Here is a 72,089-nt window from a genome sequence, read left to right on the forward strand (position 1 = left end):
ATGGTATTTATTTGATAACATAAATATTGATAATTTTGTTTTATCTATAATTGGTTAAACCTAAGATACTCAAATATGACACTGTGTGCTAGAATAGTATTCTTCGGGCTAATCGACGGACAACCCAGAAGCTTATACTAGCATGTCAGCATCAGGTATGTTCGGCTGGCATTAAAATCGGCTCATAAGTCGGCTGAAGCTATTTTATTATAAGAGAAAAGTATTATAGATTTTAGCTGATAAGCCGGATAAATTCAAGCGAACGGACCCTCGCTGGACTATGTCACGTCTCAGTCCCGTCATGTACAGTCTAATGACAGGTTCTGCATAGCATTTCTCACAGTCACAGGCCACTCCGACGCTCCCTACCAACCGTTACAATCTTGCTTGCAAAACTCTCCCATGCAACCCCTCATCTCACCCACCATCATGTGGCCAGGCCACTGGACACAGCAGCAAGAAAAAACATGAGCACTGTCATGCTTATACCATCACCAGTGCCTCATGCTCACTCACACATGTCGCCATGCACCCTTTTGCGCCTACCACGGCATGTTCTAGGGGGGCAGGTAATTAGTACGCAGCATGATGCAACAAGACAGAGCATTTGGGAAGGATGGTGAGGTGGCGCCGGTAAACATCTTCCAGAATAGGAGTACATCATGCTGTGCTCCTCGCAAAGAAATCATCATTCTGTTTTTTTTTTTGAACAAGAAATCATTATTCTGTTTGAGCATCCCGACCAAACCTAGAAAACGGACTATGCTCTACCAGCCTGTTCGTTGCTTCTGGACTGATAAGTCCGACTGATGTTGGTTTGTTGTGAGAGAAAAACACTGTATCATGACTGATAAACCTGGCTAAAACCATGGAGCGAATAGGCTGTACACCCCATATGCGGTGCTGATTCGTCACAATTAGGCAATAATTGATGAAAGGCTCACTCTTATGCAGTGCCAGCAAAACTTTCCGGTGGCAGCATCAACAAGCAAGCAAGCAAGCAATTTGACAAGCAGCACCACCAAGACGTGCCCAACCAAACAGACAGTTTTATAACACCAGCTTTTGACGGTCAGGCCATGATTGAGATACCTAACCTACCATTAGTCATTACCCACTGCAGTTTAGATTTACATGGAACCCACAAAAGGTAACTGCAACAATTGCAGCTCAACAAATACAAGACAAACAAGAGTCCCTGTTGTTATAAAGAAAAAAAAGGACCAAAACCCCTCCTACGCTGCGTGTGACTTCAAACATCCTAATCCAGCAGTCGAGTAAAAGTTGCCGGAAGCAGAGACCCGGTGTGAGAATCAACAGCATGAGCAAAGGCAACATATGATTGGCCTGAAAATTATTGACCCCCACAAACTGAAATCGGGAAAAGGATCCTGACTCCTTAGGTTGCATATACGTCAATAAATGTCTTCTCAAACGTTAACATGGAAGGCTATTCATCAACCAATACTTGAAAGAACGTCAGACCTTTGCGATACAGGTGTTGCAGAGGAGCCATAGTTACGCTACATCAGTAGTTCACTTCGGTACCATTTAGCTTGGCAGCGAATGAAGCTTTTATTTATACTTCAATCCGTGTTGATCATCGTCGATTTTCAACTTTGGCAAACAGCAACGAATGCATACGATACATGAACACTACTTCCGCAATGACAGTTCTCGCCCCCTTTGCTGCATCAGATATTCTAAATCTGCAGTCCACATAATCTACCAAAAAAAAACGAAAAAGAATCTACAAATTGGTGATTTTTCAGCCTCCTCCCAGGGGCCTACAACGATCTTGGGGCCAGTTCTTGCTAGTGCTTCCGCGGAAAGTAATGGCAGATACGCTAGGAGCTTAGGAAGGCAAGGCGCGAGGCGGACGCTGTGGCACACTAGACTCGCAGCTGCGAGGAGGAGGAACCCGAGAGTTGAGCCCGCCTACGCCGGCGAAGGGAAGGGGGAAGCGGCGAGCCGCCGGCGCAGTGGAGGGAAGTGGGCCTGGGCCTAGTACTGGTCTTCTTCTGTTTGCAGAGCTGCATGGGCCGATCACATCTTTTAAGCCCAAATGCAAATCACTGGCGTTGGCCTGTGGTTATGATTCTTATATACGATATCAGACAGCCCCTACCGTTAGGTTCTAGACTGACTTTTTTTTCACAGAGATGCGAAGCCCACTCATAATAAGTCACTTAGGGTTTGAGATTGTTTCTCATAATAAGATATTTTTCTTTTTGCAAAACACATCAATATAGACTCTAACGCTAGCACACTTTCCCATAAGAGTTTTTTTATATGAAAGAGAAGAGAAAGAAATATAGCAGAGAGTTTGTTGATAATTTGCTTGCCGTGTGTTTGGTTTGGGGGTTGATATCCCGGGTTCGACCTAGATGGCCTGTTGTTTGGTTTGTGGGTTGGGTGAAATTGTGCCCAACCAAGTAGGGAATATGCTCCTAGATGCGGGTTGGCCTTGTCCCTCCAAATCGAGCAGACCGTGTGGGTTGAACTGGGGTGCGGGCGCCGGTGCGGGGCGCGGGGCCGGTCGCCGATGCGGTGCGGTGCGACAACCAGAGGAGAGGGAAGAGGGTAAGGAAGAAGAAGACCCAGACAATTACATGTGAGCCCCATGTATCAGCGGTTCAATCATTCTCAACCCAACACTCCAACCAAACAAAAACACATGGGATGAACCTAACCCCCTATCCAAACAAGAAATGGCCCGACCCATCCCTGAAAACTAGATTGGATCTAACCCAACCCACTTGGTCCCCAAACCAAACACATGGTTAGAGTATATACCCCTATACCTAAAAGCCGCTTTTGGGGAGACCTAAAACGAAATGCAACGAGTGGGACCATGAGTTGAAGCTGCCAGGATTTAGGCGGAAACATAAAGAAATATTGCACGGGTTCGATGTCCCATGGGCCGCGGCAGATTCAATAGTATATTTTTTATAATTTAGTGTCACTCGCTCTATCATCTCATCTATTTTGGGGTGCTTTGCTCAATCGCTCCACATTTTTAAGCTCAATTTCATGATTTTTAGCCAAACAGGTGCAGCTCCACACAACTTTGGTTTAGGAAAAATAATGTGGCGGAGTTGTGAGAGCACCTAAAGGGGTGCTCCATCAACTCTAGGCTTTTTGGACCTGCTTCATGGTGAAGTTTGTGAATGAGAGTTTATGGAGTAGTTCCAAACACTCCCTATACACATCCAGGGGTGGATCCACGAACTCATGGAGGTGCTGATGAGCCTCATGTGTTTCCATTTCCATCTTCCTTTCCATCTTTCGGCCCTCCTTTTTATGACACAACAGCTGGCAAGGGGGGGGGGGGGGGGGGGGGGGGGGGGGGGGGGGGAGGGGGTGTTGTAGCACCCCAGCACCCCCTTAAGGTAGTGTTTAGATCCCATGGGATTCTTAGAATCCAGATAAAAATGCCAAAATGTTAAAATAACTACTTTCTTTAACACGCCAAAAATTCCTGGGCTCTTAGCGATTCGGCCACTGTTAGGCACGGTAGCTGACGCGACATTTTTTTATTTGTTCTTTTCTCATTTTTTCCCTCTCAGCTATTCGGCCACTCTTAGGTATTGTAGCTGACGCGACATTTTTACTTTTTTTGTTTTTATTTTATTTTTTCCTTTGCTTTTCTTTCTTTCGTTTCCCTCCGCGCGCAACGAGCGCGCGTATCTTCCTAGTCCTATCTAAACACCCTAGAATTTTAGAGGATTCTAACACAAGTACGTAATTCAAAAAAAAGAGCAAATATTATTTTTATCTAAAATCTGGATTCTAGAATCCCATCCAAACGGCGCCTAAGATTTGCCCCTACATCTGTATTATGGACCATTTCAAAACTGATAACGTTGTAGGCAGCTAGTAGCTAGTGCTGCACTGTAGGGTCAGAGATGCTGGACCACATTGTTAAGAATTCCTCAATTAGAGGATTAATGGGCTCATACCATGTATGTCCTGATGGGTTTATACCTTATATACCCTGCAAGCATCTATATAAAGGAACCACATGTACGTCTATCTGGATTATTGTATGCGGATCTGCCTACTGCTTTGGTTAACTTTGACAAGAAAGATTCCTATGTACAGGTCCAATCCTTACTTTTGGAGGCCTGTATCACTACCTTTTTCTAATTTGGAGCTAAAGCAAAATCGGGTTCCAGCTTATGAAAATAGGGTGCTGGTGGTCTGGTGGAGGATTTCGCAAGAACAAAGTGAGAATCCAGAAATGGAAGGTATTCTCCATTATAGTTCTTTACAGGTTCTTATTTCGTAGAGTTCCTGTCAACTTCACATGGCCTTCTTACGAATTCTTCTTGAAATCATCAAGTTGTTGGGCTTTCGGCGCAAGCCCGAATGACATCATTAATAACATGGGAAGCCCTTGTGAAAGAATCAGCTCTCCAGAAAATGGTTAGTGACACATCTGCTTTTTCTTTATCTTCTACATAGCTTTTCTTATTTTGTTATGACCTTCCATTTACTTGAAATATTTCGTGGTTGCACCAAAGATTGAGGAACCTAACAATGGTTCTAATGTGCTTTAGGGAGTCATGTTCTAATGGTTCCTTTTTAAAAAGCGACCACAATAGCAAATTAAGTTTCCGCCTTACTGCTATGGTACCTTTAAAAAATGACAACTTTATTGCTTTAGGCTTGCGCCTACTGCCTCTATTATAGAGCAAAAAAGGCTTTTTTCTAAGACCCTGTTTGGTTCTCTAATCCATGGACTAAAAGTTTTAGTCCATTTTAGTCCATGAACTAAAAGTGGACTAAAATAGTGTTTGGTTCCTTAAATTAAAATGGACTAAAGTTGAGAGAGAGGCCAATAAATGAGAGGCATGGGTGTCCCCAACACCTTTTAGTCCATTTTAGTCCAGTTTTGTGGACTAAAGGATTTTAGTCCACTTTTAGTCCACGTGTTTGGCTGTTTAGTCCAACTAAAGTGCAAATTTTAGTCCAAAATGCTTTAGTCCATGGGAACCAAACACCCCCTAAACCTAATCTGTCTCCGAAGCAGTAGACGCAGTAGATCCATAATGAGCGTCTTTCTATAGGCACATGTGATTTAGGGTACCTGTATATTTCCTGACAAAATTTAACTGAATATCCATGTTGACAGTGGCGAACCCACTGTTGTGCCTGGGTATTCCCAGGCATACCTAACATTTTGGGAAAAAAATAGTAGTTTGTAGATATATATACATGTATAATACAGTTAAAATCTCAAATTGATACTCTATGTTATTCTCTGCTTCTTATTTGATTCCAAACGCAAAGCAGCCCACATGCCCCATTTGGCGTTTTCCACTCCCCATGGCCCACTCCCCAAGTTTCCCTCGTGGCTTCACCTCATCTCGACTCCTCCAGACACGAAGATGGGAGACGGAGCGAGCGAATCGCCGAATCCGAGCGCCGAGCGGAACCCTAGGGCAGCCCACTAGCAGCGTCGTGCCGCCCCCATCCCCCACGCCCCGCCCTGCGCAGCAGCCGCGGCTGCGCCCCTGCCACATACCCCGGCCGTAGCGGCGGCGTGGCTCCGCCGGACCCGCGCCCCTACCCCTGCCGGCCTGCCCTCGGTCGCCTCGGCGCGTCACCGGCGGCCTGCCTTGCCCGCTCGCCGCCTCGGTCGAGGCCGACGGCCTCCATGGCTCCATCCATCCTAACTAACTCCAGCAGCTCGAGCTCGTCCTCGCCATCACCGATTTGATTTGTTCCTTTCAGAGAATTAGAGGTAATCAAATCCCGCTTTGCCCTTTTGTCTTTGTTATGTTCTGTCAAATGTCAAATTGTCAATTGCAAAAATCTTTCTGTGGACATACCCAACTTTGAAATCCTGGGTCCGCCTCTGCATGTTGAGGGTTGGTGTTACATGTGATCGTGTCTGCGATTTGTTGTGTCTATATATTTCCTCTCAAAAATTAATTTGGATCTATGCTATTCAATGTCGGTTTTTCCTACTTTCGTGTATTTTCTTCCTTTCCTCTTGCTAAATGTACTTCTCATTTTCCTATTGCTATGCAGGGTATGATATTGATAAACAGAGCCACCTTCCTCTCTACAGATACGCCTGAGCTCCAACGCCAATCTTGGTTACCTAGTTGGTCTACTTCCAGCGTGCTATCTTCGAGGACAAAGAAAAGGTACCACACCATTGCCGCCCTGTTTGCCTCCTTCATGAACTCATAATTCGAAATTTATTGCATTGCATTTCAGTATTTATAGACCATTTTTAGCATCCCACAAAATCCTAGACCACTATATTATTAACTGAGAACCTAAAATTGCGGTCCCTGATATCTTCAACTCATAATGGCTGAATGAAGGAAAAGAAGTAATCTAAAATGTAAAACATCTTCATTGAACAAGAAAGACACTGGGCGGGTAAGGATGGCAATGGGTCGGGTTCGGATCGGGTGGAGTCTCCGTGCACCCAAAACCGAAACCCGAAATCGAAACCCGAATCCGCCCCGAAAACCGATTCGGGTGGAAATCCATCACCAAAACCAAACCCGCGGATACCCGAAACCCGAACGGATACCCGAAACCCGCGGATATATATACACATATTCACATGTATAAACAAGAGGCAACAAATAATAAATATTTTCATGAGTCAACTTTAAATAAATTTAATAATCTAAGTAAACAAATTATTATTAGTATATTATAAAACATGAGTTTTAATTCTAAATGATTTATTTCGGATATCCATTGGATATCCACGGGTGGAAAACCAAACCCGAAACCGAACCCGATTGGTTTCGGGGCCCCAAACCCGAAAACCGTGGGTGAAAAACCATCCCCAAACCCGAACCCGCAGAACCCGAAACCCGCGAATATCCGCCCCAAACCTGATCCGTTGCCATCCTTATGGGCAGGTAATGTATTGAACAAATTTTTTTTGCCAGGTTAATTAACTATTTTTCGCTCGAGTTACTAATGGTGGCGCTATTGCCTTTGTTCACTCCTCGATTACTTTGTGTTGGTGGTTGCCGCTATTGCCTTTGTTCACTACTCAATTACTCTGTGTTGGTGGTTCCAGGTACCCTGGTAACCCATATGCATGGTTTATAAAAAAACTATAAAATTAAACTAGCACCAGTTCCATTTTATGAGAGGAGGTAACCTCTTTGCAGGTGGTGGGGTAGTTATTTTTAGTCATGGACTATAGTTCTAGCACTACCCAAATTTAGAGGAGGCAAAGTAGTAATTTTGTGGTTATTTTGGCTAGCTTCAGCTTAGAGAATTTAACATTTAACGCAGCAGACTCTTAAACTCATGTTCATTTTGTAGGACTCTGCTGCGTTGGGACACTGGTGAGTTGTGTGGCTGCAGGAAGTTAAAATTGAGAAGGAAGACAGAGAAATACTTTTAGGTAATGCATCTGCATGTTGTTGAATTGGAAGGCACAATATTTGGATGTCAACAATTCTGCCCGTGTTTAGTTGCCAGGCCAAATTCCAAAAAAGTGCTACAGTACCTATCACATCGAATCTTGCGATACGTGCATGGAGCATTAAATATAGGCGAAAAAAAACTAATTGCACAGTTTGGTTGGAAATCGCGAGACGAACGTTTTGAGCCTAATTAGACCATGATTGAACACTAATTGTCAAATAAAAACGAAAGTGCTACAGTAGCCCAAAATCCAAAATTCACCAAACTAAACACCCTCTCTATTGTAGGCTCCTATTGACTAAAGCGAATATCATGTATGAAAGGTGAAAAAAGAACTTCTGAGGGTACTTGATCACAAATGCCACTTTTATGCCAGACAGATCTGAGGTTATTGCATTGTTGTAGGGGGCTTCTGTTTCCTGATAATCAGTGTACCTGGAAGTGTGCAAAGCTTTGAATGTAACATGTTTTGAATCTATTATTTTTCTATCTATTGCATATAGGGGGAAACAGGTGATAAGAGTGTAGCCTTGACTTATCTTTTACTTATTGTTTGTTTGGTGGTCATATGTATTTTCAAATTTTGTTTCAAACTAGGACAACCTTTACCTATGTGGTTGGTCTGTTGTGGAAAATTCATCTCCCCTTTTGGAAAGCTATTTTAGTGTTATGGATTTCCTGTTGGATTAACAGTTTTCTTATTAATAGTATGACACGGATTGCTTGTGCTATCCTTGTCAGAACCATTGTTATTCCATTATATTTACTGACTGCTTATGTGAATAATTGTGCAGGTTGCATCAACTCATACCTTTGGCTGTCACAGTGTAAAATAGACATGGAGAGCTTAATCTCTGATCACAACAGAAGCATCGCAACCCTTGCGATTACAGCCACTGCTGACGACAGGCAATGAGTCAACTGTTGAGCGTTTAATGAAACAGATGACCAACTTTATGTCAGGCATAGCTGATGAATTCAAGACCGTTTTTGTCGAAGCAATAACATCCCCGTGCTTGAAGTTCCCTCTGAAATATCGCTCATTATATGAATATAGAAACATGGCTTGCACTATTCTTGTTAAATATCGTTTTGTCACAAACTGAGTTTCATGTATACACTCTTCTTCAGGTAACCTACTTATGCTTTTAACTTTGTATGTATTTTTGCCTTCTATATGTTGCGTCCTCGACTTATACCTGCAAAATTATTTCCTGGATTTACGGCCTTTGCTTAGTCAGATAACTTTGTGTTGTATGGTCCATTCCACTCTTCATGACATAGATCATCTCCCCATCCCCATGGTGCTGGTAGGATAGTTGTATATAATAGGGAATGGCGAATGGCAATAACCAAACTCGGATAAATGTTTAATATTTTTGTCTCAGTTTCAAATTTGTTGCCTTCATACTACTTGCAGGCATCCGGAGGATAGTTACTCGGAAGACCTGGGCCATCATCCGGAACCACAGGAACCCCTAACTTCGGTAGTGTGTGCACTCCAATGCCATATGCTAGCTGTCCTAGGTCAGACACCAATATGATGAATACCCCTTCTCCCCAGCAGCATCTAACACCACAACAGCAGAGGCAAAAGCTGATGCAGACATCTCAACAGCAACTGCATGCTCACCAGCAGCTGAGGCCATCGGTTGCTGGGTTGACAGCACAGGTAAAGATAGGTTTACATTAGGGCTTTGGATGTGCTTTAGATTTATAGATTTTCTGATAGATCATACCTGGCACAAACCCTTACTACAAAGTATACACCACTTCTAGGTAAAAACAATTACCATCTAAGTTAGAGTTACATCCACCAGTCAAACTATTACACAGACCTTAGTTACATACCCTCTCCTAATTCCTATATATTGTTTTTTTAGTGCGTCACTTGCAACACTATTTCTTTGCAACAAAAAAAATGAACTATAGTTCATGATCTATTTCAGCTCCATCATTTATTGATTCACTGTGTTGTTTCTTACACCAGGTAAGGCCACCCAACAAGATGTCGGCTTCACCATTTTTGTGACAATGTGCAGGGTTATATTTCGCACATGCAAGATATCCAGCGATTCCTATAAAGTTAAGAAGGTGGTCCTGCGAAAAAACACCCGTTCTTTAGCCTGTTGTTTGTATATTAGCCAGGCTATCGTAACTTCAGTTACAATTAGGTAACTATAAGTGTGTAATCCGGCCAAAAACTTATCTGCAGATGTATTCCCCAGATTGATATACCATGTACGAAACTGAATGTGCTCTGATTGCCTTTTGTGCCTTATTAGTCAGCACGCTTTCTTCATATTTAAGATTTCACGTATATCACTGCACACGCGCGCGATGGCGCGCGCCCTCCACTAGTGTGACATATTTGTCGATCATGAGGGCGCTAACTCCTACGAGACAAGATGATGGCCGATTGCCATCGTCGATCATCGTTCATGTGGGCAAGTCGTCGAGCAGGCAGGTCATGGCCTAGCCTATACCTATACGCCCTACGCGCGGCACGGATTTTTTCACATCAACGAATGTGCCACGGTTTGTCGTTCTATTACTGTTCTACTAAATTTATTATATTATAAATCCTATAGATTTTAATATTTCTAGTAGATCTTCTGAAGCGTGCAATACTAGTAGTTTTGTTTGCATATAACACCCGTTGTGTTCTACTAGTACTTTTTTTCGGTACGCTCCATGGACCACGGTCAATCATGCTCACATGCTAGCCTATTAGATCTTTGCATGTTATTAGGGGGTGTTTAGTCCCATCGAATGTTTGGACATATACATGGAGTATTAAATATAGACTAATTACGAAACTAATTACATAGTTTGCGACTAATTTGCGAGACGAATCTTTTGAGCCTAATTAGTCCATGTTGCTACAGTAAATATATGCTAATGATAGATTAATTAGGCTTAAAAATTCGTCTCGTGGAGTACCGACGGATTATGTAATTTGTTTTTTTTATTAGTATTCGAACACCCCATACAATATCCTTCCGACACACCTCCTAAATTTTAGTAGCTGGATCCAAACACCCCCTTAGTTTTCGCAGTTATTGAACCGTGTTGTCCTGCATGTGTGCTTGAAAGTTCTACTACATCGATCCTGAAGATTACATATGTTAGTAGATTGTTTTTTTTTTTTTGTCTTGAACAAGCACAAGCTAGACATACTGTTGCTGGATATGTCCTACTGAACTCTAGATAAAGCTTTTTTTGTCAACATAGCCCGCACAGGCCTGGAAGGCATATTGGCCCCACTACCGCTATACTGGAACCACACCGTTCGAAGTCGGTCACAACATATGTGACGCCTGAAGCTATCGCCGTTCGGCTTGTACTACCCGCATACCACCGTCAAGCGGCCAATCTGCACAAAGGTTTATGTATTTTTATGGCAATATCTTGCATATGAGCTTGAGTGTATGGTACATATATTTTTTTTGCTAATATTAAAAAACCTGAAGTTAAATATAATAGCAGGAATATATTTTTTTTGGCTGTGGTGTATTATGCGGGTATTTATGATCTTCCATATGTTTTTTGAATAAGATGGATAGAGCCCATGGAAGTTTTATATTGGCTTTATGTTTTCCTTGCATTGTTTGTATGTGAATATTATATGGGATAGTAATCCTGAAGTATTAACAAGGTCAATATAAATAACCTGGAAAAAAAACATATGCTTGAAAAAATCCCGGGAAATAAATGAAACTTGTAGGACTATATATAAGACCATTTTTTCTCTCTCTAGCGCTCTCTTTAATGCTTTAGTTTATTTTTACCCGAAGTAACCTGAAGAAAAACCATTGCATCAGACTTGTCGGTATATCAGACAACTGAATTTGGGATTGTTTTGTAACTTCCCTCGAGGGAAACTAATACCTTGTCTAGGTATATTTGCCAAACGTGATAATATTAGCTTGCAACACTAGTCGGGTGAACACAAGACCTGAAGTCAACATGTTGCCCTTGTCTCTCTGCTGCAGAACAAGCATGAGGTGCCATCCTAATAGGTTTGTTTCAAACCAATGTTTTATGACTTTAAGCTAATATATATCCCCTGGGCAACATGAAGTTGCTACAGAAATACCAAAATAATTGATATTCTGATATTTTTTCATGATTAGTGAAAAAGAACTATACTTCTTCCTGAGGAAGAGCATTGCCTATCCTTTTCTTGGATTAGCAAAACCCCGAAGTGCATATTGGGACACAGAATTAAAGGTACCCACAGTCGCTGAAATGACAGTGGGCATCACAGAGGGAAATCATTGTATTATCTATAAGGGAAGTAAGCCAAATGATATGGGTTCATCCATAAAGGACAACATAACGAAATTGGCAGCTATGTGGCATGACTACTCTATGTGACAATATACCGGCTAGTAGCAGCGTATATGTCACACCCCGCTGAAAGGTCGAGATGGCGGACTAGAGGGGGGGTGAATAGTCCTTTCTAAATTTAATCGCGCTGGCTAACCGAAATAAATCCGGAATTAAACAATCGGTCTAGCCAAGACTACACCCCTCTATCGAAGTTCACAAGCACTTTATAAAGATCTTAATTAGGCAACAAAGGTGCCGGGCTAGCTAGAGCTCACCTATCCAATTCTAGGAGCAAGGTCACACAAACCTATGCCACTAGTATTTTAAGCAATGAGGGAGCTCCTACACATGCTAGTAAGCAAAAGCACAAAGCTAACTAAGCTCACTAGCAATGCTCAATAATAAGACAACCAATGCCAAATTAGAGAGCGCAAATACTTAGCTACACAAACTAAGCAAAGTGACTAACAAGGTTACACAAACCAAATTAGCCACGCAAGGGAGCTACTTCTATGCTACACAAGCAAGAAGGTAACTAGTGAGCTACACAAACTAACTAATTACAAGAGCAACTACACAAGCACAATGTATATAAAAGTAATCACAAGCTTGTGTAAGGGGATTGCAAACCAACGGAAAGAACAAGGTTGACACGATGATTTTCTCCCGAGGTTCACGTGCTTGCCAACACACTACGTCCCCTTTGTGTCGACCGCTCACTTGGTGGTTCGGCGACTAATTGGCATCACCCACCAAGCCCGCACGTCGGGCACCGCAAGAACCTACCCCGAAAATGAGGGTAGCTCAATGACACGCTCAACTAGAGTTGCTCTTCGCGGCTCTCGCGGGGCGAGCACAATGCCCCTCACAAAGCTCTTCTCCGGAGCACCGCACAAGCTTCTTGCGGGCTTCGACGGAGACCACCACCAAGCCATCTAGGAGGTGGCAACCTCCAAGAGTAACAAGCACCACCGGCTTGCAACTCGATCACCTAGTGCCACTCGATGCAATCTCACAATGCAACACACTAGAATCACACTCGCAATCGATTCGCACTCTTGCAAGCACAAGTGAGTTAGAGGGCATCCAAGCACTCCTACACACGCCACATAGGCGTGAGGGTGCTAAGTAACCAGCCCAAGGCCGGCCACACACTCCTTTTATAGCCCCAAGGGCTAAACTAGCCGTTACCCCTTCACTGGGCAAAGCGCATACTGACCGGACGCGCAGGTCATAACGACCGGACGCTAAAACTCAGCGTCCGGTCACTTACAGAGAGGTTCCAGCGATGTTTTTCAGCGACCGGACGCGTCCGGTCATCACTGACCGGACTCTCCCCGCGTCCGGTTGCTTCTGGACACGCTAAAAACACTGACCGGACGCGCATGTGCTGACCGGACGCTGGGACCCAACGTCCGGTCGTTTTTTGCGCCAATGTCCGATCACAGACCTTTCAGCGCTAAAACGGCTATAACTCTTAGCTCTGAACTCCGATTTCGATGATCTTGGATATTTTGGAAAGCTTACTCAGAGGGATAGACTTCCCACATGAATACTTAATCCAAATCACAATGGATCAAAGCAGTATTCCAATCCAAGGACCACCCTATAGTTTGGAGTACACCGAAAAACCTTTTTCTCTTCTCTAAGTTAATTTACAACAACTCTAACTTCTTCTCCTTTGCAAATGTGCCAACACCACCAAGTGTGCACCACCATGTGTATGTGTGTTAGCATTTTCACAATCATTTTCCAAAGAATTAGCCACTCAACTTGCCACGCCACTCAATCCTAGCGACGATGCAAAGTTAGATCACTCGAGTGGCACTAGATGACCGATATGCAAACAAGTTTGCCCCTCTTGATAGTATGGCCATCTATCCTAAACCCGGTCATCAACTTCTCTACACACCTATGACCGGTGAAATGAAATGCCCTAGGTTATACCTTTGCCTTGCGCATTCCATTCCATCTCCTCCAATGTCGATGCAACACATGCACCAACATGATCAACAATGATATGATCCACTTCATATCATCATGTGATCATATTGGTTCATCGATCTTGACTTCACTTTCTTTTCACCGTTGCCTTCGTCCATCGGTGCCAAGTCTTGCTCAAGCTTCACCACCACGCGGTCCATCGCTCCAAAGCCTCCGACTTGCCCTTCACGCTTGCAACCGGTCCATTAAGCCAAGTCTTGTCTTGATCTTCTCCACCTTGATCACATGACTCAATGTCATGTCTCATGTGCAATAAGCTCCTTCATCATCACATGTGTGAGCTTTGCAACATCTCCAAACCATTTTCACCTTCACGGCATATGTTGCTCACACACATGTACTTGTGGACTAATCACCTGTGTATCTCACATAAACATAATTAGTCCATCTAGAATTGTCACTCAATTACCAAAACCACACAAGGACCTTTCAATCTCCCCCTTTTTAGTAATTGATGACAACTCTACAAAGATTTGGAAATTAAGCTCTTTTGGATTCATGTTGCTTGCCCAAGCAATTTTACCATGTGCAAATAATTTTGGACAAGTACCACAAACCCAAAATGGTAGTATTAGCTCCCCCTACATATGTGCTAGAGTGTTTGTTTTGAAGCTCGCACATATGCATAGATTGAAATTGTGGGAGAGTAATTACTACCAAATGATGCTAAGGTGTATAGAGTAAACCTTTGAAGTATGATACCAATCGAAGTTGCACCTTTAAGTTCATCCTTAGCACCATGGTTAGCTAGATATCACTTAGAAATAAAATCACTAGATACCTCATGAGATCAACATTAAAAGCAAGATACTAGCATTACTTGAAGAACATACCAAGTGTCTAGCTATCATCCTATGCATGCTAGTTTTCATTTCATCAAACAAATTCTACAACTAGCATACACCACACAAGCATGCATATTGAAATTAAAAAACTTATGCAATGCAAGTAAGCACATGAATATGCACATATCAAATGCAATCAATCAAAGTTCATGAGCTTGCTCCCCCTACTTGTGTGCTTCTCTTGTCCAAGAATTTTGATCCTTCTCTTTTCTTCAATGTTGCTCCCTCTTTGTCCATATCCATGTCCAACCTCTACTTCTTTATCTCAATCTCTCCCAAAGCTTTCATATCTTATCTCTCCCTCTTGTACAATCTCAATCTCAAAGCTTTCATATCTTTGTACAATCTCTCCCCCTTTGTCATCAATTTCCAAAAAAAGGTGTGCTTCTCATTGATGCAAAGGTATGCATTTGGGGTAGATGGTTGAGGCTTGAATCTTGTATTTTTGATGGACATCACTTGATTGTTGGAATGACACCACTTGTAACTTGTACCACTTGTATCTTGTGTAGGGTTTCTTGAGATACCACACATAGGATCTTTGATCTTGATATCAATTTGTGGGACACCTCCCCCTATGTGATAGCATGGGTCATCCATTTGATACACTTGAGCTCTTGTAAGTGAGGGATGCATTCTTCATTTGATGATCACTTAAAGTTGAAGATCACTTGTGGAACCATCGTCTTGCATGATTGATACCCTTTGTTATCTTTATGAGTACCACTTATAGGATATCACTTGTGAGTTCATCTAGACATCACTTGTGAATTCTTGATGAAATACTTGAGTCTAGATACCACTTGAAACAACCAAACTAGATATCCATTTGCATTGTTGTCTTGTGCTTGTACTCTTATTATTATCATGAGCTTCTAATGTTGACTTGAACTAAATTGATTTGCCTAAGCTTCCAAGTCCGGTTTGAACCAATGACAAGCTTCTTCACACCTCTTGCAAGGGTTATCTTGCTAATGTTGTACTTGTCACTTGTTAGCAATCCAAATTAAGTCAAGTAATTGGATTCACTAGCTCATGAACAAGTTCATATACTAACCACTAGATCAATTAATCATTCAAGCAATAGTGGTAGGCTATGAATGTAAACATTTTATTTGTTATGCATGATCCTATGAAGTATGTACTATATGCACTAACCGCATACTAGTAAGGGATGAAATGATCATGCACATTACAATGATATCTTTGCTATGTTGGAGTAGAGGATAGTCATATAGATTCCAATTCATTATTCCAATAGTAATGTGAAGTTTAATTATAAGCTTGGTGAAGACCAATAGATATCATTTTGAATTCTATTCTTCACCCATATGAAATGAATACCACTTATGATTAAGTGCACTTTCTTGTTGTGGTTGGCTTGCTTCATCTTTTGATCTTTACTTGCATGAGAGCATTAATGTGAGAATACCACTCGAAATATCATGACTAACTCTCTTTTGGGTGTTGCTTGCTTTCTTGATCAACCCTTTTGATTGCTTCAACTAAGCATCTCAAATATCCCTTGGATCACCACTTCCATGTTAGTCTTCTAAGTACCATACTTGGTTTATCTACACATAGGCAGCAAGCCCCTACACTAGGGAGAAGTGACCTCTCACCAAAAAACCATTCTTGATACTCATTTGAAATAACTTGATTGATTGATCCAAGTGATGGACTTAACTTGATGAGTAACCTTGATTCCTTCTTTAAGTAATTTTCTTTCTATTTGTTTAAGTCCTTTTCTTTCTATCAAATGATTTCCAATAGTCACTAGAACTTAAACTTCATCTTCATCTTAAGTTTGATTTTGATCTTCTAATTTGAGTACCGAATGTGTGCAAAGTACACTACACAATCAAATGGCCTTGTACTCTTTGCTTGTCATGCTTCTAAATCAACTTAAAACCAAACTTAGGTACCTCAACCACTTGTAAACATATTTCCAACTTGAGGACCTTTCAATCAAAGTGACTCTAGATCAATCCAATATTTGTTACTTTTCTGGCATATTATGTACCCTTCAAAGAAATAAGCATAGTTCCCAAAGTATAAATCCAAATACCACGAAATTTGGTGGAGGTGTGCATTACTAAGTTATCTAGCAGCTATAAAAAATTGAGATTCATTTGACTTCTAGATTGCTATCAGATTTTAATTCTTCCACCACTGCTACATGCTGAAAACTGTTGTACTATAGCTGACAAGACCCATTCCAAAATTAAAGCATTTCTTATCCAATTTTCATGAAATTTCTACAGCATCTCATACCATAAGTCTAGAGCATGTACACCAATTTTAATGCCAATCCAATAAGTTTTGATCATTCAAAAATGGCTAAGATCACAGCTAGCTCAGATTTTACAATATAGGACAGATTTCAACAGTTGAGCTATACTTCTTCAAATATGAATCAAACTTGAAACTAACTTGTTTGAATACTTCCATAAGACGTATATCCATTCAAACCACTTACTAAAAATCATCTCATGAATTTATCCAATACAAATCAATCCAAACTTAATTACTAATCAAATTATCCATTCAATCAACTTATAGCAAGCAACTTTGCATATTTGTCCAATTCAATCAACTCCTATGCACCCAAATGAAATGATCAACAAGAGATATACCTTGGTTAGATCATGATCATCCAACTTGCAAGCTTTAACTCAATTATTTGCAAATCATCAAATATAACCAATGAATCACTAACAACTTGAATTATAGCACTTGTATTATGTAGCATATTTGGACTTTACTCAATTATCATGGCATTGGGTTTGGATGTGCACTAAACTTCATATATTGACTCAATATATGATGATCAATATGAAATCAATTGAATCAAGTCTCCAATGCTGATGATACCTACAATCAATCATCCACTTTTTGATGGTACCCAAATAATTTTGGGTCCTCTCAAGTTAGGAGCAACATACTTAGGCATAGCCTTAGTATGAATAGCGGGATGTTTTGCAATTGCAACCAATGAGATACCATTGCCATCCTTCCTAAGCATAGAATCATCATCAATTGAAATAGGCTTAGGAGTGTTACCTAGGAGACATGAATGTGCCATGTGTCCTCTTTCCTGACATGAGTAGCACTTTCTTTTTGCTTGAGCCTTTTCTTCCTTGCTTATGTTGTGCTTCTCATTGCCTTGCTTCTCCTTGTTTGCCTGAGCCTTCTTCTCAAGCTTGTTTGGACAATCCGAAGCTAGGTGGCCCAATATGTCACAACTATAGCATCTTATGTGAGCAATCTTCTCTATTTTCTCTTCTTTGTTCTTGCTCATTTGCTTTGCATCTTGATTCATCCTTGGACGCAATGCTCTTTCTCTTGCTTTTCCACCTCTTCTAGTTTTCTTTTTCTTTATCATCAAATCACCATCTTCATGGTTGATCTTGATTTGCTCTTGGGGTGTATTATCTTGCTCAACTTGTGACTTTGGTTGAGGCTCTTCTAGTTGCTTCACTAATTGCTTGATTGGGCATATTGAGGTAAGGTGACCCCAAGTGCGGCACTTGAAGCACTTCACATGCTTGTGCCTCTCTTCTTGTTTTATCTTCTTGAGCTTCTCAATATTAGGGCAACCACTTGCAAAATGTCCCACTTCATGACACCGGTAGCACATGGTATGAGAGAGCTTTCTTTGTTGTAGCTTCTTCATCTTTCTTTCTCTCTTTATTTCGCCCTTTGTCATCTTCTTCTTGAAGCCAAGGCCACACTTGTCACCATAGTTTCTTTGAGTCTTCAACATGTGCTCAAAGGTGACTTTTGAGTTGTACCACCTCTCTAACTTGTTGCTCAATTTCTTCACTTGTTCATTGAGCTCATTGTTCTCCTTCAAAAGGTTAGTCTCACAAGACATAGAAGTAGAACAAGCATCTATATGTGAAGAGCATGGCATATCTAATAAATCATCACAAGAGGTGGATACATGCTTCTTGCCTACATCACAAGGGTTAGCAACATTTTGCAATTTATCATTTGATCCATGTGATGAGCTCTCATTATTTTTAAGTTTCTTTGTAAACACTTTAATGAGAGAAACATGTTGTTCTAATAATTCATCATGAGATGCAAGTAGTGTCTCATGATTCAATTTTAGCTCATCATGTGAAGATTTAAAAGCATCAAGTAATTTCTTATGTTCTTCATAAGAGTTCTTTAGAAATGGGTTTTCATTTTCCAATTTCATTGTTTTACCTTTCTCATTTTCTAGAGACATGGACATGCTAGCAAGTCTACTCACAAGCTCATTATATGAATCAACATGATCAACCACATTATCATTTGATACCTTAGTGTCACCTTGTGACATGAAACAATGTGGTGATGTAGAAGAGCTTGTAGTAGCATCACAATCATGGCCCAAGCATGAACCATCATCATCAAGATCACCACCAAGTGTGCTTGAGGTAGAATCTTTATGTGCAACACTTGTGGCATCATCATCAACCTTGTCAAGTGAACTTATAGTGGATCGATCATCATCATCATCACTTGACCATGAGGTGGAGCAATCTTCCACAATCACCAAATTGTGATTATGCTCAACACACTCATGTGCCTCCACCTTGTGATCATCCTCTTTCTTGAATTTCCCATCATCACTTGTGGAGGAGTCACCGTAGAAGGCTTGGAGTGCCATCCACATATCATGAGTACTTTCCAAGTCCCACACATGTCTAAAAACATCATCATGTAAAGCACACATTAGATAATAAAGAGCACGATGATCAAGTTGTAAGCAATCCTCTTGCGCTTGGGTTAGGTTGTCCTTATCCAAAGCATCATGAGAAAAACCAACAACAATGATCCACCATGCCTTGGGACCCAATTCACGGAAATGATCAAGCATATGACGTTTCCACCGTGCATAGTGTGTGCCATCAAAAATATGTGAGTCACAAACAACTTCTAGCCCAAAGTTCATCATCCTCTCGGGTCGGTAAAGACCACAAATGAGAGACCTCGCTCTGATACCACTTGTTGGGTCGAGATGGCGACTAGAGGGGGGTGAATAGTCATTTCTAAAACTTAATCGCGTCGGCTAATCAAAACAAGTGCAGAATTAAAACTATTGGTCTAGCCAAGACTACACCCTTCAATCTATGTTCTTTAGCACCTTGCAAAGATCCTAGTTAAGCAACAAAGGTGTCGGGCTAACTAGAGCTCACCTAACCAATTCTAGGAGCAAGGTCACACAAACCTATGCCACTAGTATTTTAAGCAATGAGGGAGCTCCTACACATGCTAGTAAGCAAAAGCACAAAGCTAACTAAGCTCACTAGCAATGCTCAATAACAAGACAACCAATGCCAAATTAGAGAGCGCAAATACTTAGCTACACAAACTAAGCAAAGTGACTAACAAGGTTACACAAACCAAATTAGCCACACAAGGGAGCTACTTCTATGCTACACAAGCAAGAAGGTAACTAGTGAGCTACACAAGCTAACTAATTATAAGAGCAACTACACAAGCACAATGTATATAAAAGTAATCACAAGCTTGTGTAAGGGGATTGCAAACCAACGGGAAGAACAAGGTTGACACGATGATTTTCTCCTGAGGTTCACGTGCTTGTCAACACGCTATGTCCCCGTTGTGTCGACCGCTCACTTGGTGGTTCGGTGGCAAATTGGCATCACCCACCAAGCCCGCACGTCGGGCACCGCAAGAACCTACCTCGAAAGTGAGGGTAGCTCAATGACACGCTCAACTAGAGTTGCTCTTCACGGCTCCCACGGGGCGAGCATAATGCCCCTCACAAAGCTTTTCTCCAGAGCACCGCACAAGCTTCTTGCGGGCTTCGACAGAGACCACCACCAAGCCATCTAGGAGGTGGTAACCTCCAAGAGTAACAAGCACCACTGGCTTGCAACTCGATCACCTAGTGCCACTCAATGCAATCTCACAATGCAACACACTAAAATCACACTCACTCGCAATCGATTCGCACTCTTGCAAGCATAAGTGACTTAGAGGGCATCCAAGCACTCCTACAAAAGCCACATAGGCGTGAGGGTGCTAAGCAACCAGCCCAAGGCCGGCCACACACTCCTTTTGTAGCCCCAAGGGCTAAACTAGCCATTACCCCTTCACTGGGCAAAGCGCGTACTGACCGAACGCGCAGGTCATAACGATCGGACGCTGAAACTCAGCGTCCGGTCACATACAGAGAGGTTCTAGCGATGTTTTTCAGCGACCGGACGTGTCCGGTCATCACTGACCGGACTCTCCCCGCGTCCGGTCGCTTCTGGACACGTTAAAAACACTGACCGGATGCTGGGACCGGACGCGCAGGTGCTGACCGGACGCTGGGTTGGTCGTTTTTCGCGCCAGCGTCCGGTCACAGACCTTTCAGCGCTAAAACGGCTATAACTCTTAGCTCTGAACTCTGATTTCGATGATCTTAGACATTTTGGAAAGCTTACTCAGAGGGATACACTTCCCACATGAATACTTGATCCAAATCATAATGGATCAAAGTAGTATTCTAATCCAAGGACCATCCTATAGTTCGGAGTACGCCGAAAAACCTTTTTCTCTTCTCTAAGTTGATTTACAACAACTCTAACTTCTTCTCCTTTGCAAATGTGCCAATACCACCAAGTGTGCACCACCATGTGTATGTGTGTTAGCATTTTCACAATCATTTTCCAAAGAATTAGCCACTCAACTTGCCACACCACTCAATCCTAGCGACGATGTAAAGTTAGATCACTTGAGTGGCACTAGATGACCGATATGCAAACAAGTTTGCCCCTCTTAATATTATGGCTATCTATCCTAAACCCGGTCATCAACTTCTCTATACACCTATGACCAGTGAAATGAAATGCCCTAGGTTATACCTTTGCCTTGCGCATTCCATTCCATCTCCTCCAATGTTGATGCAACACATGCACCAACATGATCAACAATGATATGATCCACTTCATATCATCATGTGATCATATTGGTTCATCGATCTTGACTTCACTTTTTTTTCACCGTTGCCTTCGTCCATCGGTGCTAAGTCTTGCTCAAGCTTCACCACCACGCGGTCCATCGCTCCAAAGCCTCCGACTTGCCCTTCACGCTTGCAACCGGTCCATCAAGCCAAGTCTTGTCTTGATCTTCTCCACCTTGATCACATGACTCAATGTCATGTCTCATGTGAAATAAGCTCCTTCATCATTACATGTGTGAGCTTTGCAACATCTCCAAGCCATTTTCACCTTCATGGCATATGTTGCTCACACACATGTACTTGTGGACTAATCACCTGTGTATCTCACATAAACACAATTAGTCCATCTAGGGTTGTCACTCAATTACCAAAACCACACAAGGACCTTTCAATTAGCCACTCAACTTGCCATGCCACTCGATCCTAGCGACGATGAAAAGTTAGATCACTCGAGTGGCACTAGATGACCGATATGCAAATAAGTTTGCCCCTCTTAATAGTATAGCCATCTATCCTAAACCCGGTCATAAACTTCTCTACACACCTATGATCGATGAAATGAAATGCCCTAGGTTATACCTTTGCCTTACGCATTCCATTTCATCTCCTCCATTGTTGATGCAGTACATGCACCAACCAATCACCAAATGATATGATCCACTTCATATCATCACGTGACCATATTGGTTCATCGATATTGACTTCACTTGCTTTTCACCGTTGCCTTCGTCCATCGGTGCCAAGTCTTGCTCAAGCTTCACCGCCACGTGATCCATCACTTCAAAGCCTCCGACTTGCTCTTCACGCTTGCAACCAGTCCATCAAGCCAAGTCATGTCTTGATCTTCTCCACCTTGATCACATGACTCCATGTCATATCTCATATGCAATAAGCTCCTTCATCATCACATGTGTGAGCTTTGCAACATCTTTGAGCCATCATCACCGTCATGGCATATGTTGCTCACACACATATACCTGTGGACTAATCACCTGTGTATCTCACTTAAACACATTAGTCCATCTAAGATTGTCACTCAATTACCAAAACCAAACAAGGACCTTTCACCCACCTACTATAAGATATACCAGCCAACTACCAGAAGATAGAAAGCAGGTAAACAAGTTTGAATCCCAAATCACAACAAGCTAGAAGCTAACTTGGTATTAACCAACTGTCGATTATAGTAGTTATCCTAGGCTCTGAAAGGCCACAAGGATCTTGACAACTACAATGCTAGTAATGATATTTCTTACATGTATCTTTTACCTATGAAAGTTGTGCTATCAGTTGAGAGTCTATCCCAGAAGGATATTGGTCATTGTTGCTCTTGCCAAGCAGACATTTTTTTTGCTTAAGTGAATGACTTTGCATGAAAATGCATTTCCCAGATAAATAAAAATTATTGGTCTTATCTGTTCTATTTAAAAGCTTCTTTTCATGCTGAACAATGAATCCATCCAAACCATGCTTTATATAGAACATGAAATATGTTGCAATAAATATAATGACTCATTTTTATTATATGGTATGAGTATTTGGGGCAAATTTTGGGCAATAAAGTAAAGAGCTGGACCATGATATTACTCTACATTCAAAATTTCTGCTTGGCAACCATGGCTAAGTGCCATATTCTTGTTATCATACTAATGCACACCAAGCTCAACACGCCTGAAAGCGCAATGCCACCATTATTGTATTTACTCATGCATATGACCTAGAAGGTCGATATCCGTAATGCATAGATTGATTATCAATTAAACAACAATTGGTGAGCATTAGCCCTAGAAGAATTGTTATGGCTAAATTATGGGTTACGTCAGTAACTACAGGTATTAAGTCTAGAAGGCTGCATATGCATTTATTGAAATCAAGAACTTGCAGAGCAATAGTTTATAATCCACCAGAAGTTATGGGCTCAACAAGAAGTTGAGAATACTCCTCCTGTAGTAGGAAATACACGCAGTATTCATGCAACTGCATTAAAAGTCCAAGCTAACTGCATACAAAAATAGTAATAGACCTCCCTAATAAAGTGCGTAATATTTTCCAAATAAATCACCACTAAAGCATACATATACACCACTAGAAGTTGTTGAATGGGGAATTTTAGTTTGCTATTAAATATCTTGGCATCAGGGGGAGATGAATGCCTATATTATGAAATGCCTTGATATTTATAAATCAAAACGCACAAATCCAAACTAAACTAGTTGTTTAGTTACACTCCTCTATTCTATAGTATGGAGTTATACCAGATAACTATTTGTATCGATGAGGAGCAACTAGATTGGTTAAAGTCTAAATGAATGCTTCTATCCAAAGTAGATATGGATATACCCTGGACTAATTTCATATTCATTTGACCTTGGTATTTTGATCAAATTATGCGGGGACGCCTGCAAATAAGATCTAGTGGCCTAAGTCATGAGCATATGCTTATGAAGCAAGCTCACATTATATGTGATAAAACTCCTCTCATACTCTTGTAGAGAAATCACCCTGCTGGTGAGTTACCTCACGACGAGGTTCATCTTGAAGATAAAAATCCTAGCAACGCACGCATACTATAAAGCTAGGCATATGAAACGACAATGAATCTATCGTTCGGAAAATAACGAAGATCATTATTAATATGTTTAAAGTCAGAAAATATGTGTCGACACTTGTTTGCCTCTATAATTGTTAAATGAGTCTCTTTGTGAGAACCCAGATCCAGAACAAAATCCATGGCAAGAGTGCTTGAAGCTCTCATATTGGGTCGAATGAAACATGCAATTGAGGCTGAACCAAAAATCGCTATGTGAAATCTTGAACCTGACGTTCGATTAATTATGGTTCATCATGAGTGGTGAAAAGCGATGGTTCAAAAGGTCTTAACAGAGACTAGTTCCAGTATAAGTTTTACAAATATGTTCCATTATATAATGAATCTGGCTGCATGAATTAAAATATGCAGTTATAGGATTATGAAAAGCCATGATGAGCAACATTGAAATCTCGTACCAATATTGTCTTTTATGTGAAATGATCTCCCTATAAGTCTGAATGCACCAAAGTAAGTGAATTCCTTGGAAGGAATAAAGACCCACATAAGACCCGAGAAATAAGAATGAAAAGAGGAATTGAAAGGAACAAAAGTATACCATATAAGCACATGCCTATTTCATGAGGTTTTACTATGGGTGTATATATACTTGTGATATAAAACGTTCTCCACCTGAAGTTTTGGAATTAAAGTATCCTCTAGAAATTGATATGATATATTGGTGTTACTAGCAATATATACCAGCCGAACAGTATTTGATTAACCTGTTAGCCACTTAGGGCGGCGTCTCCTATTGTACTGTCTTACCAACCATGACAAATAAAATAAACTATATATAGTAGAAATAAAAAAGGTAAAATAACATTAAGATTGGCGGAACTGGAAAAACACCGAAGATAGACTAATAGCTCGTTCGGCTAGACTAAAAAATACTGTTTATGTTGAAAAACACTGTTTATACTGGTTTGTTGTGAGAGAAAAATATTATCCCGACTAAAAAAACAAGGCAAATAAGCCGGCTTGTTGCTCAGCCGAACAAGCTCTGAGGCTCTCAGTTACTCAAATTAACACCAGTTGTTCCCACAATAATTGGCCGGCCGGCTTGAGTTTACACAGATCGAGACAAAAACTGATTGGCTGATCGGATGATGTTACGAGGGTGCTTGGTTCTTTAGTCGCTCCTAAAATTTATGGCACATCGAATGTTTATGTATTAATAAAGAGTATTAAATATAGATTAATTACAAAACCAATTATATAGATGGAGGCTAATTTGCGAGATGTTTTTAGTCTAATTAATCTATCATTAGCAAATGTTTAATGTAGCACGACGTTGTCAAATTATGAACTAATTAGGCTTAAAAGATTCATCTCGCAAATTAGTCGCAAGTTGTGTAATTAATTTCGTAATTAGTCTATATTTAATACTCTATGTATGTGTCTAAACATTCGATGTGATAGGGGAGACCTGTAGAAACCAAACAGGACCAGTATCCTAGGACGCACTAAGTAGTTGCAGTGTGTCACTTTGACATTATCCGGGGTGCCTTCTGTTCCCACCTCTTCTCCAGTATAAAAATCCAGTGTCATGCGTCGCATAGTCTGCAGGTAATGGAGTTTCTAATTACCTTTATTTCTGATGTTCAACATCGTCAACTTCCACTTTGCTGCTCAGCTTCTGGTTCCCTGCATGCAACGACCAATTGCTAGCACAGACCACCTTGCGCTCCTGTCCTTCGAGAACCTCGTAACATGATCCCTCTGGAGTATTGAATTCATGGGCCAGGGAAGAGCATCAGACTTCGGTTACTGTTACTGTCAATGGCAATGGCATGGTGTGACAGGCGGTGCTCGAGGGCAGCGGCGTGGCTACTGATACATTTTATTTTACTCCCATTGCAGCTAGCAGCTAAGTATTATGAGCATACCTCTAGTAGTCATGCAAATGCATAAAAATAGAGTAAGGATGCTGAATGTGTATGAGAACCATTTACGGAAAAATCGTAAATTGCGTAATTGTGCATATGTGTATGATTTTGTAGTGGCCCTAGATAGCTCTTTGAATGCTCGCTCATATGAAAGCTCCCCAAATAACTAGGCTAACAAGCTTGTCAACATAAATGGAAGGCCTATCAGAAACAAAAATAACTGACCAAAAATATACATTTTTTCATTCTCAGTCCTACTTATGTGAAATTTTTTACAACTCAAGAAGATAGAATATATTAAGCTCATGTTATGCAAAAATGAAGCTCTCCTATTGGTCAACAACCACCAGGGGTTGCGAGAGGATTGGTCAATGGCTGCTAATGCATCCACTAACTAACGTTAGTTAGTCGTCTGTCTGTTGGTCAAAGTCAATTGCTTGGTGGCTTATACACAATAATTCAAGCTCCACCTGCCTCTATCTCCATAAAGCCCCTGTGCTCCTAATATAAATCCAGTTCCTTTACAGCAAAACCAAAACGACCAATGAGCTTTGGACAACAGAAACAATGAGACCCACAGAGTTGCCATCGTTGATCACCTTCCTTCTCACTACTGCATGCTGTCTAGCAAAGGCCACGCCTGCACTGTCATCCCCCCAACCTGACAGTAGCCACGGAGCTTTCACAAGCAATGCAACCGACCACCTTGCGCTCATGTCTTTTAGGTCACACGTGAGGAGCGATCCATCAAGAGCAGTGGAGTCATGGGGCAACCATTCCATTCCTGTATGCCGATGGCGTGGTGTGGAATGTGGCCGTAGGGGCCTGCGCCGTGGCCGGGTCACGGCACTGGACCTCCCTGGGCTCAACCTTCTTGGCCGCATCACACCGGAGCTCGGCAACCTCACCTACTTGAGACGGCTCCATCTTCCAGGAAACCGCCTGTCCGGTGCCCTGCCAACGGAGCTCGGTGGCCTTCTCGACCTCCGCCATCTTGATATCAGTGGGAACTCCTTGGAAGGACAGATCCCGCCATCACTCGCAAACTGCCAGCGCCTTGAGACGATGGAGCTCTACAGCAACAAACTGCAACGGGAGATACCCCACCAGCTGGGACTGCTAAAAAATCTGCAGGTATTGAGTCTTGGCAATAACACTCTCACAGGAAGCATCCCTTCGAGTATTAGCAACCTGCTGAATCTTAAAATTCTCAATGTCGCATACAACAACCTCACGGGAGAAATCCCACCAGAGATCGGTAAACTTAACGGTCTCATTGAGCTCAAGCTAAGATCAAATCAGTTGGTGGGTTCCATTCCTCGTACACTTGGAAACCTCACAGCATTGATCCATCTAAATTTATGCTTCAACAAACTAACAGGAGGCTTCCCACCAGTGCAAGGCCTCTCATCTCTTAGGGCTACTTTGGCAGCCCGTTTCCCCGGGGGGATCCCCGCGTTTTCCCTGGGCTGTCTCCCCCGTGCCAATCTCCACCGGGCCAAATTTTTGCGCACTTTGGCAGCCCACCCATCCGAGGGTCGCAGCCCGCTTCCCTTCTTTTTCCACGCGGAAGGAATCCACGACTCGTGAGGCCGGGAGGGTTTCCCGTGGCGACCGCTCGCGAGCCGCGTAGCTTCCTCCGCTCGCGCAGGTCTTCTCGTCGCGAGGCCGTCGCCGCCCCGGCATCCCGTCGAGTCGTCGACGCCGCCCCGGCAATCCGTCACCGCTGCCACTCCGCCTTCTCATCGCTTCGGTCACGCCAACGGTGAGACCGCCTCATCCTACATCTCTGTGCCTCCCGCTAGGGTTTCGGATTTCTTGATCCGCTCTTCTCACAGACTGTCCCACTAGGGCGGTGAGGTGGCCGCGGCTGATTAGGGTTTCGGCACCGAGCAACACGACATGGGAACCGGAAGCTGGGCGCTCTAGGGAGCAGGGTGCGAGATCTGAGGGCGCTCGTCACCTCTGTGCTTTCTGCTGTTGCTTCGGTAAGGACTCCGCATACTCCCTCTCTGGGTATTTTATTTTTGTGCATCTGTATTGCGGGATTGGTTAGTGTCAGCATGAGATGGCAGTTGCGGGATTGGTTTGTATTGCGGGATTGGTTAGTGTCAGCATGAGATGGCAGTTTATTGAAAAAATACACTTGCATCTATAATATTGATTTTCACCATTAATTATGTCTTGATAGTGGTGCATTTATTTGGTGCTCTAGATGTTAATATATTTTTCCTAAAAACTGAGCTAGGCAAATTTGACCCTATGGTTTGCAAAAGAGGGAGTAGCGCAATTAAACCTGCAAAGCCAACACCGTACCTAGGTTCTGAATCAGAAGGATCTGAAGGATTATTGTCTACTTTGTGCCATGGTTGTTAACTTTTACTCTCGCTGACACTGGTGTGCTGGTACTAAGTTGGAAGCGTAATTAGATCTTGCCTATGTGTTGTTCTTGCATATTGGTGATGTGTTGTTCTTGCATATGTGGTTTGGACTTGCTATATCAGTTATGTTAGATGCAAAAAATGCACCTGAGTCGCTACCTGCTTATTTAGTGTTTATTAGCCTGTCAGACTGCATAAATAACACATTCCGTGTTATCACGTGCTTGTAGCCTAGTACACTTGCAGTTCTACAAATATTCTACCTTCAGTCAGTTGGGAGTACAAAAATATATTGTTTGCTAGTGGTGCCGAATTCTGCCTTGATATCTTGTGAACTATGCAGTAATGGAAAACAACAAGCTGAAACATGGTAAAAAAAGTATAACTAAGCAACAGTAATTAAGCAAAACAATTCAGCACTAACTAAAAATTCACGAACATTTTCATTCTCTTTTCATCAGTCAGTTGACCTCTGCTGCTGATACACTTGGTTGTAATGTGCATGATATTTTTTCAGTCCATGTGACAATTTGCTCCTTCATGTCTGTTGATAAACAGTTTGTTCATTAGTGGCACAGAAGATTTTAATATTTCATGTCAAAAATGGGTGCTGCTAATGTCTTGCCAATGGAACTGGCAATTTATTATTTCTTGATGTGCGCACACTATAGCATTCCATCTGGTTCAAAATAGATGTTGTAGCCTCTTCTTCTTTTTAAAAAAAAAACAAATACATGTACTACAACTTCTGGGCAATTCGAGCTCATTTCTTTGTGATATTTGCATGAATTCATCTCCCATGCCTTTTTACTTAAGAAGGGATTAAACTAGGTTAAGCTGTTAATTTTGTTGGCCTTAGTTTTTGTGCTGAATTCTAAAACTTATATAGTTATATTGTTGAGGCTATTGAATTTGCTCTTGTATCTATCGATTGGCTGTAAGGTTGGTTTGGCAGAAAGCGTGTTCCATTCGTGTATGCATTACCTTTATTTGTACATTGGTAATGGTATAGTGTCTCATGTGTTTAGCGTGAATGCATCACGTGCTTTACATGGTTTAGGCAACAACGTTCAAGCATGGGAATAGCATCTTGTGAACTAGTCTGTTATTTCTTGATGAATCGATATTAGCAGGCTGAGTATTTGACATTATAGAACCAAGTTCACCATGCATCATTCACAGGTTGTCATCAGCCACTTTCGAGCTATTGTACAACCTGTAGCGCAAGTAATGTAGGACGAATGGAGCTTACTGGTGTAATAAGTTGGAAGCAGTTCGTCTCTGTATGAATGCATGATAGGTCTTGCCTACTCGGCACGAGATCTTAAGCAGAGTGTGCCTTTTTAATTTGATGGCAGCGTGGGATCTTAAGCAGAGTTTGTTTTTTAATTCCAGTGGCGTCCATACTCGTCAATCACTCAATCTAATAATTTGCTTGCTAAATCTCAGACAAGTGCTTGCTAAATCTCTCCGACTAATAAGGGCATGATGCTTTTGCAGGAGTGATTTTCTGCTGCATCTTGGGACGGGGTGACTGGTGTCAGGTTAGTCCCCCCCACTGTTGCCTGCTGCATCTGTAGTTTTTTGCTCTGTGCTGGTGTACAATGATTCCTGCTGCATTAGAACTAATGAAATTTCCTGGATACTCTTCTGGATTTCTCACTAGCAGTTTTTTTTCCTGCTTTCTAGTCTATCTGTATGGTTGTATCTTGAAGTGTTCCTCTCACCGTATTGTTCTCTTTAGCATTTTTGAGTAATAAGTTAAAAAGATTAATGCAAGTTTTTTCATGAGATGGTATGAGAAAAATCTAAGCTTTCCTCACAATAGCTCTAGGTTGTTAGCTTATGACAGCCCCTAACTTTTATTTTAGGGCATATATGAAACTTCACTCTGAAATAATTGTATATGCTAACCATTCCTCTGAAATAATTGTATATGAAACTTCACCGGTTCATGATATGAAATTATAATCCTTGTTTCATTGTTAGTGCTAGTTTAAGCTATGTGTTGCTAAATTGAAGTTTAAACTATCACTCAGCTGGGGCAGTGATAGTTGAAGTTTATTTTCTGTGATGTGCTTGAGTTTATTACATATGACACTTGTGACTTGCTGTGCTTGAGTATTGGCCTTGTGCCTTTTATTTTATATATATGTAATAATATAATTTCATATATGTAACACTAGATGGCTTCTTGGGAAGAGCTTGCTAGAAATTTTTTGTTGGAAGAGGAAGAAGAAGATGAGGAGCTATTCTTTATTCTTCTCCCTGCTGTAATGCCCTTTCTCGACGAAGAGAAAACACCTGAGCATACCTCTTCTCTTCCTGGTGCTAAAAAGGTTAAAGAGATTCTCGAAGGACACGAGAATTGGTGCAAGGAAGAATTTAGGATGGAGGCTGAAATATTTAGAGCTATAGCAAACTTTCTCAGGGCCGAGAACTTGCTGCGTGACACACGTGGTATGAAGATTGAGGAGCAACTTGGTCTTTTTATGTTCATGCTCTCTCATAATGCAAGCACAGAGAGGCTAAAGAAGGAGTTTCAACATAGTGGTGAGACAGTGCATAGGAAAATATATGATGTCTTCAATATCATTCCAACATTAACCCAAAAATTCATCAGACTTCTGAATCCAAGCCACACACACATGAAGATTACATGTGACCCTAGATTTATGCCATTCTTTCAGGTCGGTTAATACATACAGTACACTTCCTTAATACCATTCCTAAATACAATCCAAATTTTTAGTAAATTTTCTTACCTGCAGAACTGCATCGGCGCTATCGATGGTACGCATGTCCCAATCACAATTGGACAAGACAAGGCCAGTCCCTATAGAAATAGGAAGGGGACACTATCGCAGAATGTTATGTTTGCCTGTGACTTCGACTTGAAGTTCACTTTCATCTCATCTGGTTGGGAAGGATCCGCATCTGATGCAGGAGTGTTGCGTTCTGCTCTTGGCAAGGGATTTACTGTGCCAGCAGGCAAATTCTATCTTGTAGACGGTGGATATGCAAACACACCATCATTCCTTGCTCCCTACCGAGGAGTTAAGTATCATCTCAGTGAGTTCAGGAGACGTGGCCAGAGGGGAAATGCATATGCCAACTACAAGGAATTGTTCAATCATCGGCATGCGATTCTTCGAAATCACATTGAGAGGGCCTTTGGGGTTCTCAAAAAGCGGTTTCCAATTCTGAAAGTGGGGACACATTACCCAATTGAAACTCAAGTTATGATTCCAGCAGCTGCTGCTGTGTTTCACAACATCATTAGAGGGTTGAATGGGAGTGAAGAGTGGCTAGACATCCTACCTGATAATATCAACCCATCAAATTATGTCGACATGCCAGAGGGAGACACTAACTACCCAAGTGAGATGGAATCAAACCATGGAAATACCCTACGAGACCAGATAGCCCATCAGATGTGGGCTGCCTACAATGTGTAGGATAGTAGTGTTTGGAATGTAATTTATGAGTTATGAGTTATGTATTTCTGTAATACATTATGTGATGCAACATTCTGTAATAAATTCTCCAATATATTCTATAATATGTTATGAGTTATGTATTTCTGTGTGATGCAATATTCTGTAATAAATTCTCCAATACATTCTATAATATTTTATGAGTTATGTATTTCTATAATTATTTCTTGTAGCAATGTCGAAGGCAAGGGCTACATGGAACTCTAGATATGAGAAAGGGCTTGTTGACATTATGAGGGACCATATGAACATCCCCTTGTTCAGGGGTCAGAATGGATGGAGTGGAGAGGGTTGGAGAAGTATCTCAGAGAAGTTTACCCAAATGTATCCTTTAGCATGCTTCACAAAGCAGCAGCTACAAGAGAAGGAAAAGGAGCTAAAGGGCAGCTGGAAGGCGATACATGTAGCGTTAAAGGATAGTGGTGTTGGTTGGAATGACTCATTGGCCATGGTAATTGCGGAACCGAAAAAATGGAAGAAACTGATCAATGTAAGATTTTTTCACTGAACCAAAAAATTGTTGCCATATTCTGGTTGCAAGTACTAACTATGCTGTTGTCTTGGTATTAAATAGGATAATGGAAAAATAGCTAGGTTCCAGAAGAAGCCGTTTCTTTATATGAAGACTGTACGTCATTGTATGCTGGTATGTTATTTGAAACTTCTATCTAAGGTTATGTAGCCTTATTGTTCTACTTGAGAGTAAAGTACCATCTAACTTGATAGTATGACTGTGCACTGCTTTCAGTTTAAGTTATAGTATGCCTGCACTTGAACAGGAAGAGTTAGTTTTTATTAGTCACTCTCACAGCCTCACTCGCCCACAATACTTTTATCTAAGTATTTTTTCTTATTCCCTGTTTTCGTGAGCACAACTTGGAGAGCTGCAATTGTTCTTGTTCTTTGTCTTTCTCTGTGAGAATGACAAACCTTGAAGAATAGAAAAACTGCAACAGAATAGAAGGTTTACCAAAACTTGTTCATTGGATGCCACATAGCTTCTGTTTGTCACATAAAGACAACTAGTGTATTCCATTACGTTTGGTACCAAGAATACATGATTGCATGAAACATGACGATTACTGAGAAATATTGTTGACATTACATGGCTAATGCCAGCAAACCCTGCATATTAAATTTGCACTGATGTAGCAACCCTGCAGTATCAGTTATGACGCTTCTATGCCCTCTGGTCTAACAAAGTTGTAACTCTTCCTATTTTTAAACCATAGGAAGTGTTCCTATTTTTCGCCCACCCATCAGTTTCTAGTAAAAGTAGTAACTCTTCCTATTTTTTTTTGCATAGGAAGTGTTGCTACAGGAGATCTAAACTTCACATCAACTGAGCACTTGCAGCCTGCTCCTCTTGTTCCTATTGCTGCTCCAGCTGCTCCGGCTGCTCTGGCTGCTCAGCTGCTCTAGTTGCTCCTGTTGCAGTGTCTGATAGCACAAGTCCAGGTGCTACTTTTGATGGGCTAGACGTCTCAAGTGCACGCAATGAAGCTCAGTCTGCACCTTCCAATCAAGATTCTGTGCAAGGAACGAGTGGTGGGAGAAAGCGTAAGCAAAGTCACATTGGTGCTGCTATTGATGGTTTTGTGCAGTTTAAGAAGATGCAAACAAGTAAAACAATGGAAGCACTCAATGAAAAGAAGAAACAAGACGAAGCATTTTCAGTCGACAAGTGTCTCGATGAAGTTGATGCAATGGAACTTACTGATGTGGAGAAGGCGTATGCTATGAATATCTTCAAATCTGAGATAGATAGGGAGGTATTCATGAAAATGAAAAACAAAAATGTTCGCTTGATTTGGCTCAAACAGCAGATTAGGTAATAATGCTTAGCTGCCACTGGATTAGTTTACTTTGGTATGTCTTAGCTGCTAATGCTTTTCCTTGTGCTTACTTGCAGTGCTATCTGTAGAGGCAATGTTGGTGGAGGCAATGTTTGAATTGAGAAGAAAAATGCAGCTGTAGTCATTGTATGCAGGTATTTCCATCGTTGTGAGCACAGTATATTGCACTGGTTAGGTCAAATGTTTTTATTAGTGTGAGCCTAGAATTTGTCATTTGTCCTTGCTTATGTTCTGTACAGAACTTGGATTGCTGTTGTCAGGTTAGCTATGTGTTGCTAAATTGAGCCTACTGTAGATTGGTCAGTGTCTGAGCTGTGTTTCCGATCTTATTTGCAAGTAGCCTCTTTTGTTTATAAAAATAATGCTATAAATATAAGATGCCCAAACCACTTCTTCCCTTGGACTTGCAGATCACTGGCCAGGAGCCATTTGATTAGGCAATGACCACCGCTAACCTTATCAGGCTCCTCTCCTTTCAAGAGGATTGCATGTCTGATCCCCTATCTTGAGGGATCTTAAAAATTCACAAGGCATGACTCATATTACACTTTTCGGATGCCGTGTACATAAAATTTGTTCATAGGGATAGATAACCTTGAGCCATATGAAACTGATGACTACACAATTGTACAACAGCTTGCACTTGCCAATGCTGCATGCCATCAGTACTCGGGGGCATGTTGCTTTCGTTTCCAACTTTTCTTCTCCCAACCATCTCCATGATGGCATCTCTAATCTAGTACTAGTTGTCAAAGGATTAGAGCGTTTCCTTAGGTCTGGATGCTTGCTTGTCGTTTTTATTTTTCTCGATGGATCCAGGGACATCACCCCATGCCCTGTGCTCAGGCTTTTGACACCTCTGCAATTTTTATGCTTGCTGCTAGTCTCTCAAGAAATATTCACCCCATGTTCTGTTGTTTAGCTGTTCGGAATATTTCCGTTCCGTTTTCATCCCACAGTGTAATGAGTGTTTAGGTCCTCAGGAAAATGCTTAAACATTATTGGCAAGGATTCTTGGTGCCACAAATATCTTGTTGAGCTTTTATGCATATTTCCCTGATACTAATACTGATGGTGTGTAAGTACAGTCGATCGGCTGTGTAATGAGTGTTTAGTTGCATTGTTCCATGTATCTGCATTTAAGTCCTTCTAACTTCTCCACTTGAAACTGAATTGAACTCTGCAGTAAGTTCACTAGATAGGAATTTGTAGGCTTGTTGTTTGCCTTTGTTATCAATATAAATACAATAAGTTAGCTAACCCATTGATATCATTAAATAGTGGTTGTTTTTACATTTATGAATTATTAGGTTGTTGTCTTCCCAGTAGCAGCCATTCATATTTGATTGAGTTACAGGCAGGTTGGCCAAATTATAAGATTTAGTTTGCTTTTGCAAACCTGCAAGCACACATGTACAGGCAGCTTTTCCATATCTGTAATTTGCTTGATGTGGCATGCCATGTAGTTTACCCTTGGTTCAAATTGATGTATCCTAACCCCACTAGATTAGTTTACTCTAGGTATGTCTCTAGCTGCTAACGTGTTTTCTTGTGTTTACTTTAGGTATGTCAGAAGAATGCAGCTGCAATGCCTATGAGAAGCTTATGAAAAGGAATTAAACTGTAATTTATTTTTTCATATATGTCTTGGATATCTGGATGGAGATGATCTATGATTTGGTAACGAATGGATTAGCTAAGTTGAATTTGCCACTTGAATTAAATTTTCTATGTATTGGACTATGTCAAAAAAATTGGTCTTGTGATTTTTCATGCATTATGTGCATGAAAATGTTGTGGTTGGCATTGATTTGTGGTGATTTCCTTATATTGTTTAAAAAAATTGTGACTTTTCTTGATTTTCTAAGACATTGTTTTCAATTTTGTTGCATGTACTTTGGCTGAAGTATTCCCGGTCGTGAAAACGTACTTTGAGATGATCTATGAAAATGTCGCATGTACTTCGCTGAAAAAAATCTATGTATTTCCGGTCGTGAAAACGTACTTTGGCTTGGCTGCAAGACTGGACACGTACGCTGTCCTTATTTAATTTCCCTGCGTTGGACACCCTGTTGCCAAATGGCAACACGGAAACTACCCCCACGCGTTGCTACCTGCCCTGGGAAGAGGTGGGAATGAGAAGTCCAAAAATTTCCATCCGTAGGGCTATTTTCCCTGGGAAAATTCTCCTCCGCTGCCAAAGCCAGCCTCTTGAACTGGGATCCAACAACCTCACAGGAAGAATCCCTTCTTGGTTGGGAAACCTCTCCTCCCTAACATTTTTAGATCTTCAGGAGAATAGTTTTGTTGGGCACATCCCAGAATCACTAGGAAACCTCAAATTGCTCACAGGGTTTTCTGTATCATTCAGCAGACTTACCGGTTCTATACCGAATTCCCTAGGAAACCTTCACAACCTCGTTGATCTTTTTCTGGACAACAATGAATTAGAAGGTTCTCTACCCCCTTCGGTATTCAACCTCTCCTCCCTTAAACATCTTAATGTACAGAACAACCACCTGGAAGGGTCTTTTCCACCTGACCTGGGCAGCAATCTTCCAAATCTAGAAACATTTTCAGTTGACCGTAATAAGTTTCATGGTGCAATCCCACCTGGGTTGTGCAATACCTCTATGATTGGATGGATTCAAATGCAAGCCAACTTTTTCTCAGGAACAATTCCCGATTGTTTCGGAATTCAACAGAAAAATTTATCAATCTTGAGCTTTGCAGATAATCAGCTTGAAGATGAGTGGAGCTTCTTGTCAAGTCTAACAAACTGCAGTAATTTGATCTGGCTAGATGTGGCTTCGAACAAGATACATGGTGAGCTACCGGATCTGATTGGAAATCTTTCTAGGAATGTGTTTTTTCTTAACATGCAGTTCAACAATATAAGAGGGAAGATACCTGAAAGCATTGGGAACTTAGCCAGCTTGAGAGTGCTTGCAATGGACAACAATCACTTTGTGGGTAGTGTTCCACCATCAATTGGCAGTCTCAAGAAGTTGAATACACTAGACCTATCAAATAATAATCTGTATGGATCCATCCCAGTTACATTTGGCAATTTAACAGTGCTTTCTGTATTTGATTCTTACAGTAATGCCCTCAGTGGAGGTATACCATCAAGTCTAAGCAATTGTCCTTTAGAATCCTTGTCCCTTTCATATAACAGGCTCACTGGTCCAATACCGAAAGAACTTTTTCTCATCTCGACCTTATCTAACTATTTCCACTTGGATCATAATTTACTAACTGGAAGTATACCATATGAAGTAGGCAATCTCAAGAATCTCAGGGAACTTGATTGCTCCAGCAACAGAATATCTGGAGAGATCCCTCTATCCATTGGCAATTGTCAGAGCTTACAGTTCCTCAATGCATCTGAGAATTTAATTCACGGTGTAATTCCACTAACAGTAGGACAGCTAAATGGTCTCTCGGTGGTTGATCTCTCCTACAATAATTTGTCCGGAAGAATCCCAGATTTCCTTGGGAAACTGAGAGGCCTTACCAATTTGAATCTATCATTCAACAGCTTTGAGGGTGAGGTTCCAAAGGATGGAATATTCCTCAACACAACATCTCTCTCAATTGTGGGAAATAATGGCCTGTGCGGGGGTATTCCTCAATTGAAGCTGCCACTCTGCTCTCGGAATCCAACCAAAATGCTATCCCGAAAGAAAGTCATGACGATCTCCATGGTTGCTGGAATCCTTTCTGTCATCTTAGTGTTTCTGTTGTCTGCATTAACACATTGGAGAAGAAAGTCAAGAAGAGAAAAACCACAAGAATCACTGCTCAGTGGCCAACGTATGAGAGTCACTTATGCTGAATTAGTGAACGCAACAAATGGATTCTCATCTGAGAACCTTATCGGAGTAGGAAGCTTTGGCTCAGTGTACAAGGCAAGAATGATGAACCATGATCAACAGTTAGTTGTTGCTGTGAAGTTGTTCAACCTCCAAACACGAGGGGCATTCAAAAGTTTTGATGCAGAATGTGAGACTATGAGGTGTGTTAGGCATCGGAACCTTTTGAAAGTCCTCACAGTCTGCTCAAGCACTGACTTTCGAGGTGACGATTTCAAGGCTCTGATATATGAGTTTCTGCCAAATGGAAATCTGCATGAATGGCTGCACTTGCATCCAGAGGGGGAAGGTGAAAACAGGGTGCTAGACCTTGTCCAAAGAACAAGCATTGCCATCGACGTGGCAGCTGCAGTTGATTATCTACACCACCACAATCCATTTCCTATTATTCATTGTGATCTCAAACCCACCAATGTTCTCCTCGACAGCAACATGGTTGCTCAAGTAGGTGATTTTGGGCTTGCAAGGTTTTTGCATGAGGAATCTAGTGGCATTTTAGAGCAGTCAACAAGTTGGGCTGCTATGAGGGGAACAATTGGCTATGCTGCTCCAGGTTTGCTTCCTTATTTCTATTGTACGATTGTTTCCTTCCAGCATATTCTTCCCTACTTTATTTTGAAAATAGATATTATTTCGTGAATGAACACGTTTTTGTATACATTTTCACATGGTACACATTACTAAAGAGGAAAGGCGCATGCCAATGCCATCTAATATTCTGATCTTTACTCAGAAGAGCATACTTTTGGATAAACCAGTTACAAAAATATACACATTTTTTTCTATTATTACCGGCATTTGGTTGATCTAACTGTTGTGATGAAACTTATGGAAGTTCCTTACATTTGTTGATTTCCAGAGTATGGACAGGGCAATAATGCCTCAACTCAAGGTGATGTATACAGCTTTGGCATACTATTGCTCGAGATGTTCACCAGAAGAAGGCCAACAGAAAATGAATTTGCAGAAGGTTCTAATCTGCATAAGTATGTTGAGATGGCATTACCAGATCGAGCGATTGATGTCATCGATCAACACTTACTGTCAGTAACAGAGGATGATGAAGGAAGGACACGAGACAACCAGAACATCAGAGAAAAGAGAATCGCTTGCATCATTTCAATTCTTCAAATTGGGGTTTCATGTTCAAAAGATCTACCTGCAGACAGGATGCAAATTAGAGATGCTTTGAAAGAATTGTTGGTGAACTAGGGACAAGTTCATTCGTCGCAGCTAATGTTGAAATAAACCTGTTGCGTTGTGTGCGTTGTGTTTTAGCTTGTTTTAGATATATGTTTGGGCACGGTGCTGACAGCACAGTGCGCGTCGTTCGCGTGGTGGCGGCCATTGCGGCTTGTGACGGCGCCCACGTTCCGTGGCCGTGGGATGGCGGCATGGCGCGGCGAATCAGGCGTAGGCGAGCGCATTCCGGAGGTGCTATCCACTTGTAATCATCTGCTTGTAATTTCCTTTAAATAAGAGAAGAGAAAGACCCGAAAAGCTGCAGTTCAGTGCGCAGCACCAAATCCACTGTCCACCGAGTTCATCTGTGTTCTTGAGTGTTCATCGTGAGAGAGGAAGCGCGCTCCAGCGACGATTGATGATCCAGGAGAGAATCCAACAGCTAACAGGAATGCTGAAATACAATCAACTGTTCTTTCTATTTGGAAATATTTCAAATACAAGATCACAGAAAAATTATAAGCATAAGAGAAACCAAAAGGAGAAAATAAGGAGGGAAAAGCTAGCAGTGAAGACTTTAGTTTCAAATACCAGCTTTCCGTAATAAGCAGCTGGCTTTTACCCTACAAGGACAGTGATTGAATGGTTCTAAGTACCCACGATGCAAGACAGACAAAAAAAAAGGACCAAAACCCCTACGCTGCGTGAGACTTCAAACATCCTAATCCAGTAGTCGACTAAAAGTTACCGGAAACAGAGACCCCATATCAAGATCAACAGCATGAGCAAAGATAACATATAATTAACCAGAAAATTATTAACTCCACAAACTGAAATCGGGAAAAGGATCCTGACTCCTGAGGTTGCATATATGTCAATAAATGTCTTCTCAAACGTTAACATTGAAGGCTACTCATCCAAGTAATGAAAGAACGTCAGACCTTTGCGAACAGGTGTTGCAGAGGAGTCATAGTTAGGCTACATCAGTAGTTCAGTACCATTTACGGGCGATGCAAACAAAAAAGTAGTTAGTTCCTGCTGTAGAAATATTTGACATAAGCTGCGGTACAAAACTTTACTTAGACAAGGCCTTTTCCTCTATACCTCTACTGCTCTGTTTTAAATGCTTCTACTGTCCTAGGAAGAACTGACCCAACATTTGATCCAATTCTTCTGGTGAGTATTTGATGTACTTATGAGGGTTCCTCCCACGTTGAATAAGATTCCTGAAAGTTAAAAACAGTGCTACAGTCATATAATAAAACAAGATGAAAGCCAGTGCGATTGTGTCTATGAAACAGTTGATTACTCAGAAATTATACAATATAGTGACAAGGAAAACAGATACAGAGAGTTCAATGTTCATCTGGAAATTGATGATTGGCCCCCATATGTTGGCATTTGTCAGTTAATCACTGAATTAAATAGACTGAAAATTGGAACAAGATGGCTGGTGCATCCATAATTTTCTTACGACTCATTAACATTTGAGGTAAAACACAACAATCCCTAGCACTAGCAGATCTTTAATTTGCCATTTAAGACACTGACGTGACATCACAAGCACACTTTCTACCATTGCTAATAACATTTTTCATGTGAGAAATCTGAGTACTTGTATATTTTGGACTATTTAGAGTTTGGCTGCATGCATTTCAGAACACCACTTTTTTTACTGCAGTTTGTATAACTGAATAATTAACTGTAAACAATTAATTGAATGGAGAAATTGTGAGGCATCCCGAGCGGATAAAGAAGATTACTTCACATACCCAAAACGGCTAATGAAAGACCTATATGCTGGCAAGAGAACTTCAGCCACGGCAAGCCTCAGTTCATCTCGCAATTCCTGATCAGGAATAGTCCATTGAGACTGCTTTGCATGAAGATCTTCAAATTGCATATTGAAGGACTTGAAGCTGCCAAGGGAGCATACAATTTCCTTATCTTTTATATTCATTTCATCAAAAAAGGTTACCATGTTACAGAGAATATGCCATTGTACAGACCGTTCTTTGATCATAGTCCTTGAAACTCCAGTGCTGCTAACATCAGATGGTGATGACGAACTATTGCCACCTGTGACTTGGACGGAGAGTGTCTGGAAAATCTAAAATCATAGAAGCGGAGTAGTTTTAACAGGATGTGATTCTATACAAAAATATTTCCAATCGTGCACATAGACAAGAAATAAAATTTTAAACCATCTAACCTACAGGGACTTGAACATAAAGCATGCTAAGCAAGGGTGAAATAGTTATAACAGGATGCTGATCTGTTCAGTATTTCCTATAATGCACATACAGGAGAAAGAAAATCTTAACTCCAGAAATGTAAAGCGTGCTAGGCAAGGGAAAGTGTACAGTAAAAAGTATGTCTTCTTCTCATCACACAAAAAAGTTTACTACAGAAATGGAACTAAATTCATGATGGGATATGTAGATCGCAAGTTCATTTAAACCTGGGAATCCAATAGAAACCTGAATCCAAAATTTATAGAGGATAACCTGTGGTTGAATTTTAAACCTTGGCTCTTAGTGCATTCTATCAGAGAAAAAATAACAACTGAATTTTTCATCAGCTACCACTAGAGTGCAGCATGTAAATCATCGTATTTTATAGATCTCCAACAGTGAAACAGGTAGAGGTCCATGATGTACAACAAAATATTATGGCTAAAAGGTGCAAAAAGATGATAAGCTTTAACACCAAGTAGTAAAATAGAAAAGAATACATCCTATTGCCGACGATGCACTGACCTTTGCCCATGCTACCCTCTTGTACTGATTAGCGTTTTGCTGCACAATCTTACGGTGCCTCTGAATCCAGTCACCATCAAGTATATCATTGGATTCTGATCTGAGGTGAGACATAACAAATTATTGAACAGGGACACCGCCAAGACATCTGTGGATGTGGATCTGAAGCACAAAAGAGACATACCTGCGAACAAACGTAACCATATAGTGAAGGTTGTTCATAAGAAATATGTGAGACAATGCAGGATCCTTGTACTGCTTAGATTTCCCATTCAAGTTATTCTGAAAAGCCTGCATAATCTTCATCGTTATAATCGCAAGTTGAGATTCAGTCTCACTGCCACTTTGAGGTTGCTGAAATAGTATTTTCAGTGTAGATTGGTAACTGTTCAAATGAGAATAAAGATATGTTAGTGTGGATGGGAGAAAGGTAACCGAAAAATCAAACCATGCTTAAATAAAAAAAATTCATCATTATTTATAGCAAGCATAACAGATACTGCCTCGGATTTGTCAAGTAAAACAAGGCAATCGTAGAGAGCAAGTGAAGCTGTAAACCTAGAAAAACACTATTACTAGCAGGTTGAGAATCAAGAAATTGTGCCAAACCGCCAGTAGACTCCCAAATGCTTCGGGAGACTTTGGAAAAAAAATAAAACGATGGAGCACAATGGATTGTCAATGGTCATTAACCACCTCAACATCAACAGGTATTACAATCCTCACGCATGTTCACAATGCAACCATAAGAAACAATATTGAGTTTTCCGGATGGAAGAAAAGGCATACTCATAAGACAACTCAAGACCAAAGGAGATGGATTTATAAATCTCTCTGGTTTGGATTAAGAGCTTATACTAATACTCATTTGTCAGGAAGGTATAACAAGATGGAAAGGGTTGTACTAACTCAAATAGGCCTTTTACATAATTCATCACTTCGATTGTAAAAGGATGGAGATTTCCATTCTGTACGATAGTCTTCGAATTTTCCTTTTCAACTGCCACCTCCAAATCAAGCAGAGTTTCTTGGGCAGCCTGCGCCAAGCTCTTAGTCAGGTTTAATGCAGCCTCCCGCATCCCAGAGCAAAAATTTCCTTGAAAAGTCACTTCAACCTGGTAATAAGTTCAAAAAAAGATGAAGATGATAGTAATTTTTTTCTAGTTCTAACAATCAACATTGTTGAAGTTGATGACAAGACAATTAAAGACAACAGCAACTGTAACTTGCAAGCAATCATAATTTGCAACTTATATAGTTTTATGGCCAGTAATAACCATCATAACGACTGGCCAAAACTTGATGTAAAACTTAATGTATGTATGGACACAAACACATGATCCTTGTGATGAGAAGTGCTGAATGCATTATCTCCACATACCTCTGACTGAATTCCGTGCATTAATCCATACATCTCCAGCAGTAGAAACAAATTTTCATGAGATCTTTTACTTTTAGCAACAACATCACCAAAGCCGAGAAGAGTCATAACACTGCTTCCTGCCACTTCAGCAAAACATTGATCCTTGTTGAAAGTGATACCATCGAAAATTTGATCACAAATTTTTCTTTCTCCAGCCAGTAATACTTTAACCTGATTTAAGAATAGTTAATTAGTTTGATATCTAAACACATACAACACAATCATAATTTTAGAAGCATCCTTACTGTAATATGCATAATATGAGTCCAGGTTCCAACATTTGAGGACACCCAGTGCTGCATCTTATCTTCAGTTAGCTTTTCTATGCCCAGTTTTTGAAGACTCAATTCTAACGCTGAGCTGCGAGCATCTCTGATAAAAGAAACAAATCCAAGCATGATTCTGTAGATCACACAGTTAAAAATCAGGAAAGAATGATGATAGAAGTAGAGAAGGAAAAGTAATGGTCATTCATACTGCATGGCATTCATAAATGTTTCCAAATCAAAGATGCTCGAACTGACAAAAATTAAGTTACTCAGTAGGTAAGGCGATTTCCAAGCTCCAACAATTTTTGGTCATACAGTGTAAGCTGCTGACCAAGACCTGACTAGGTGTGCCACATTGCTTGCATATTTTGTCGCTATCGATGTATTTCCATCAATTCATTTACTCTCAATACTCATTGGCCAGATATCCACAAACAACCTGGACACATTATCATATTGTGATCTGTGTGTAAATAATCAGAACAGCTAGATGCTACATCCAAGTCAAGAAACCTACCTGTAAATTCTATAGCACGACTGTTGATTTCCATCCTGAACCAACTGATGAGCTATATCATGCAGAAGTGGTAATATTCTTGGGGGAATTAGTATTGGAGTCCTGTATGTAGCACTTTCAAAGCTTTTGGATAGTTGCTCTCCAACTGATTCAGAGTTCCCTTCTGATGTCAATGGCAGCTTTGGAAGGCAATCAAGTAGAAGTGCGGGCTCACTAGCTTTGCTGAAAAAAGAGATGCAATAGTTTACATTTGAACAGCCATCAAAATAATTGATAATATTACTGGAAGACCTCTAGGAAATACAGGACGTAATGCCCTACCAATTATAAGGATCAACAATGAACTTGGTTCAGAAGCAGACACATTAAAGTTCTTGTTCAAGGAAAAGAAGTGGATGACTCTTCAACAAAGTACATGTAAATTTTACCTGTAAGTACTCATTAACTGCCTGAATTCCTCCTCAATCTTCAGCTTAGACTTGGTTAAGAGGTTGTTAACTTGATTCAGTACTCCTTCACAGCTCTTAAAGTTCTTGTTTGAGGAAAAGAAGTGGATGACGCCTTTCAGCAGATCCACAGCTTCCAGGAAGCTCTTCAGATCCTCATGTGGACCCCTCAATATCACAGCTTCAGCCTAAAGCTCAAAAACACAGATCACATTAATTAAGTGAACAGACTAAACCTTATGTTCAAATCGTACTAACATACTATAAGTAAAAAAACTGACAACATTACAAAAAAATTTAATGGCGCAAAACTATACAAAAAATAATCAGCACGTTCATAAGAAATAGTAATGAATGCACTGTTTGGATAAATCGTTAATGATCTAAGAGTGCCGAAGATAGATACCCACTATAACATCTGCTGGAGAAAGTGAATAGCCATTATAACATCTGCTGGAGAAAGTGATGAAGTACTGAACTAGCAAAAGCACAGAAGCCGATCAATAACTATCAATGCTAATCTTACAACATGAAACCCAACCGGCACTTTGCAACTACACCAATATGGATAGATCCTCTAGTAATCTAACAGTGCGAAGATACTAAGTATAACATCTGCAGAAGAATTCGATGAAGCAATGAACTAACAAGAGTAATAAGCTAATCATCAATCATTGGTTGTATTCTTGACATCACAACAACCGATTGCAACTAAACCAATATGGCAACAATATGAGCATTCACATACAGAATCGTCAGCATACAACCCATCTATGGACCTTTAATGGCTTCAGAATTTTATAATCGATGAGGCATGCACCAAAACTAGTCCGTGAGGCATGCACCAAAACGAGTCCGTGAGCATTGAATACAGATTTTGGCGCCTTGAATCCCATCCAAAGTCATCCAATACAACAATCAAACCCAAAACACCACCCCAACTCGCTAGGGGTTCAGAGCATTCTCGAACGGAATCCAGGGGACGGGAGCAGTCTCTCACCCGGCGGACGATCTCGAACTGCGCGAGGATGGCCTCGGCGGTCTCGATGGTCCTGTCGATGTTCTCGTTCGCCATCGTGCTGGCCTGCGCCCTCACCTGCGACACGACGGAATCAGACACGGGTCATCTCTCCCTCTCCGTACGCGTCCTCGCCGAACGGGAACACGGAGGGTGGCGGTGGCCGAACCTGGGCGGGGCGGATGGAGGCCTCGATCGCGGAGACGTGGCGGTCGAACGAGTCGAGGGCGGCGACCGCGCTGTCCGTGTTCTCCTCGCTCCGCTGCAAGGCGTCCCGCAGAGCGCTCGCCTGCAGCGACAGCGCCTCCATCCGCTTGTGCAGCCCCGACCCCGTCTGGTCCATCGCTCCGCGTGCCCCTCTCCCCGGCGAGTCGGCGGAGGGGCTGCTCGTGCTCCGGCCTGGAACTTTTCTGCGAGGAAGGGCGGTAGTGGTCTCGTGGAGGCGCTTCTATAGAGGGACTCTGGAAGAAGGGACGGCGAGGTGACGCAATGCGGACAGGTGGCTGTGGACCCGGTGTGTCACTGGTGTGGCAGGTCGGTGACTCGGGGTAGTGTACTGGCGTCGCCGCGGCGGGAGGAGACGGGGAAGCGTGAGCGCCGCTGTGAGATTCGTGCAAGTCATGGCGGTTTGCAAAATGGGTGGCTGGATCTTGTTTCGACTGTGGGCTCCGTCCGAGTTCGGGTTGGGGACAGTAAAACCGTGTATAGATAAGCCCGCCACAAGACCCGTTTTTTTTTGCCCGACCCAAGCACGACCTGGCCCGATGGCTAGCGGGCCCAGGCTGGCACGACCCGAGGAAGCAGGCCGTGCATGGGCCTTACCCCAAGCACGCGGGCTGGCACGGCCCAGCCTGTACAGCCTGTTCGTTTAGTTGGGGCTTGTCGTAAACGATCGTAAATTTCCAGCCAGAACAGTATTTTTCTCTCATACAAACCAACCTGCAGTACTTCTTCACGAACCAGCAACGATACGAACCAGCCAACCGAACAGGCTGGTAAAATGGCCAAAGGCCCGGTGAGGAAAATGGCCAAAGGCCCAAATACAGCCCAGCAGGCCAGCCCTCCTCTCTTAACCCTACCGCCTACCCTCTCCCTCCACCGTCGCCGCACTCTGATCTCTCTCGCTCAGTCGCTCGCCTCGCCTCCTCCCCGCTCTCGCTCGCTCCCTCTCTTCTTCGCGACTCACCGGCGGGGTGCGCCGCCGCGGGCTCCTCTCCTCCTGCCTCCACCTCCCACCTCCACTCCAACCCGCCGCCGCACTCCCTACCGCTCGCGGTCGCGAGTCGGCTCGGCGTCGCGACTCGCTCGCCACATCGCCTCCCCGCCCCACTCTCTCTCCCGCATGATTCGCCTCCCTACCGGCCACCGCACTCTCTCGACTCGCCTCCGTGGCCCCCAGCAGCGAGCCGCCGACGGTGGCTACCGCCTCCTCACCGCCCCGCACTGTCGTCGACAGTGGCCACCACCTCCTCACCGCCACGCGCTGCTGCTCCTCCCCATGCCTCCTCTGCGCGGATCCGGCCTCGTTCTCCGCGGATCCGGCCTCCTCATCGCTCATCCTCCGCGGATTCAGCCACGTTGAGGTGCGGAGAGGTCGGGGATGGAGAGGTCGCGTCGTCCACGGCCTTCGCAACGACGGTAGCCTGGCCTCCCCTCTCTCTCTGTCAGTGTAGTGGGCCTTGGGCCAGCCCGGCACGCTGGATTAGCCGTGCTTCTCGGGCCTGCCCGGCACGAAAAACGGCCCATCAGGCCGTGCCTAGGCCGTCGGCCAGGCACGAAGCCCATGGCAGCACGGCCCGCAGGGCACGTCGTGCCTTGTTGGCCCGACTCCCATCGGGTCGTGTCGGCCCGTTGCCGTGCCGTGTCGGGCCGGGCTGGCCCGTTGAACATCCATAAAACCGTGTGAAACAAAACGTAATCGCAGGCTTGCGGCCCAGTGAGTTCGTGGCCTTTCGGACCGTAAAGTCAGCCCGTTGTCCAATCCATGTCATTGTAGCTTATTAGCCTCACCTAAAGCCCAAACCATCAACGTTTTAGAAAATGCAATACGACTTTTCTTCTTTTTTTTTTAATAAAAATCATCATATGTTGCAAGGCTATTGCTAGACATTTAGGCTTTGTTTGGATGTGCATGTATTCATGTCAATCCACATGTGTTTGAAGTGGATTGGAGTAGAATTAAACTAAATTATATTTCATTCCGCTCCAACACATTGAATTGATGTTGATACACATGCATCAAACAAGGCCTTAAAAGGTTTTCGCTAATTTTTTAACAAGATGGAATTAACAAAATTCCTAGCCTCTCTTACACATTTGTGCATGAGACCGTTCTTGTTACCAAGAGTAGTTTCAACTCGATCACATCGCGATGAAAAATCCTAGAAAATGCAGGAATGAGGTGGCAAGCAGGTCAACTAAACTGCGTCTCTCTTACCTAAGCGAGCAAAGCAAGCCAGGGCAAGGCATCCAAACACGCCCTAAGTTGCAACACTTGAGCGGAATATGTTTGGCAGAACCGATAATCAATATGATAAGATTGAATTATTAGTAGATTTGTACCTTTTTTTTCCTAAAGATTTCTATGGAGTTAGGATCTAGCTCCTTCGTGCCCTGTAGTGAGAAACCGTTTTCCTCTGTCCTCTAAAAACAAACTAGGAGCAGGTGAAAGTTACTGGTATTTTTTACTTAGCGGGCTCCGGCATCTTCGTGTACTGTAGCGAGACCATGCTCTTCTTCTTTTTTAGCAAAGACATTACAAACATTTGGGTTGAACAAAAGGAACACAACACCCCCCAATATCACCTTCTAAGTTCCTTATCAGTTCCATTAATAAACCTTAGGTAAAAGATGTGAAAAACATGTGAAATGTGACGTGTACAAACCTCCAAGATACTATGGCCGTATCTACTCTTATCAAAGCAGCTGGGTTTGGCCGCCAAACAGGCTGTCCACGATAGCAAAAAAAAAATTGTCCGTCTGATCGCAGCTTCGACGGCCAGATTCTTGTTACCTCCTTTGCATTACCTCCGTACACACGCGGCTAAAAATATCTACCGAGGTCGCCGTCTTCTCGCCCCTTCCTCTCCCTCTCCCCCTCTCTTTATCTCCCTCCCTCCCTCCCTCCAGATCTGGCGGCGCACCGGCCGGCCCGACATGGCAGCCGTCCTCTGGCGTACCGGAGCGACCAGGCCTCAGCGCTGGGCGCAGCCGCTGGCCTACAGGCGTTGTCCTCTCCCGCGCGCTGCGCACATCTCTCTCTCGCCTTCGCTCCCGACATGGCGGCGTGCCACCCGGCAACGGGCGCTGGTGGATCCCCACGCTGCGACCGGGCGTGGAGACTGCGCCCCCACCCCTATGTGGCACAGCGGCGCGAGCGCGCCCGGTGGTTGGTGGACCCCAGCAAGGGACCTCCGCATAGCACGGCGCCGGCGGCGCAGCATGGCCACCGACGTCGACCACGGCTCCTCCCCACCCCCGCTCCGTGCAGGCTGCTGCAGGTGCCTCACGCGGCTCCGCTGTTCCTCGTGTCATCGGCTCGCCGGTTCGCTCCACCTACCTTTCTCTCTCTTCTTACCTCAGTGCGGTGATGTTGCTCCCTTGCATTATTTTTCACTGCATGTGACATTTGGAGAGGGGGTCTTGGTGAAAGGAGGCAAACGAACAAGGCAAGGTCAATTTCACCATAGATCTATTGTTGTTCTCAACAAACGATATATGTTAATACATACTGTTTTTGCGTTGTGTAGGGAGTGGCCTACTCGGTTCGGCGGGTCTTGAGAGCAGGCAACTGTTGTGCCATGGATCTGAGCATGTGACGCTGTCGATGGTATTTGTTTTAGGTCTCAGTGTACGAAAAAATGAGACTATCTATACTGCATTCCTGGTGGTTTCTGGTTTACTCTTTGCATTTTGGTCACTTGCAATGATGAATACACTTTTCTCTTCCTATGACATTTTACTTTGAGGGAATGGGCTGCTGCTATGATGATTACACCATAAATTATGTTCAGTATTTGATGCAATGATTGCTCTTCCTTTCTTTTATACATGACGTATGAGGCAAGGATCATGAGCTCTAAATTCTATTTTTGTCATCTCTTTGTACCTGTTCCATGATAGTTGGGGTGATGTTCAATTGGTTGTTCCTTTTTTGGTGTCTCTTCTTATCTATTCTAAGTTTGGAGGTACCAGTGAGAGTGATGATTTCCTCCTTTCTATACTCTCATGATTTCATTTTGTTTTCCACTCACACTTGCTTATGATCATTGCCTACGATGTTAATAAACACATAATTGTGTTGTCTGAGGTTGTGTTTACTGCCTGAGAAGTGATAGATATATTCTTGTTCATTATGTCCTTGTGATCATTGTCTATGATCGTTGGTTGTGACGACAGATTATATATTGTTAGTTCTGAGCGCATGCACTATTCCCAACGATTACGTTCTTAGGCTTTTGGCTCTCCTGTTTGTTTGAGTTTTTGGTTCAATTATGTGCATTGGTCCTCTTTCAACTCAATTAATTGGAGTACCTGCAGCTACAAGCCTAAGGAAGAAATACAACAAAGGTCAGTGTTTTCTTGCTTTGGAAGTTTATCTAATCTTAGGTTTATTGTATGTCGTTGGTAATGTCATTCGTTCCTAATTTCGAATAGGAGTAACCAGACTACTACTCACGAGAGTTCGTTATTGCATATAGAGGTTGATGATGAAGCAAGTGATGTATCCAAATTCACTCAGCCGGTTAGCCCATCTTGAAGCTATTGGGACATGTTAAAGTAGACATGCTCAAATGGTCTCTCCATAATACAAACAGGTACTCAGTCAAATAAAGGAATATGCAACGAAATGCCTAAATTTACTTGATATTCTATAATATGTATATTGTTTATGCCATCTACTTCTATGCATGTAGTACTACCTGCTAGTATGGGTAATTCCTTTTGATGACCATATCTATTGTTCGTGTCCTACGGCTATAGATACATATCCGTCTGCACATGTATGCACATCTTCCTTCTGTTATTTAGCTACATATTTGCTCATCCTCCAGAGCTCATTACTATTTCTTCTCTAATAAATTACACGGTGCTAACCTTACATGCTGCTCTAGGTCATTTGTTAGGATGCTAAACCATGCATGCTAGCTTCTAAACCTGAACTTGAACATGAATCTTAGTGTTAGTTTTTCCTTATATGTCAAGGGCCTCTTTTTACAATCTGTATTGGTTTCAAGCATCAATGCTTCAGCCTAGGTTTTTTGGGCGTTTGAGAATGCCTTATGACCAGACGTTTGAATTATTAGTTCATACCTCTACCATTAATTTGGTGTATTGCTTCCAAAATATTCTGTGGTTGCATTGAAAGGCTTATGAGAGTATGTTAGTTTCCTTCAAAGTTTTGTATCTTGTGCTTGTAGGCTGCTACAATTCAGATACTTTGTCTCTAATTGCCTTGGTGTGCTAGCTTTGCATGGCTATTTACATTCATGGAGGTCTGTGTGTACAGGCTGCTGAAGCATTGTCATTTTCATAGCTCATGTTGCCGCTTGTCTTATGCAACAAAACATGCTCTTCCTACGTTCTGCTAAAGTTTTAAGCTATATCGTCATTCCTGTTGCCAAAACTGGACTAAAACCTCAGCTATCTGATTAGCAGTGCCATTTAACCCTACAAAGTGGTTGGAGTTGCCGGCTTTTGAGGCTATCTAAATAAAAAACTGGGTATATATAAATTGTTGTCTCACATGTAATGTATGTATAAACTACCAAACAAAAATTGTTTAGATGTGCCGTTTAACAATAGTAATTGTCTTCATTTTTTCGTGTACTATTATCTCAAATGGATTTTGTTCTCAGCACACTCCTATATATGGCTCACATTTTTTACAATTTGACGTCACTAATCTCATTAGCACCAGCTTTATGCACTCTGAATGTTGTTTTTTACTTACAGATCGATCCAAAAAATATGCCACTTCATGAAGTGTAGATAGCTAACGTTGGGGAACACATCATTTACCAGGTGCATGGTGAAAGGTCCTTGTGTGGTTTTGGTAATTGAGTAACAACCTAGGTGGACTAATTGTGTTCATATGAGATACACATGTGATTAGTCCACAGGTACATGTGTGTAAGCAACATATGCCATGAAGGTGAAAATGGATTGGAGATGTTGCAAAGCTCACACATGTGATGATGAAGGAGCTCATTGCAAATGAGACATGACATTGAGTCATGTGATCAAGGTGGAGAAGATCAAGACAAGACTTGGCTTGATGGACCGGTTGCAAGCGTGAAGGGCAAGTCTAAGGCTTTGGAGCGATGGACCGTGTGGCGGTGAAGCTTGAGCAAGACTTAGCGCCGATGGACGAAGGCAACGGTGAAAAGCAAGTGAAGTCAAGATCGATGAACCAATATGATCATGTGATGATATGAAGTGGATCATATCATTGTTGATTGTGTTGGTGCATGTGTTGCATCGATGTTGGAGGAGATGAAATGGAATGTGCAAGGCAAAGGTATAACCTAGGGCATTTTATTTCACCGGTCATAGGTGTGTAGAGAAGTTGATGACCGGGTTTAGGATAGATGGTCGTACTATCAAGAGGGGCAAACTTGTTTGCATATCGGTTATCTAGTGCCACTCGAGTGATCTAACTTTGCATCATCGCTAGGATCGAGTGGCGTGGCAAGTTGAGTGACTAATCCTTTGAAAAATGTTTGTGAAAAGCTAACACACATACACATGGTGGTGCACACTTGGTGGTGTTGACACATTTGCAAAGGAGAAGGAGTTAGAGTTGTTGTAAATCAACTTAGAGAAGAAAAAAAGGTTTTTTGGTGTACTCTAAACTATAGGATGGTCCTTGGATTGGAATACTATTTTGATCCATTATGATTTGGATCAAGTATGCATGTGGTATGTGTACCCCTCTGAGTAAGCTTTCCAAAATGTCCAAGATCATCGAAATCGGAGTTCGGAGCTAAGAGTTATAGCCGTTTTAGCGCTGAAAGGTCTATGACCAGACTCTGTGACCTGCGCGTCCGGTCAGCACCTACGAGTCTAGTTATAGTGCCTGGTCAGTGTTTTTAATGTGTCTAGAAGCGACCGGACGCATGGAGAGTTCGGTCAGTGATGATCGGACGCGTCCGGTCGCTGAAAAACGTCTCTGGAACCTCTCTGTAAGTGAACGGACGCTGGAAGAGTCAAGTTCGGTTGTAGCCTCATAGGAGAAAGGCGAGTCTGGTTAGTTGTGCAGAAATGTGTCGGTAACCAGACTCGGCCTTGGCGCGTCCGATCATTGGACCTAGGCACGTCCGGTCAAGAGTATGCACACGCGAGAGCTAGCCATTGAAGCCCAATGGTCGGCTTCGAAAGGAAGGGACACGTGGCGTCATCCTAGCGACCGGACTCTATGACCTACGCATCCGGTCGTTATGACCTACGCGTCCGGTCAGTGCGTGTTTTGCCCAGTGAAGGGGTAACAGCTATTTTAGCCCTTGGAGCTATAAAAGGAGTGTGTGGCCGGCCTTGGGCTGGTTGCTGAGCACCCTCACGCCTATGTGGCTTGTGTAGGAGTGCTTGGATGCCCTCTAACTCACTTGTGCTTCCAAGAGTGCGAATCGATTGCGAGTGAGTGTGATTCTAGTGTGTTGCATTGTGAGATTGCATCGAGTGGCACTAGGTGATCGAGTTGCAAGCCGGTGGTGCTTGTTACTCTTGGAGGTTGCCACCTCCTAGATGGCTTGGTGGTGGTCTCCGTCGAAGCCTGTAAGAAGCTTGTGTGGTGCTCCGGAGAAGAGCTTTGTGAGGGGCATTGTGCTCGCCCCGCGGGAGCTGTGAAAATCAACTCTAGTAAAGCGTGTCATTGAGCTACCCTCACTTTTGGGATAGGTTCTTACAGTGCCCAACGTGTGGGCTTGGCGGGTGATGCCAATTAGCCGCCGAACCACCAAGTGAGCGGTCGACACAACGGGGACTAGCGTGTTGGGAAGCACGTGAACCTCGAGAGAAAAATCACCGTGTCAACTTTGTTCTTCTCATTGGTTTGCATCCTCGTTACACAAGCTTGTAATTATTTTCATATACATTGTGCTTGTGTAGTTGCTCTTGTAATTAGTTTGCTTGTGTAGCTCACTAGTTACCTTCTTGCTTGTGTAGCATAGAAGTAGCTCCCTTACGTGACTATTTTGGTTTGTGTAACCTTGTTAGTCACATTGCTTAGTTTGTGTAGCTAAGTATTTGCGCTCTCGAATTTGGCATTGGTTGCCTTGTTATTGAGCATTGCTAGTGAGCTTAGTTGGCTTTGTGCTTTTGCTTACTAGTATGTGTAGAAGCTCCCTGTTGCGTAAAGTACTAGTGGCATAGGTTCGTGTGACCTTGCTTCTAGAATTGGTTAGGTGAGCTCTAGCTAGCCCGACACCTTTGTTGCTTAATTAGGATCTTTGCAAGGTGCTAGAGAACATAGATAGAGGGGTACAGTCTTGGCTAGACCGATTGTTATAATTCTGCATTTGTTTTAGTTAGCCGGCGTGATTAGATTTTAATAATGACTATTCACCCCCCTCTAGTTGCCATCTCGATCCCCTACAAGTGGTATCAGAGCTAGGTCTCTCATTTGTGGTCTTCACCGACCCGAGAGGATGGCGACTTATGGGCTAGATGTTCATTGTCCACATATTTTTGATGGCACACACTTTGCACGGTGGAAAAATTGGATGATATGCAATTTTAAGTTTATTTGCCCTCAAATGTGGTGGATGGTAGATGTAGGCTTTTCTCATGTGTTGGATAAAAATAATCTAACTCAAGCACAAGAGAAATGCCTAGATCTCGACACCCAAGCAATTGACATTATGTATAGATCTTTGGATGATAACATATTTGGAGAGATCATTGACATAAAGACCGCCCATGAGATCTGGAGTTATCTCAATGATAAGTATGGGACGGTCTCCGATGATGATGATGAGCCCAAGAAGGAGGCGCATGAGTGTGTTGAGCATGACCACGACTTGGTGATTGTGGAAGATTGCTCCACCTCATGGTCAAGTGATGATGATGATGATCATACCATAAGATCACTTGACAAAATTGATGATGATGCTACAAGTGATGCCAATGATGATGCTACTCCATGCACACTTGATGGTGATAATGATGGATCATGCTCGGGGTATGAGAGTGATGTTTCTTCAAGCTCTCCAACTACATCACATTGCTTCATGTGACAAGGAGACACTAAGGTATCTAATGCAAATGTGATTGATCTTGATTCATATGAGGAGCTTCTAGATAGATATGGTTGCATGATCAAAGCTTTAGAAAAAGAGATGGCTAAAACTGAGAAATTAAAAAATGAAAACTCTTTTCTAAAGAACACATGTGAACAACAAAAGCATCTACTTTATGTTACTACTTGTTCACATGAGGATCTAAAATTGGCTCATGAGGAACTTAGTGTTGCTCATGATAACTTGGTACAAGACCATGCTTTTCTCACTAAGGAGATTTCTAATGGAAAAACTAAAACTAGTGAGAGCTCATCACATGGGTCAATTGATCAATCACATATTGTTGCTAACCCTTGTGATGTAGGCAAGAAGCATGTATCCACCTCTTGTGATGATTTATTAGAAATGCCATGTTCTTTACAAATAGATGCTTGTTCTACTTCTATGTCTTATGAGACTAACCTTTTGAAGGAGAACAATGAACTCAAAAATGAAGTGAAGAAATTGAGCAACAAGTTAGAGAGGTGCTACAACTCAAAAGTCATCTTTGAGCACATGTTGAAGACTCAAAGAAACTATGGTGACAAGTGTAGCCTTGGCTTCAAGAAGAAGATGACAAAGGGCGAAATAAAGAGAGAAAGAAAGATGAAGAAGCTACAACAAAGAAAGCTCTCTCATACCATGTGCTACCAGTGTCATGAAGCGGGACACCTTGCAAATGGTTGCCCTAACATTGAGAAGCTCAAGAAGATAAAAGAAGAAGAGAGGCTCAAGCATGTGAAGTGCTTCAAGTGCCGCACTTGGGGTCACCTTACCTCAATGTGCCCAACAAAGCAATTGGTGAAGCAACTAGAAGAGCCTCAACTAAAGCCACAAGTTGAGCAAGAGAAGACACCCCAAGAGCAAATCAAGATCAACCATGAAGATAGTGGTGATTTAATGATAAAGAAGAAGAAAACAAGATGGGGTGGAAAGGCAAGGCATACAATGCAAACTCAAGATGCCAAGATGATGAGCAAGAATGAAGATGAGAAGAAAGATTATGCTCACATCAAGTGCTTCAAGTGTGGAAGTATGGGACACTTTGCCTCTAAGTGGCCTACCAAACTTGAGAAGAAGGCTCAAGCAATCCATGAGAGGCAAGGCAATGAGAAGCACCATATGAGCAAGGAAGAGAAGGCTCAATCAAAGAGAAAGTGCTACTCATGCCGGGAAAGGGGACACGTGGCATATTCATGTCCCCTAGGTAACACTCCTAAGCCTATTTCAATTGATGATGATTCTATGCTTAGGAAGGATGATAATGGTACCTCTATGGTTGCTATTGCAAAACATCCCGCTACTCATACTAAGGCTATGCCTAAGTATGTTGCTTCTAACTTGAGAGGACCCAAACTTGTTTGGGTACCATCAAAAAGTAGATGATTGATTGTAGGTACTATTGGCATTGAAGACTTGATTCAATTGATTTCATATTAATCATCATATGTTGAGTCAAGATATGAAGCCTAGTGCACATCCAAACCCAATGCCAAGTGAAAATTGAGTGAAGTCCAAGTGCTATCAACATATACAAGTGTCATATTCAAGTTGTTGGTGATTCATTGGATATATTTGATGAATTGCAAATAATTGAGTTGAAGCTTGCTAGTTGGATGATCATGAGCTAGCCAAGGTATATCTCTTGTTGATCATTCCATTTGGGTGCATATGAGTTGATTGAATTGGATAAATATGCAATGTTGCTTGCTATAGGATGTTTGAATGGATAAATTGATTAGTAGTCAAGTTTGGATTGATTTGTTGGATAAATTCATGAGATGACTTTTAGCGACTGATTGAATGGATATATGTCTTGTGAAATTATTCAAACAAGTTAGTTTCAAGTTTGATTCATATTTGATGAAGTATAGCTCAATTGTTGAAATCTGTCCTATATTACAAAATCTGAGCTAGCTGTGATCTTAGCCATGTTTAAGTGAACAAAACATATTGGATTGGCATAAAAATTGGTACACATGCTCTAGACTTATGGTATAAGTTCCTGTACAAATTTCATGAGAATTGGATAAGAAATGCTTTGGTTTTAGAGTGGATCTTGTCAGCTATAGTGCAGCAGTTTTCAGCATGTAGCAGTGGTTGAATAATTGAAATATGGTGGCAATCTAGAAGTCAAATGAAGCTCAAATTTTTACAGCTGCTAGATAACTTAGTGAAGCGCATATCCACCAAATTTCATGGTATTTGGATATGTAGTTTAGGAGATATTCATTTTTCTTTTAAGAGTACAGAATGTGCCAGAAAAGTGACAATTATTGGATTTATTTGGAGTCACTTTGATTGAAAGGTCCTCAAGTTAGAAACATATTTATAAGTAATTGAGACACCTAAGTTTGGTATTAATATGATCTATAAGCAATCAAAAGGGCTTGACCAAGAAAAGCAAGCAACACCCAAAAGAGAGCTATTCATGATATTTTAAGTGACATTCTCATGATGATGCTCTCATGCAAGCATTGATCAAAAGATGAAGCAAGCCAACCACAACAAGAAAGTGCACTTGATCATAAGTGGTATTCATTTTATATGGGTGAAGAATGGAATTCAAAATGGTAGCTATTGGTCTTCACCAAGCTTATAATTAGACTTCACATTGCTTTTGGAGTAATGATTTGGAATCTATGTGACTATCCTCTACTCCAACATAGCAAAGGTATCATTGTAATATGCATGATCATTTCATCCCTTACTAGTATGCGGTTAGTGCATATAGTACATGCCTCATAGGATCATGCATAACAAATAAAAGTTTTTAAAATTCATAGCCTACCACTATTGCTTGAATGATTACTTGATCTAGTGGTTAGTATATGAATTTGTTCATGAGCTAGTGAACCCAAGTACTTGATTTAATTTGGATTGCTAACAAGTGACAAGTACAACATTGGCAAGATAACCCTTGTAAGAGGTGTGAAGAAGCTTGTCATTGGTTCAAACCGGACTTAGAAGCTTAGGCAAATCAATTTAGTTTAAGTCAACTTAGATGCTCATGGTCAATAATAAGAGTACAAGCACAAGACAACAATGCAAATAGATATCTAGTTTGTTTGTTTCAAATGGTATCTAGACTCAAGTATTTCATCAAATTCACAAGTGATGTCTAGATCAACTCACAAGTGATATCCTATAAGTGGCACTCATGAAGACAGCAAATGTTCAAGAAATAGTTTTTATTGAAAAATCCAACAAGTGGTTCCATACTAGAAGATTCTTTCAAGTGGTATCACATCTACACATGGTATCAATCATGCAAGATGACGGTTCCACAAGTGATCCTTAACTTTAAGTGATCATCAAATGAAGAATGCATCCCTCACCTACAAGAGCTCAAGTGTATCAAATGGATGACCCATGCTATCACATAGGGGGAGGTATCACACAAATTGATATCAAGATCAAAGATCCTATGTGTGGTATCTCAAGAAGCCCTACACAAGATACAAGTGGTACAAGTTACAAGTGGTATCTACAAGTGGTGTCATTCCAATAATCAATTGATGTCCATAAAAATGCAAGATTCAAGCCTCAACCATCTACCCAAAATGCATACCTTTGCATCAAAGAGAAGCACACCTTTTATGGAAATTGATGACAAAGGGGGAGAGATTGTACAAAGATATGAAAGCCTTGAGATTGAGATTGTACAAGGGGGAGAGATAAGATATAAAAGCTTTGGGAGAGATTGAGACAAAGAAGTAGAGGTTGGACATGGACATGGACAAAGAGAGAGGCAACATTGAAGAAAAGAGATGGATCAAAAAAAATTTGGACAAGAGAAGCACACAAGTAGGGGGGGTCAAGCTCATGAACTTTGATTGATTGTATTGTGCATATTCATGTGCTTGCTTGCATTGCTTAAGTTCTTAAATTCAATATGCATGCTTGTGTGATATATGCTAGTTGTAGAACTTGATTGATGAAATGAAAACTAGCATGCATAGGATGATAGCTAGACACTTGGTATGCTTTTCAAGTAAATGCTAGTACCTTGCTTTTAATGTTGATCTCACGATGTATCTAGTGCTTTCTATTTCCAAGTGTTATCTAGCTAACCATGGTGCTAAGGATGAACTTAAAGGTGCAACTCTGATTGGTATCACACTTTAAAGGTTTACTCTATACACCTTAGCATCATTTGGTAGTAATTACTCTCCCAAAATTTCAATCTATGCATATGTGCGAACTTCAAACCAAATACTCTAGCACATATGTAGGGGGAGCTAATACTACCATCTCGGGTTTGTGGTACTTGTCCAAAATCATTTTCACATGGTAAAATTGCTTGGGCAAGCAACATGAATCCAAAAGAGCTTAATTTCCATATCTTTATAGAGTTGTCATCAATTACCAAAAAGGGGGAGATTGAAAGGTCCTTGTGTGGTTTTGGTAATTGAGTGACTCCCTAGGCGGACTAATTGTGTTTATGTGAGATACACAGATGATTAGTCCACAAGTACATGTGTGTGAGCAACATATGCCATGAAGGTGAAAATGGCTTGGAGATGTTGCAAAGCTCACACATGTGATGATGAAGGAGCTCATTGCAAATGAGACATGACATTGAGTCATGTGATCAAGGTGGAGAAGATCAAGACAAGACTTGGCTTGATAGACCGGTTGCAAGCATGAAGGGCAAGTCTGAGACTTTGGAGCGATGGACCGTGTGGCGGTGAAGCTTGAGCAAGACTTGGCGCCGATGAACGAAGGCAATGGTGAAAAGCAAGTGAAGTCAAGATCGATGGACCAATATGATCACATGATGATATGAAGTGGATCATATCATTGTTGATCGTGTTGGTGCATGTGTTGCATCAATGTTGGAGGAGATGAAATGGAATGCGCAAGGCAAAGGTATAACCTAGGGCATTTCATTTCATCGGTCATAGGTGTGTAGAGAAGTTGATGACCGGGTTTAGGATAGATGGCCGTACTATCAAGAGGGACAAACTTGTTTGCATATCGGTCATCTAGTGCCACTCGAGTGATCTAACTTTGCATCATCGCTAGGATCGAGTGGCGTGGCAAGTTGAGTGACTAATCCTTTGGAAAATGTTTGTGAAAAGCTAACACACATACACTTGGTGGTGTTGGCACATTTGCAAAGGAGAAGAAGTTAGAGTTGTTGTAAATCAACTTAGAGAAGAGAAAAAGGTTTTTCGGTGTACTCTGAACTATAGGATGGTCCTTGGATTGGAATACTATTTTGATCCATTGTGATTTGGATCAAGTATGCATGTGAGATGTGTAGCCCTCTGAGTAAGCTTTCCAACATATCCAAGATCATTGAAATCGGAGTTCGGAGCTAAGAGTTATAGCCGTTTTAGCACTGAAAGGTCTATGACCAGACTCTGCGACCTACGCGTCCGGTCAGCACCTGCGAGTCCGGTCACAACGTCCGGTCAGTGTTCTTAGCATGTCCAGAAATGACTAGACGCACGGAGAGTCCGGTCAGTGATGACCGGACGCGTCCGGTCGCTAGAAAAATGTCTCTGGAACCTCTCTATAAGTGACCGGATGCTAGGAGAGTCAAGTCCGGTCGTAGGAGAAAGGCGAGTCTAGTCAGTTGTGCAGAAATGTGTTGGTAACCAGACTCGGCCTTGGCGCGTCCGGTCGTTGGACCTAGGCGCGTCCGGTCAAGAGTATGCGCATGCGGGAGCTAGCCGTTGAAGCCCAACGGTCGGCTTCGAAAGGAGGGGACGCGTGGCATGATCCTAGCGACCGGACTCTACGACCTACGTATCCGGTCGTTATGACCTACGCGTCCGGTCAGTGCGCGTTTTGCCCAGTGAAGGGGTAATGGCTATTTTAGCCCTTGGGGCTATAAAAGGAGTGTGTGTCCGGCCTTGGGCTGGTTGTTGAGCACCCTCACGCCTATGTGGCTTGTGTAGGAGTGCTTGGATGCCCTCTAACTTACTTGTGCTTCCAAGAGTGCGAATCGATTGCGAGTGAGTGTGATTCTAGTGCATTGCATTGTGAGATTGCATCGAGTGGCACTAGGTGATCGAGTTGCAAGCCAGTGGTGCTTGTTACTCTTGGAGGTTGCCACCTCCTAGACGGCTTGGTGGTGGTCTCCGTCAAAGCCCGCAAGAAGCTTGTGCGGTGCTCCGGAGAAGAGCTTTGTGAGGGGCATTGTGCTCACCCCGTGGGAGCCGTGAAGTGCAACTCTAGTAAAGCGTGTCATTGAGCTACCCTCATTTTCGGGGTAGGTTCTTGCGGTGCCCGACGTGTGGGCTTGGCGGGTGATGCCAATTAGCCGCCAAACCACCAAGTGACCGGTCGACACAATTGGGACTAGCGTGTTGGCAAGCACGTGAACCTCGGGAGAAAAATCACCATGTCAACTTTGTTCTTCCCGTTGGTTTGCATCCTCATTACACATGCTTGTAATTACTTTCATATATATTGTGCTTGTATAGTTGCTCTTGTAATTAGTTTGCTTGTGTAGCTCACTAGTTACCTTATTACTTGTGTAGCATAGAAGTAGCTCCCTTACGTGACTATTTTGATTTATGTAACCTTGTTAGTCACATTGCTTAGTTTGTGTAGCTAAGTATTTACGCTCTCGAATTTGATATTGGTTGCCTTGTTATTGAGCATTGCTAGTGAGCTTAGTTGGCTTTGTGCTTTTGCTTACTAGCATATGTAGAAGCTCCCCGTTGTGTAAAGTACTAGTGGCATAGGTTCGTATGACCTTGCTTCTAGAATTGGTTAGGTGAGCTCTAGCTAGTACGGCACCTTTGTTGATTAATTAGGATATTTGCAAGGTGCTAGAGAACATAGATAGAGGGATATAGTCTTGGATAGACCGATTGTTATAATTCTGCATTTGTTTCGGTTGCCGGCACGATTAGATTTTAATAACAACTATTCACCCCCCCTCTAGTCTCCATCTCGATCCCCTACACATGGTCGTACCATGCTTGCCAGAAAAACAACAGCACCTCATTTCAATTTCAAGGTTCGCTGCAATAAGCTAATAACCTTAACATCGTCAGTTGTTATTTTTGTGGTTTATTAGTGAATAGAGGGGCAAAAAACTAAATATTTTTTACTGAAATGTCAGCTTATTGTATAAGAACAGGCTTTTGTCACAGTATATACGTTTTAACACACCATTTATCTTCGAGCATTTGATATGCCAATTTCCTGTAGGTTGTCTTTTTGCCTAGCCATATCATGTCTATTAATGCTACGAGACTTCTGAGCTCAACAAACCAGAGATTGAGCAGCTCGTATTTTGGTGTCACTATTCTAAGGTGTTTCAGTAAATTATGTGGTTGCAATATTGACTTCCATGAACAATCTGCCAGATTTTAGTTTTGTTTGTTGTGCCTATGATTTTAGTTGCCCTGTTGACATTTTTGAAGAGATTTAGAGATTTTACAAGCTGCCACTGCATAAGATTGTGATTTCCTGTACATCATTGACGAGACTCTTAGCATTGTGTGTCCTCTTGTTGCAGGCTATCATTTTACTTGGAAGCAAAGCTGACATTCTCTGTATAATTGTGGTGCCCTAAGACAAAGGTGCTTAATTTGTCCTTTGCTTCTATCGTACCGTTCTTTTAAGCTTAGGACTAATGCGTGCTTTCGGTATAGGAAACTACATCTGTTTATGGGATTTCCTTTAAGCCAGATATTTATCAGCATGACAATGAAATCGACTGGGACCTCCTTCAGTTGACAGCTCGAGCCATTGATATGGTCATCATTTATTATCAGGAGGCTGCTTCCGTACGACAGAAACACTATTTTTATCCTTTTTAGAATCCTTTACCTATATAACATATTTTGCATGCAGACAGACTGGCTTTTCCTAAATTTTAAAATCCCATTACAAGTAGGTCACAAAAAAATGTTGAGCGCGTCCGCACAGAGCAATTTGAAGATAATACTAACACTGGCAAGGTAAACCAATGGCCTATCCCTATTCAGCTGTATTTATAGTCTCTGCAGGATTTGAGAACTCACTATTGTTGACACTGTTGAGACCATACATCCAAAATATAATTCCATCTTTAAACTAAAGCAAAAATAAATGATTTTCCAAGCCAAACTTACTTCCTCAGCTAGCATCTATGTTTCATTTTATTTTTGAACGGACAAATCTATTTGCTTCGTGCACTTTGGGTTTTCTTACATAAATAAAATTGTCCCAGTTAGTTGCACTACCCTTTTACTTTTTCCACTATCAGTGCAGAACATATAGCACCGATCACTTCAGTCAAAAACTTTTAGAATTTGTTGACAGAAGCGGTCCATTTCAGATATGTTCTGAGGCCTGATCATTTATCTAAACCCATACTACCTATGATACCAAATCTTTTTTCTGCTACTATGACAGATTTAATAAGTGTCTTGCATACTCCTCATGCTACTAACCATTTTCCTTATCCTACACGTATATGAAATAGTGACATGGATCTGGCATTTTGTGACATGAACAAGTTTATGCTAAGTGCATACAACAAGTCCCTGTTAACTTTCCTATATCCAGCCTTTGTATGTAATAGTGCCTCCTGGATGGCAGCCCGTTTACATACTTCGAGACACTACTGTCCACTGTATATTATGTGCTAAGTTGGATGCTTAGAATTACTTGTACTCAGCTATATAGACCTATCTTTTGCGCATCTAACATAGAAAATGCTAAAGTTTCTGCTTCAGGAGCGCAACCTGCAATGTTTAGTTGTTTTGTAACCAGAATTTATGTTGTCTGAACAGACTACGTCTAACGAACGACTTCCTATTGCTGACTACCTTGTGTTTTTTTCTCTTGCAGGATCTCCCATATTTGGCAAAAGGTATGGCGGCTTGTTCCAACCGTTTATAGCCAGCTCAGGTTAGTGTCCGTTTTTATGCTCCTCTTATCTATGTTTTTACTGTGCCTATTCTGGGTCCACCTTTTAGCTTACACGACGACTGAGTTTGTTTACTGATCAAATTAGCATACTTAGTGATTCATGCTTCTCCCTACCGCTGCATGTTCTATGGAGTGAATTTAGCTACTCCTGAAATTTGTGCCACCATGTCTGCAGTTAGGTTGCCTCCTATTGTCACCTATAGTCTTTAGACCTTCTAGACTGTGATTTGTGATTTTTATAAAAATTCCGGTTATAGTGTTGTTCATACCATCCTACCGCCTTGGACGGCATCCATTTTTTGATCCGATTTTTTAGTTCTCTTTTTTTTTCTTTAGCTAACTTGGCCCCTGGGCGGACATGCACTTTTTTCTTTACCTAACTTGCCCTTCTATGTGTTAAATCACGCTTTGCCTCATTGTACTACTATTTTCAAAAAAGATTTTGAAGCATTATCTACAAAATTATTTTCCTAAACAATTATTTTCCCAAACATTTAGCTGACCAACATCATTTAGATAACAAGCTTTGTACGATGTGAATAGCGTACAATACACGTCTTGATGCAGTATGATAATGCTTAGTCATACTCCAGTAACCAAATGTGTTTCAAATTTCATGTGCTCTTGTTCGCATATAAATAGCAATGTGAAGTGCTCCTGCTAAGCATTATATCCATCTCGTTGCCTTTTAGGTTCCTAATTGAATTGACTGAAGCACATCTTTACTCACGGTAAATTGTTTTGCGCATGCACACATCATATATTCATCTTTTTGTTGACAGACTGAATACATCTACCATGTTCAAATGTATCACCTGATTCACCCAGCAAGCAAAGTTCAATGTCTTTTAGCAGCAGCCTTTTCAATCGTGGACAAAGATTACTAAAACACATCCCTTTGACATCTCAAGATGAAAGGATCAAACATCCAGAGGCATAGTTAGCACTTAATTTGCTACCTTCTCAAGCATCTAGAACACTGCTATCGCTGATTTATGTTGTCAAATATGTAAAAAAATTACGTACTGCCTCATGTACAAAAAACCCGTGTTTGAGTTTATCTGTATAAAATGTCTAGATTAACCTCTTGCATTTCCAACTGACTGCTGACGCGCGTGATGGACTAGTGCCATTCAAAGTAAGAAACGTTGAATTGCACTTTGTTATTAAAAAAAACAGGGAATAACGATGCTTCAACGTTGGAAATAACACGAAGGATGTCAAGTCAGGTGCGTGGATCCCTTTCCTGCAAAACATCAGTTATTTTCTTTAGAAAAAATAATCATCGCCGTTTTCTCTTTGAAAGACATTTGTCATTCAACATTTTTCGCAACATTGTTCACAGAATGTACTGTGTCTACAGAATGCCCTAAGTCCCAGACAAGCTGAAAATATTGTTCATTGAAAAGGCAAGCTAAAAAGTAGTGTTCGCTAATTTGTTGTGAGAGAAAAACGTTGTTCCTTAGTTGAAAAAATACGGTTGATAAGACATGCGAACATGGCCTAGAGCATGGCACTAACTTTATCGAGGCGGGCAAAAGCGCTTAACTGAGACGAGCAAGCCAACCGCCTCGGTCCAAAGGTCACGGTTGGCCAATCACCTTGGTTAATTGATTAACCGAGGCGGTCGGCATAAGACAACCACCTCGGTTAACTCTATTAGGTCATGTTCGCTTGTCTTATAATCCGTACCTTTCGACTTGTCTTTTCAGCCGGAATAGTCAGTGTTTCAGCTTGTTTTTTCAGCGAACCGAACGGGGCCTTAACGGAGGCGGTTGGGTTAAGTAGCTCGCCTCGGTTAATAATTTCACAAAATAAAAAAAGCCCACCGAGCCCGGTAACCCACCGAGCCTAGTACCACGCGCCGCCGTTGCCCGTGGTAGGATTCGCGCCGCCACAGCCGTCGGTGGCCGGATCTGTTCGGTGGTGGCCGGATCCGCGCCCCCATCGCTGCTGGTGACTCGATCTGCGCCCATGCCGCCTCCGATGGTCAGATCCGCCACCGATGGACCGTTGGAGGTCGGATCTGGTGGTCGACGCACGAGGGACAGGGAAGGGGCGCCATGCTCGGAGGAGAGGGAGGGGTCACCTTGCCATGCTTGAAGGAGAGGGAGGGCCGCGTGTAACACCAACATGTCATGAGCATCGTGTTTATGTGTTAATGCATGTGATAAAGTGTGTAGATTAATTTCTCTAACTCAAAACGATCAATAAAAATGCTAAACGGAAGTTGCTCCACGATTTGTATAGTTATCAAGTAGGGTTTAAAACTAATTTTTATTGAACAAAAATACTATTGAACATGTACGTGACACTTAAATAAAGTTGGAAGTACAAACATTGTAGATGATAATGAAATACTTGCTGTAGAAAAATAATGTTACTAGCTAGTATTTCTAATAGTCTAGAAACAGAACTTGAAAACAAATCCAGCTCAAAAACTTAGAAATTTCCAAGTCTGCCAACAGCTAGACATTACTATGTTTAGCAATTTATTGTGAGCGATTGGGTTAAAGAGTGGTGTAGTGTTATAGCTCAATTTGGTAGTCTCATGTGCCGTCTTGAGCATGATGAAGCTGGTTTGGCTCCTAGAGCAATTGTTTAGTCATGTTGGACGCTTTAAAATTCGTGCACGTATTTGTCTCAGGATGGTTGGCGTTGTGTGCGCGGTCACCGCACGGTCACCCCGTGTTGCCATGCTCGGCCGGTCAGGCCACCTAGGCTTGGTCGAGGCCGGCAGCTGTGAGCCGCTAGCCCCGCGCCCTGCTCCCCGTTCTCGCGCTGCCACCATTGGTGCTGCCGCGGCCGCGCTGCCGCTGTCGTCGCATCATCGTCGCGTCTACGCCTATCCATTGTAACCCTGCGCCACTATCGACCTAGTTCAAGGCCGTCGCTGCCACACGCACGTGGTCGAGCCACCGTCGCCATGTCATTTATGACACTACGGCCGCGTGGGCCACGTCGGTTGGACACGCACGCGCCTATCGGCTAGCGCCAGCACGTGGGCCTCCTGATCTCGCCGCTCGTGTCCCGCCAAGGCGAGGATGAGCCGAGCCCACCTATCACGCCGTCTCTCTCTTTCTCTCTTCTCTCTCTGCTTTCCGTCGCCAACGAGTCACGTCACAGTGAGCCAGAGAGCGAGCACCTCTCATCAATTCCTCATGCTCGTGTCTCCACCTTCACATCCCCTCTCCATCCGCCCCCACCCCGCCTTGATTATGGCCAGGCCGAGCTCCAATTTTGGAGTTTTGCTCCCGCCGCCACGCCATTTAGGCCCAGCCTGCCTCATCGTGGCCAGCTCCAACCTTGCCATCTCACGTCAAATTGACCGCAGCACTAGCCCCGCCTAGAACCCCTCTTCGTCGTGTGCATGCTAGTTGCAGCTCTAGTACCGCCTCCTCGCTGTGGTCCGCCGAGCCAGCATCTCGGTAAGGTCACTAGTGAGTCGTCTTTGCTCACCCGCTACCCCTACTACCTTATTGTTGTTGTGGCTCACCAGAACGCCATTGCCATTGTCGTAGGGTGCCCGCCGTTGTGGAGAGGTCCTTCTATGGCGTCCTGGCTTGTGCAACCGCCACCCATCGTCTAGCGTCGACCCCTTGGTGAGATTCGGCCACTTAGCTAGGTTAGCATGGGTCCTAGGTGGCCGGCATTGTTGTCAGCGCCACCGCTCGCCGTGCCGGAGCACGCGGGGTAGGTTAGGGACCATGCCGTTGTAAAGAGAAGAAAGTGCAAGGGTTCTGTTGCAAAGTCGTTGTCTATATAAATAGTACGTGTAGTGTTTGCGCTATTGTCTGATAACGCGAGATCGTTTTTACAAGAGTGCCAGCACGCGCGCACGCTCCCCACCACGGGCCGCCTCCGCGCATGGGCCACGCCCCGCGTGGGCCACGTTGGGCCGAAATTGGTTTATCTTTTTTGTGGAAAATAGAAATAGCTTTTTATTTTAATTCTGAGCTAAACTTTGGTAATTAATATAAAATATTGTAGATATCCAAAAATCATGAATCCAATTTTGTTAGGTTCCTAAAATTATGCTCTATCTATTAGTGTATTTAGTTCATATATATACATGTTGATACCAGGAGATATTAAATCATTTGAGAGTGCTTAATATTATTAGGTTAATTATTGTAGGAATTTTTGTAGTAGATTGATGATAGAAAAAACCCTAAAAATTATACTAGTTTCATTGTATTATTAGGTGCTTGCTGTAATTTTTGTAGCCCTAAAATAGACTATTTAATATGGTAGCTAAATAACCATTAAGGCTAAATGAATAATGGCATGATATTGGTTTATAAAAATTAAGCACTTGTAGGGTGAGCTTTGAAATCTATTTAGTAGAGATAATGATTAGCTTAGTACCTTAGTCATTAGAGCGAGCTTAGTAACTTAGCATGTATATTCTTATTTCAAGAGTTGTTGTTGCCAAAATACTAAGTGTTGCATCATCATTGCATGCATGTAGAGAATGAGTTGGTGGACTTCGTGACTATCGGAGAACAGGAGTATGAAGAGGTGATCGAGGAGTACGAGGAGGAGGTCCTCGTGCAGGAGGAGGTCCCGGAGCCATCACTGACTAACTTAGCTGACAATCCGCCTACCCAAGGCAAGCCCCAATGCATAATCCTTATTTTGAATAATCATTGGATATATATATATATGTGTGATGTGCATTTACATTATAGGATTTATATTGAAACTACATGCATAAATAAACCTATCTATGAGTCCTACTAGCATAGGTCGAGTAGCTGCTATGCTTGGGCTATCGGTAGCGTGAGTAACCTATCGTTACTCACAATAGGTGATTATTATTATTACTCTCATGATAAAATGGTAAAAGGAAATGGAGACCGGACAGGGACATGGTACGGGTATTGATGGGTGTAATAGGTTGTGTCCCGCGGCTAGCGGGGCATAGCTTGGTTACACTGTTTTCCCTATCCATGTCAGTTAAGCACCGTTTGTTGATGTGGATTCTAGTTAGGTCACAGACTTATTATCCTGAGCACATACTTGTTTATGGGAGTGGGAAGGCTCGTTGCACTCTTGTCGTGGGTTCTGGCTCTTTCTAGACCAACTGATTGGAGGCGGGGATGGTGGAGGTCTAAGAACCACACTGAGTCTGAGACACAAGAGTGGGGGCTTGGAGTCCAAGTTTGGATGGGGACCTGGACCCCTTGATAAGAGAGTGGTGGGTTAGTCTTGCTTGTGCCTAGGGTACAAGCAGGGCATGTATTTCAAGGTACCCAGCTAGGATCCATTGGTTCACGAATCATCATGTGATACGGTATGACTTGTCTACGATCTAGCACCGTAGTAATAACTGGAAGATAAAAGATGGTGAAATGGATCTGATTGCTCAACTTTTGCTTGAAAGTAGAACAGGTGCTTACATAGAATGGATAGCTAATGAACTAATCATGACTGGTAATAAAACACCTACATAAGGATTCACTACTAGTATTGCTTTTCGCAAAAAGGAAACCTAGCAAACCATAAAGCTTATCATATCCTTTGGAGTCAGGAAATTATTCCTCACTAGTCAGGTAAGTCTTGCGAGTACATTGTGTACTCAGGGTTTATTTACCTCTGTTGTAGGTGCAGCTTGAGGAGTGGCTATTGTGTGGACGATTCTTTTGGTGGGCACAGATGGATACTTGTATCTTATTGTTAGATGTTTATTTTAATTCCACTGTTTAAATTCTACACTCTGAACTTGGTATTGTAATAATGTATTTCCAAGAACTCTTGTTGTATGAAATGGACTAAGTATTATAAACTCATTCTCATTATTGGATCCTAGATAAAAAAATGTGGATTGTTCGAGTTCTTCTTCGGGGTGTGCTCGACGGAACCGTCCGATGTAGCCAACTTTCGGGGTGCTTAGTGTCTGGTGGAAGACGAGCACCTCCGAAAGTGTGCTATTTCGGGTTGTTCTGCCATAGGTGGTATCAGATCCAATAATGAGTTATGAGTTTCATAACTCTTTTCAAAACATAAAATTTGACCAACAAAAGTTTTGCGAAAAGTAGGACTGCGATAAAATTACATAAATAAGTATAAGCCCTAGCAATATGGTCTATCTAGGATAGCGGCACTGGTTTTATCTAATCAATCTTCTATAGGTACACTAACTTACATTGCGTAAGAATTGTTTAGCAAGCGGAAAGTGAGTGTGCGATGTGCCAAAAAAATTTGCGAATGCCGCTATATTACGGCTTGAGTGAATGGGTAAGCCGATGCATGCATCATGAAATGAGAATCTTGCTTAAACTAAACTTCCCCCACACGTAGAAATTGGATTATTGAATTTATAGGATAACCTAAAAGAATGCTTTAATAAAAGTCTTATCATTTCTCTAAGTCTCTTGTTCCTAATCTGGAGGGTTGTCCCTAATGGTTGGTTCCTATCTGTTTATAGATGAACCTGAGGTCTGGTCGTGGAAATACCAATGCTAGGATGGGTCGTGGTCTTGGTGAAGACCAGGGTGATAATGGTCGCGATGAGGACAATGGCCACACCAATGGGGACAACCACGAGGCCCCACTTCTGGCTCCTCCTCCGCCACCACCACCTCCGATGACCCATGCGGAGATGATGGCAGAGATGCTAGCTGCTCGGTGTGAGTCAGCCCGTGCCTTGGAGATGCTTGCCCAGGCTATTGGTGGCTTCGCCCGTGGAGGCCCCTGTGGCAACGGTAGGAATGGGGGTGGTGCCCGTGCTCTAGCGAAGCCCTATTCCTACCAGGACTTCCTAAAGATGCACCCGCCAACATTCATGCCAACTACTGAGCCTCTGGGTGTGAAGCATTGGCTTCGTATTCTAGAGCAGAAGTTTCAACTACTCATTGTGACTGAAGAATAGAAGATGCGCTTTGCCGCACAGCAGCTTCTGGGGTCTGCCAGTGAGTGATGGGATACTTTCAATGCCATGCAGCCGGTAGACCACCGTGTGACTTGGTGGGAGTTTACCACTGCTTTCTATGAGTACTATATTCCTGCTAGTTTGCTAAACTAGAAGTTAACTGAGTTCCTGGATCTAAAGCAGGGAGTATGACTATGATGGATTATGTGAACAAGTTCAACCATCTTGCACAGTATACTAGAACCCATGATGACACTGATGAGAAGAAGAGGGACCATTTCTACCGCGGCCTCTCTTGCATCTTGCAAAAGGAGCTGTACACTGGGAGATATCAGACTTTTGGTGCTTTGATAAATGTATCCATTGCTATGGAGGGACTTCAGTGTGATTCTCAGGCGGAGTGAAAGTGTAAGCGAGTGATCACTGGATCTTCTAGTCACCCATAGGCTCAAAAGGTGCAGGTTGTCAGGAGGATGTCCTATCACTCCCCAAGTGGACAGTCGTCTCGTCAGACTCAACAGACTCACCAGGCACCTCCCACTCAGTACCGTGCACCTACTCAGCAGCTGCAACAGCAACCTTAGGGACAGCAGGTTCCGCATCGTCAGGGATAGGGGAACAAGCCAAGTGCTTGTTTCAAGTGTGGCAAGGAGGGTCACTATGCTCGAGAGTGTCCACATAACTAGCCTGCGTAGTCTTCCCAGCCTTTAGCCAACTCCCGTCTGGTCAAGAGGACAATTATCAAGAAGAAGGTGCTCATAAGCCACTCTAGACAAGTCAGCTTCATTGAGGCTGAGGAGATCTTGTAGAATGAACCTGTGATGACTGGTATGTTTACCATTGATTCCCACCCAACATATGTGTTGTTTGATTCTGGTGCATCACATTCATTCATGAGCATGGGGTTTGAATAGAGGCATAATATATCTCTTATGGTTATTCCTATTGCCTATAGAATTAGTACTCTAGGTGTGTAGTTGTGCGTTAATACTTAGACAGACACAGTCAGATTAGTGCTAGCCACTCACACTTACCACCTCCAGTTCATGGTGTTGTCTGGGCAAGGCATAGATGTAATTCTAGGAATGAACTGGTTGCAAGTTTATGGGATAGTCTTGAACCTTAAGCAGAGAGTTGTTGAGTTATGGATTCCTTCTTCTGAGTATAGGATGTCTGAAAGGTCCTAATATGGCTAGAGGGGGTGAATAGCCTAGTTAAAAATCTACAAACCAACTAGAGCAATTTGATTAGTATGACAAATAGCAAAATGCAAACTTGCTCTAGCTCTACAAGGGTTGCAAGCCACCTATCCAACAATTCTAGTTACTATGATCACTAGACACACAATTTTGCTAAGTCACTACTCACTAAGAGCTCTCACACTTGCTACACGAAAGAGCTCCACTAGATGAACTTAAACTACAAAGCAAGCTCTCAATTCTAGCTACACTAAAGAGCTTGCTACAACTAGTTTGCGAGAATGTTAATGAGTGAGTAGGGTGATTATACCGCCACATAAAGGAGTGAACCAATCACAAGATGAATACCAATTCAATCACTAGGAGAATACCAAAGGGCAAGAGACAATCAATTTTTCTCTCAAGGTTCACGTGCTTGCCGGCACGCTAGTCCACGTTGTGTCGACCAACACTTGGTCGTTCGGCAGCTAAGAGGTGTTGCACAAACCTCGTCCATACAATTGGACACCGCAAGAACCTACCCACAAGTCAAGCAACTCAATGACATGAGCAATCCACTAGAGTTACCTTTCGGCGCTCCGCCGAGGAAGGC

General features: G+C 42.3%; 3 protein-coding genes and 1 pseudogene across 4 annotated transcripts; 3 read left to right on the forward strand and 1 right to left on the reverse strand.

The window, feature by feature from the left end:
* The first annotated feature begins 26,666 nt into the window (after positions 1 to 26,666).
* On the forward strand, positions 26,667 to 38,864 carry LOC136507227 (receptor kinase-like protein Xa21). Its single transcript, XM_066502020.1, has 3 exons — positions 26,667 to 27,462; positions 35,985 to 38,205; positions 38,512 to 38,864. The coding sequence occupies exons 1-3, from the start codon at positions 26,758 to 26,760 to the stop codon at positions 38,862 to 38,864; spliced, it is 3,279 nt and encodes a 1,092-aa protein (XP_066358117.1). The 5' UTR covers positions 26,667 to 26,757.
* On the forward strand, positions 30,611 to 31,963 carry LOC136508980 (uncharacterized). Its single transcript, XM_066503760.1, has 2 exons — positions 30,611 to 31,114; positions 31,196 to 31,963. The coding sequence occupies exons 1-2, from the start codon at positions 30,611 to 30,613 to the stop codon at positions 31,880 to 31,882; spliced, it is 1,191 nt and encodes a 396-aa protein (XP_066359857.1). The 3' UTR covers positions 31,883 to 31,963.
* Positions 31,908 to 33,895, forward strand: LOC136508982 (uncharacterized; annotated as a pseudogene).
* Positions 38,865 to 39,629: 765 nt separating the features above from the next.
* Positions 39,630 to 45,660, reverse strand: LOC136508622 (exocyst complex component EXO70A1-like). 2 transcript variants are annotated; one of them, XM_066503347.1, is made up of 12 exons: positions 45,436 to 45,660; positions 45,249 to 45,344; positions 44,231 to 44,436; positions 43,803 to 44,024; positions 43,262 to 43,388; positions 42,975 to 43,187; positions 42,503 to 42,708; positions 41,778 to 41,978; positions 41,594 to 41,693; positions 40,844 to 40,935; positions 40,607 to 40,753; positions 39,630 to 40,060 (listed from the first exon to the last, which is right to left on the reverse strand). In XM_066503347.1, the coding sequence occupies exons 1-12, from the start codon at positions 45,607 to 45,609 to the stop codon at positions 39,964 to 39,966; spliced, it is 1,881 nt and encodes a 626-aa protein (XP_066359444.1). In that variant the 5' UTR covers positions 45,610 to 45,660; the 3' UTR covers positions 39,630 to 39,963. The 2 variants fall into 2 exon arrangements, with proteins under 2 accessions (XP_066359444.1, XP_066359443.1); XM_066503346.1 differs by having other exon boundaries at positions 40,844 to 40,944.
* Positions 45,661 to 72,089: the final 26,429 nt, after the last annotated feature.

This window comes from Miscanthus floridulus, chromosome 15 (genome assembly GCF_019320115.1).
Source record: "Miscanthus floridulus cultivar M001 chromosome 15, ASM1932011v1, whole genome shotgun sequence".
Taxonomy (NCBI): Eukaryota; Viridiplantae; Streptophyta; class Magnoliopsida; order Poales; family Poaceae; genus Miscanthus; species Miscanthus floridulus.

What these genes read in the sequence shown, in the direction of transcription:
- LOC136507227 (XM_066502020.1), top strand. Translation starts at nt 26,758, where the DNA reads ATGTCTTTTAGGTCACACGTGAGGAGCGATCCATCAAGAGCAGTGGAG. An exon ending in AAGGCCTCTCATCTCTTAGG is followed by an intron (nt 27,463 to 35,984) that starts GCTACTTTGGCA and finishes TGCCAAAGCCAG; the next exon opens with CCTCTTGAACTGGGATCCAA. An exon ending in AATTGGCTATGCTGCTCCAG is followed by an intron (nt 38,206 to 38,511) that starts GTTTGCTTCCTT and finishes GTTGATTTCCAG; the next exon opens with AGTATGGACAGGGCAATAAT.
- LOC136508980 (XM_066503760.1), top strand. Translation starts at nt 30,611, where the DNA reads ATGGCTTCTTGGGAAGAGCTTGCTAGAAATTTTTTGTTGGAAGAGGAA. An exon ending in GATTTATGCCATTCTTTCAG is followed by an intron (nt 31,115 to 31,195) that starts GTCGGTTAATAC and finishes TCTTACCTGCAG; the next exon opens with AACTGCATCGGCGCTATCGA.
- LOC136508622 (XM_066503346.1), bottom strand. Translation starts at nt 45,609, where the DNA reads ATGGACCAGACGGGGTCGGGGCTGCACAAGCGGATGGAGGCGCTGTCG. An exon ending in TCGTGCTATAGAATTTACAG is followed by an intron (nt 43,389 to 43,802) that starts GTAGGTTTCTTG and finishes TTCTTTTATCAG; the next exon opens with AGATGCTCGCAGCTCAGCGT. An exon ending in ATGGTTACGTTTGTTCGCAG is followed by an intron (nt 41,694 to 41,777) that starts GTATGTCTCTTT and finishes GTCTCACCTCAG; the next exon opens with ATCAGAATCCAATGATATAC.